The sequence below is a fragment of the Phoenix dactylifera genome, chromosome 3 (genome assembly GCF_051530095.1).
Source record: "Phoenix dactylifera cultivar Ajwa chromosome 3, Ajwa_hap1_PhDact_Kaust_v1.1, whole genome shotgun sequence".
Taxonomy (NCBI): Eukaryota; Viridiplantae; Streptophyta; class Magnoliopsida; order Arecales; family Arecaceae; genus Phoenix; species Phoenix dactylifera.
In genome coordinates, this window is record NC_143192.1 from 30,038,357 (window position 1) to 30,110,445 (window position 72,089).

Here is a 72,089-nt window from a genome sequence, read left to right on the forward strand (position 1 = left end):
GATAGTGAGAAACTCTTTCTCCACTGTGCATACTGCCCCGGCCGAGGTCTTACGAACTCAGTCTTATAAATCACATAGGATCTCTCCTTATCTATCAAGGTCGATAGATTCCATATAGGTGCATACCCTACTCCTACAGTGAACTTACTGCAGCCAATCTACACTGCATGGACCCATATGGCTAGGGACCATGTATGTGTGCAGTCAAACTACAATAACCCCACTGTGAGCAGCCGAAGCACCGCAGGTCAAAGGACCAGTCACACTACTGCAACATCAAGCAAGTCACTGACGAGTGGATAGACATCCAAGTGACTTCTTGTATTGGTCACGCTCAGTACCCTTGTTCTCTAACAAGCACCTGCACTATCACTTCAGTGTCCCTACACTGTGGACTCAAGTCTCGTCCATCCAGAAGGAGAGTGATCTGTGCACTGATCGGATCGATCACCGTCCTCGTGATGATCCTTTGATCAGGAGCATTTAGAAATTAATCACCAATGATACATGGCTCAAATTCTCAACTCTTGAGAATATGTATCATCATCTTATTAATTTCTTGGACGATTCATAGACACATAAACAATATGAATGAAAAGATGCCTTTTATTTATTCAATAATAAATAGTCAAGTACAAAATTATGTCCCTAGAATCAACAATGTGTCAGCCAAATTGGCTTCTAGGGCATACATCTAACATTCTTCTCTCTCTTTTGCTTTGAATGGCCCTTTTGTGCTTTTGGGAGGTTTCTCTTGAAATCTCTTCCCTATGTGTTCTCCCCCACTTTCTTAACTTCTCCCCTAGCTCTCCCCTTAATTTTATAGCTTTGGATGGCGTGGAAATAAAGATCTAGCCGTTAGAGACAAGAATAGAGCCGTTGGAGTTGAGAAAAAACTAGCCGTTATGCCTCCCAACGTGCTCGAGTCGACTCGGCTGAAGCAGGAGTCGACTTGGCTGAAGCAGGAGTCGACTCGTGAATAGGAGTCTGCCGGCACTGTAGCTGGGACTCGACTCGAGTACTGTAGCGCTGAAGTAGGAGTCGACTCGAGCACTGTAGCGCTGAAAATCAACTCTCTATCTTTTTGTCTGTTCTCAGTCAGAGTCGACTCGCAGAGTTCCGGAGTCGACTCGAGCACTGTTCCTTAAAACTCCAGAGTGCCAAAGTCGATTCTGAACTTCCAGGAGTCGACTCGAGGACTATTCTTTTGAATCTTTCTTTAAATTTGCTCATCTAACTTGAATCTTTTGAACTTGAAACTTGGACCAATGAAGTATAGCTTTCTTTCAACTTTTTGAGACTTTTTGAGGCCTTCTACTATTCTTCCAACTTGTTATGTTTCTTGCAAAATAAATATCTTTCTTTTTGCAACACAAACATTAGTAATTATACTTCAAAGTTTTGTGATCATCAAAATCAATCTTTGGGTCAGCAATAGTCCTCGAGTCGACTCCTGGAAGTTCAGAGTCGACTCTAGCACTCTGGAGTTTCAAGGAACAGTGCTCGAGTCGACTCCAACTGAAAACAGACAAAAAGACAGAGAGTTGAATTTCAATGCTACAGTGCTCGAGTCGACTCCTACTTCAGCGCTACAGTGCTCGAGTCGACTTCCAGCTACAGTGGCGGCAGACTCTTATTCACGAGTCGACTCCTACTTTAGCCGAGTCGACTCGAGCACGCTGGGAGGCATAACGGCTAGTTTTTTCTCAACTCCAACGGCTCTATTTTTGTCTCTAACGGCTAGATCTTTGTTCCTACGCCATCCAAAGCTATAAAATCAAGGGGAGAGCTAGGGGAAAAGTTAAGAAAGTGGGAGAGAACACATAGGAAAGAGATTTCAAAGAGATTTCAAGAGAAACCTTCCAAAAGCACAAAAGGGCCATTCAAAGCAAAAAAGAGAGAAGAAGAGCATCTGAGTGAATCCCAATGCTTCCTCTCCAACTCTGTGTGATAAGTGCTAAATAATGCATAAATTAATATCTTATTCATAGCACTTATCATTATTTTAATTCACATATTTTGTAAATTCAACTAAAAAATGTATTACCTTCACCATTGCATTTTAATAAATTATCAAAAGTAATTCAAGTTTGATTTCATTATTTATTAATTAAGTTTAATGCATGCAGGTCAAGTCAAGCTCAATTAGGTAAAGCCTAAACGGATACCACATCATTTCACAATTTTATATTTTTCAGAGTCGACACCAAGAATTCTTTTCCAAAATTCAGTGCTTTTCAAGTTTACCTAAATTTCTTCCCACTCGTACCAACTCTTTTTCCACATAACCCAATTTTCCTATGTTAATCTCAAAAACCAATAAAATTCTTTCAATTATTTATCTCTCAGATCTCAAAGCATACCATCCTAATTGCACGGATCCCAAAGCTCCATTCACTCATCACTCTCACCGTTCCAAAGATCCCCTATTCCCAGCTAATGGATAAAGCCCAGGCTTCCTCGCGCTCCCGGGTCTTCCGAGCCGTGAGCGTTTCTTCTTCGACTTCCCTTCACGAAAACAAGGAGCAGTTCCCTTTCATCCCGAGATCCCAACTTCCTCCCAACCTCCGAATCCGAACTCCACCCCATCCTGTTTCTTCCACGCCGTTCCATCCTTATCCGAATCTCCCAACGTCCCAGCTATTCTGCTCCACGGTTCATGCGTGCAACCCGAGTCAGCCACGTCCTGCATCTTCCCCTGTTCCATCTTTATCTCACGGATCTTCCCAGCATCTTCCTAACCTTCCACGACATTCCTTCTCCGAAGCTTCTCCAGCTAGATCCCCTCCACGGATGAACATCTCCCAGCGTCCAGCTTCATCTTCCCGAGATCCCAACTGCAAGCGCCCACATCTTCGGCAGTCCAAAGAACAAATCCAAACCTCCACGAACAGAGTACGTCCGCATGGATCCAGGTTCCATCTCCTCCCATGTCCGGATACTCCGTGATCCAACTCCAGCCTCCGAGATCCTCTCAAACCAAATCCAAACACATCCTCCCCTGTCTCGGAAACAGAACAGAGTTCATCCACAACATCCCAGCAAGCAAATCCTCTTCCAAATTCCCCTGTTTCGAAACCAATTCCAACCAATACCCTGTTCCGAATCAGCCTCATCATCTTCTTCCCAACGAAAGCATCCTTATCCCAACTCCATCATTTCGGATTACATCCCTTGTTTCAGCAGAACAGAACCACCAAGCTTCGGCCGTTTCTTCCGTTCTCAACAGCTTAATCTTCCGAATCCATCCAAACAACTTCCCGACTTCAATAATCTCAACATTCCATGAGAACCAGTCTATCAAATTCGTTCCAAAAGATCCTCTGTTTTCAGCCATATCCACCGATTTCAAACCTCCCGCATCTCCATCTCGGCTGTAAGCTCAACCTATCGTCCACGCCATCCCCTACAACCGAGGATTAAGCTGACTTCAACAAACCAATCCAGCCGTTCGGCGAACTTCAAGGGACCAGCAATCAACACATCAAGCCTCGAAGATTAGCTTCTTCCAACGCCCGGATCAGCTCTCTAGCTTCCTCGGCTTCATCCTCCCGAGCTTCACGGCATCCAAGCTTATCCTTCTACCCATGTGAGGAATCAGATGAGGGAGGGGGAGAGCCTATATAAAGAGGAGTTCTTCTCTTTCGGGGGAGCATCCTGGGAGAACAGGGGAGAAGCCAAGTTCCCACGAAAAAAAAGAGAAAAGAGAGGGAGAGAATACTTTGTGATATTTTGGGAATAGAGAGAGTGGGATGGAAGGAAAAGATTTTTATATGAAGATGGAAGCCTGCTGCTGTGCTGCTGCTGCCATCTACCACTCCATGGAAGGCTGATCTTCTCACTAGGGCTGGATGTAGCCCTAGCAAAGGGCCAAGGGTTTTATATTTTGATTTCTATTCTTGGAGTTGTATAAACCTTATTTTGCTTCTAATGAATATTTTATTTCATCTCATATTTAATTTCTGTGATTTTAAATATGACGTTTATACAATTGTTCTTCATGATCACTAGGTAAATATAAGATAGTCCATGCTTAAGGAAGATGTGGTGTGCTACCGCATTAGTTTAGGGTAGACATTGCATGCCAACTGAAGATGGATTATGCCTAAATTACTTTTGTGAAATTTTATTCGAATGCTTTTTAGGCTTGTAGCCAATTTGCATATTAATCCAAGAATAAATTAAAATACAAATAACTCTTGTTTCGATGTTAGTGGTGAATTCCTTGCCCTAGGTTTTTCTCAAACTGCTATCCTTTTAATTGCATTTTGCTTTATTAAATTCCTTAGTTTAGTTTTTCTTCACAAACTCTTCCTTTTAAATTTTTTTATTTTTTTAAAAGAAAAACAACTGTACCCCAATCCCTGTGGATCGATATCCGTAATCACTATCCTACCAGATACGTGCTATTGCGTGGTCTTTAAAATTGACTATCAATTTTTGGCACCGTTGCCGGGGATTGCTAGCATAGTTGTTTTCCTTTTCATAAAAAAAAAACTTTCAAAAATATATATATATATATATATTTAAAATAAAATAAAAATATTTTTTATTTTTGTTACTTTAATTATCCCCTTTCTTCTTTCTTACTAATTCTTGATTTTTATTTTGGTATTATTTGATTAGGAATCGAAGAGGAACTCTGGGACGATCAAAAAGGAAACTGCTGGAAAAGGAATGCTGTAGAGGTTTGCCTAAAAAATTAAAAAATTAAAAAAATTGCTGGGAAAATTCCCTTTGGTAACCTCTAAACCTTTCTTATTTAAATTAATTCCCTTTTGTGGTGATTGTTTGATTTTAAATTCAGCAAAAAGTGTGAATGCATGCTTGATACACATACACCAATTAATCCGCACATAGTAAGGGCAATCACCCCAACAAGATAAGAACTGGATTTCATTACCAGATTCTTGCCCAAATTAGGTGAATCAATTCTCACATAGCTATCACTTTAATTAAAATCAATTAGATGTTGGCCCCTAGGGACATTCGAGCTCAATAGGACGAAGATCACCGAAAGTTGCACCAATTTCGCTCTGTGGCTCAGTTGATGTCTAGGCAAGCTTTGTCTCTTAAGGGAGATAGTTCATCTGTTCGAGGCAAGTGGTTTTTAAGTGGGACCTTTGCGAACGCATCGTGACCCCCCCACTTACCTGGGAGCTTACCTGGTCAACTAAGTTCATTAGACCGGATTGGAGGCTTAGGTGCCCTCTTCAAACCAGTTAGGAGCTGTCTAGTGATTTTAGGGCAAATACAAGGATTTGATGTGTTTTTCTTTTAGTGCATGCTTAACTATACGTGACTGATCAGAAGAGTATTGGTGCATGCTAGGGTGTCGTTCCAGATCTCCTGAACTATTACCTTTTGACCCTGAAATAGAACGGACCCTAAGGAATATTCGAGCTGAGATCATAACATTAGAATCAACTATACCCGGTATGATATAATTAAGGATGCACTACGTCTGGCTAAAGACGTTAAACTTAGCGCTTGTTGGGAGGCAACCCAATTTTCGTAGGACATTTTTGCATTTTTTATTACATATTTTCTAATTTCTTAGCAGGAGTCCTCATATTACTGATGCAACTAAGGTAAAATGCTTCTATTTTCCATCTGCATCATATTTTCGTCCAAACTAAAATAAAAAAAATTAAAAAATATAAAAAAAAATATAAAAAAATAATAAAAATAATAATATAATATTCAAAAAAAACATTGAGGACAATGTTTGGTCTAGGTTGGGGGGTATAAGATTGAAATTTTTGAAGAAATTTTTCGCATTTTCGCATTTTTGAATAAGATTTACCTATTAAAAAAAACACCTAATTTCCATGCCTTAGTGCTGAAATGATAAATACACAAAGTATATAAAATCTAAAAAGCTCAATGATTAGTCAGGAGTAAGACTATTTGAGTTCTTTTCATTAAAAGTTCTTATAGTGAGTTGTAAGATAATTTTTACTTTGGAATTTCACAACACACATGGCCTACACTTCTAAGGGTTAGGTTCAACATTATGTTGTTAAGTCTGGTAGCAACCTTGAGTCCTGATGAATCATACTTATCTAATTCACTTTTATCAAAAAAAAAAAGAGTGAATTTAGTCAGGTACATCGAAAAGGGCTACCTATTATCAAAGGTCAGCAGGCTTGTGATGATGAACCCGAGCATAGGTCCGTAGGGGAGTCTTGATGCCCAACCCTTTATGCCATCTGGTGTAGGAGTGTTGACTGAATGCTCGCTACACAGAGGAATCATTACAAGAGTAAAAGTGCGTAATTTATTTATAAATACAAAATAAAAAAAATAAAAAAATATAAAAAGAGAAAATAATATTGACCCTGAAAAAGACGATAGTGTGAAAGCCGTCGTTGTAAAAATTCGAGTAAACTGGAATATTACAGATAAAGCCCATGAGGTATTAAAGTAAACATCCACAACTCTCGAAATCCTGCAAGATAAGATGATTTTGAATCAGTGATTAGGTCTTATCTGACCAATTCTTGGAAACTACTAACTTTAGCAGTATTTTGGAGAATCTAAAGCCTTAGCTTGTGTATGGTCCAGATTTCACCGAGCACCCAAGTATAAAAAATCTTACAACTTTCTAACGGAAACTTAATGACTTCAACTTAAGTTGCATACTGACCTAAGATTTGGGCTGACTTAGTAATTAAAACTTTGTGTGCTTTTGAAATTATTGGCACTTATGCATTTGAAATTAGATTTTATAAAACAATAAAATAAATTCTTTTGACAGCAGTTTGTGGGTACCTGAGCCGGAAACCCTCACGAGACAAAACTCGTCCACTAGGGCCACCTAGGGGTTTAAAGCCTTATTGCATACGGTAAATGCAATCGCGATTCCTGCGAAAGTGAGTTAGTATTTTTTTTATTTTGCTCGAGGACTAGCAAAATGTAGGTTGGGGGGTGTGATAAGTGCTAAATAATGCATAAATTAATATCTTATTCATAGCACTTATCATTATTTTAATTCACATATTTTGTAAATTCAACTAAAAAATGTATTACCTTCACCATTACATTTTAATAAATTATCAAAGGTAATTCAAGTTTGATTTGATTATTTATTAATTAAGTTTAATGCATGCAGGTCAAGTCAAGCTCAATTAGGTAAAGCCTAAACGGATACTACATCTTTTCATAATTTTATATTTTTCAGAGTCGACACCAAGAATTCTTTTCCAAAATTTAGTGCTTTTCAAGTTTACCTAAATTTCTTCCCACTCGTTCCAACTCTTTTTCCACATAACCCAATTTCCCTATGTTAATCTCAAAAACCAATAAAATTCTTTCAATTATTTATCTCTCAGATCTCAAAGCATACCATCCTAATTGCACGGATCCCAAAGCTCCATTCACTCATCACTCTCACCGTTCCAAATATCCCCTATTCCCAGCTAATGGATAAAGCCCAGGCTTCCTCGCGCTCCCGGGTCTTCCGAGCCGTGAGCGTTTCTTCTTCGACTTCCCTTCACGAAAACAAGGAGCAGTTCCCTTTCATCCCGAGATCCCAACTTCCTCCCAACCTCCGAATCCGAACTCCACCCCATCCTGTTTCTTCCACGCCATTCCATCCTTATCCGAATCTCCCAACGTCCCAGCTATTCTGCTCCACGGTTCATGCGTGCAACCCGAGTCAGCCACGTCCTGCATCTTCCCCTGTTCCATCTTTATCTCACGGATCTTCTCAGCATCTTCCTAACCTTCCACGACATTCCTTCTCCGAAGCTTCTCCAGTAGATCCCCTCCACGGATGAACATCTCCCAGCGTCCAGTTTCATCTTCCCGAGATCCCAACTGCAAGCGCCCACATCTTCGGCAGTCCAAAGAACAAATCCAAACCTCCACGAACAGAGTACGTCCGCATGGATCCAAGTTCCATCTCCTCCCATGTCCGGATACTCCGTGATCGAACTCCAGCCTCCGAGATCCTCTCAAACCAAATCCAAACACATCCTCCCCTGTCTCGGAAACAGAACAGAGTTCATCCACAACATCCCAGCCAGCAAATCCTCTTCCAAATTCCCCTATTTCGAAACCAATTCCAACCAATACCCTGTTCCGAATCAGCCTCATCATCTTCTTCCCAACGAAAGCATCCTTATCCCAACTCCATCATTTCAGATTACATCCCTTGTTTCAGCAGAACAGAACCACCAAGCTTCGGCCGTTTCTTCCGTTCTCAACAGCTTAATCTTCCGAATCCATCCAAACAACTTCCCGACTTCAATAATCTCAACATTCCATGAGAACCAGTCTATCAAATTCGTTCCAAAAGATCCTCTGTTTTCAGCCATATCCACCGATTTCAAACCTCCCGCATCTCCATCTCGGCTGTAAGCTCAACCTGTCGTCCACGCCATCCCCTGCAACCGAGGATTAAGCTAACTTCAACAAACCAATCCAGCTGTTCGGCGAACTTCAAGGGACCAGCAATCAACACATCAAGCTTCGAAGATTAGCTTCTTCCAACGCCCGGATCAGCTCTCTAGCTTCCTCGGCTTCATCCTCCCGAGCTTCACGGCATCCAAGCTTATCCTTCTACCCATGTGAGGAATCAGATGAGGGAGGGGGAGAGCCTATATAAAGAGGAGTTCTTCTCTTTCGGGGGAGCATCCTGGGAGAACAGGGGAGAAGCCAAGTTCCCACGAAAAAAAAGAGAAAAGAGAGGGAGAGAATACTTTGTGATATTTTGGGAATAGAGAGAGTGGGATGGAAGGAAAAGATTTTTATATGAAGATGGAAGCCTGCTGCTGTGCTGCTGCTGCCGTCTACCACTCCATGGAAGGCTGATCTTCTCACTAGGGCTGGATGTAGCCCTAGCAAAGGGCCAAGGATTTTATATTTTGATTTCTATTCTTGGAGTTGTATAAACCTTATTTTGCTTCTAATGAATATTTTATTTCATCTCATATTTAATTTCTGTAATTTTAAATATGACGTTTATACAATTGTTCTTCATGATCACTAGGTAAATATAAGATAGTCCATGCTTAAGGAAGATGTGGTGTGCTACCGCATTAGTTTAGGGTAGACATTGCATGCCAACTGAAGATGGATTATGCCTAAATTACTTTTGTGAAATTTTATTCGAATGCTTTTTAGGCTTGTAGCCAATTTGCATATTAATCCAAGAATAAATTAAAATACAAATAACTCTTGTTTCGATGTTAGTGGTGAATTTCTTGTCCCTCAAACTGCTATCCTTTTAATTGCATTTTGCTTTATTAAATTCCTTAGTTTAGTTTTTCTTCACAAACTCTTCCTTTTAAATATTTTTATTTTTTTTAAAAGAAAAACAACTGTACCCCAATCCCTGTGGATCGATATCCGTAATCACTATCCTACCAGATACGTGCTATTGCGTGGTCTTTAAAATTGACTATCAGTGTGCTGCCTCAGTGATCCTCTACCTCATGCGAAATCAGAAGAGGGTCAAGTAAAGAAGAAGCCGAGTTCCTTCATCTACAAAACTTGTTTGAGGGCTTCTTCTCTTTACTCTATTTGTTTACATTGTTATATCTGCTTATTTAAGAAGCTGGTATTTATTTTAAACTCTTGTTCTAATATCTTGTAACTTGATTCAATCAAGGGATTGAATCAAGGGGTTAAGGTTTGTTGGTGAGCCAAAGGAAAAACCAACGGTATAAGGTTGTGGTTGGTGAACCGAAAAAAACCAACTGGGTTTGATTGTGAATTCGGAAAAACAATCGAGTGGTTCTAGTCGGTGAGCCTGTGAAAACTGACCGAATTCGTTGTGATCTCGTGAAAATAAGTTAGGTTGTGAGCTTGTAAAACAACCGGCTGTAATCTGAGGGATTGTAGTGAAATTCTCAAGAGATCTTGGGGAGTAGATGTAGGTGCTGGGGTGCACCGAACTACTATACGTTTGTTGTGTTTGTGATGCTTTCTTTCATTGTTTAATTTTCTACTTACTTACTTAGATAAATATCTAATTGAATTGCTTGCTTAACTCTTATCCGCGTATCCTTTAGTTGCAAGTATATTCAAATTGTTTAATCAAGTTTCATTTAATAAAACTGCATTAAGATTCATTGTATTGAATTGCTTGCTTGGGGAAATCTAGACTAATTGTTTATTGAGTCTGCTGTTTAATAGTTTTAATCTTGATCAGATTAGAATCAAATTGTTGCTAAGTTTAAATTTCACTGTGCATCTATACAACTTAGCTTAATTGATTGAAAAGTTTAGAAGTAGTTGAAAAGTTTTAAAAGATCCAATTCACCCCCCCTCTTGGGTTGTATCTACTGGGCAACATGTTCTTACATATAGTAGAAGGTAACGGTCTACTAATATCGGTGCGAATAAGATCCAAAAGACAATCGCTCTTAGTGGATCCCTTCCTTGTAGTTTGATACAGGGTAGGAAGATCCATGTCTAAAGGAATCGGTATTCAGACTCATCCGTTCAGCTTTTCCTTTATGCAATCTATTCAAGTGTCAAAATCTGAAAAATTCAGAGAGAGCAGAACCTCAGCTTTCATTAATCTCTCCATTCGCTCCCTTGAAATGTGCCCTAAACACTTATGCCACAACATAGAGGATGATTTATGAATTAAAGCCCTTTTCTTTCCAACTTTAGTATCACAAGAAACTTCATCAATTGGAGCCAAATTCAATCGGTACAAACCATCACCTAAAATGCCATTTCCAACCATACAAGAATTCTAAAATAATTCAATCATTCCATTATAAAATTTAAAAGAAAATCTAGACTGATCAAGTTTCGACACAAATTAAATTCCGTCTCATTGTCATGATAGTGAGAGGAATTTTGGAAGCTTTGCTGGACCATGGCCAATGGAAAGACCTTGTTTAGGCTTTTAATGGAAAGAACTATTCTATGCTTTTTCTGCAACTTGATTCGGATCAATTATCTTTCTGACTTTGGGCCAAATCTCGATCACGTTTCTAGCCCGTGATGAGGCAAACCAATAATGTCATACTTAGAGCCTGTAACGAGCAAACCAATATTGTCACACTTAGAGCCTATGATAGACAAACCAATAGTATCACACTTAGAGCCTATGACGGACAAACTAGTAGTATCACACTTAGAGCCTGTGACGGACAAACCAGTACTGTCACACTTTGAGCCTGTGACGGACAAACCAATAGTAACGAGACAGCCCAAAGTCAATGTTTATTTAATCAATTTCACATTAAGAGCATGATAGACAAGAAAAGGTTCTGTAATAAAAACTTTTAGAGCTTCCAATTTAGAACTTACATGCATCATTTTCATAATGTACTCCCTAACTCCACAGGTACCATCATATTTCATATTTATAAATTTATCCATTAGGTCCCCAGTTTCAGCCTTATCAGACTCAACAAATCTCTGTCCTATCGCATCCAATTTTATTTTATTTTTTTTTAGCATTGTCGTGGTCCGGTATAGCATCCATAATGGAATCAGATATAGAATACTTAATAATCTTCAAACATAGCATGTTAGATCTTTCTTACTTGACATACTCAGCCTCGTATTTGACAGTGCTCTTATTTGTTGGTTTTGAAGGCTTCTCCTCCAAAGCAAAATATAAACCCAAGAGATCCAGTGCTATTTCTATATCTCGTTTCCATCTCACATAATTATTTTCAGTCAAGATTTCAATAGCAGACAATTGGCTTGAAAGGGAAGAGGCATTCAAAAATGCGGAAACAATATATTTTATTTAATATCATCCAAATATGATGCATACAATCAATGGATGACAACATATCTATCTAATTAACTTTTGATATTAATTAGATAGTCCGTAATCCGGCTTGAAAAATATATAAGTCTAATTACGGTAAGAGCCTCGGTGCATCATTGTAGAGTCGCCTTTGGGCTAAAATACAACACGCTATAAGATACTCTTAAGACATATCATGAAGCCAATTAACAAAATCACATCAACTTTCGAAACACCATCACCTTTTGGAAGAAATATGATTCTAGACTAATGCAATCTCATTAATCACTTCATGTCATTTTTCCAAATTATCATACATAATAACACCTTTGAGCAAGATATTGCATGCAATGATCTGAAAAAAAAAGCAATGCTACCCCCCCCCCCCCTTTTTTAAAAAAAAATCAGACAAATATCAGTGAGTGTGCCACTTTGGTGGCTACCACCCACTTCGATTTCAGATTATTCTCTTAATAGGAAAATAAGGATAGTCTTTATGCCCAACAAATTTCAATCACAAAAATAATGGTTTATGTGACAAAAACATAACTATCAAATATACTGCAATCATAATCAAAATCAAATGTGATTGATCAAACAAAAATATTAATCACAAAATTCAAGGTATATATTACAGCAAGATATGTCCAAAATTGGACACGTTATTAATTTAATACTTTAATCATTAATATGCATAGGGCCCTAATTCAAATTGTTCAGTATTTAAATAACAATTAAATGAGTTACCAACTCTTAGCCCCAGCCCAAAACCCATTCTGGTCTATTAAATAAAACTGGGCTGGTTATATAAAAGAGCCCAACCTGCAACCATCGACCCATTGGACTTTGGCTTCACAAAACCCAAGCCCAATCAAAAGAAAACCTAAACAATTTCTCCCTATCTTCTTCCTCTAGCCGCCGCCCCTGTTCCTCCCTCCTTTTTTTTTATTTTGGGAGGCTGCCCGTGGCCGCCCCTTGGTGGCAGGGCGGGTTGCCACCCATGGCCGCCCCATGGTATGAAGATCTTATACATGGACAGTGAAATCCTTTTCCTTTTTCCTTTTTTTTTTAATCCGAAAATCTTATACAATCATATATCATGCAAATCTGAAATAAAATCAAATCAGATATTTGATTATCACTGGAAAATCAGTGTATGAAGATTTATGCAGAGGGTCCATTCACCAATGCATAAAATCAACCTATAAATCCAGATAGAATAATAATTATGTATGAAGGATTCTAATCCTAGCATGGAGGCTCTGATACCAATTATTAATCATAAATTATAACATGCTAAGATTTAGAATCACAACAATAGTGTATTCAAGTTTGAGAGATATACCTACGGAAGGCATATTGAATACGATTCTTCAATCACCTAAAATAATAGCGGCTAGATCTTTCCTTCCTTGCTCCTCACAAAAGATAGTTGTCAACAGGGCAAGCTATCAACCAATGGAGAGGAGAAGGGGACCTAGCTTTTTTATAGGAAACATAAGGGAGCCTTCCTATTAAAGGCTCCAAAATCCTAATTGGGTTTTCTGGCTTACATACCAAAATTATCACAATAAATAGGACTCAATCCTATACATCCAAGGTGCAAATGATCACACATCATATTGGGCTTAACCATAGTATCATTATGAGCCATACATCTAATCCGTTTTATAAAACAAAAATATGCAATCAGTGTAAGTCTATATTTTGAAATTATTTTAACAGTATACTGGTTATCTTGAATTCCCATAAGTATTATTTAATGGTTTTAAGGGCACTTAAAACTGAGAACCTTGTTCAAATCCTGAAATACTAAACCTTCTTGGTCAACCCTTTCCCTTCGTACTCCTCACACTGGAGTTTTTGCTTCTAGAGTAGTGATTTCATTTGCTTCACACGATGGTGTTTTTCCCCCAACTGAATGAATATCTAGTGGATGCAAAAAATTGATGTCTATGTTAGCTAGTCTAACAGATCCGTTCACTTACGATATTATGTATCACACTTCAGATTACACGAGCTATATACAAATGAAGTTCCCTTACCCCTTGCATAAACACGCAAAGCTTTTAGGCAGCTTTTGTTGCTACTCCACTAATTCCATTTCTCCCGCAGGACCAGAGCCAAGCTTCTCCTCTTTCTCCTGCTGCTCTAAGGTCTCATACAGAGGAGCATTCCTTGTCTCTGGCAGCCAGAACGTGAGAAGCCCACTGAAAATAGAAAAACCTCCAAAGATAAGGAACGAGATTTTCGGGCTTAAGCGGCCTAAAACCACTAACAGGGGTGCTATTGCTGCTCCCAGCATCAGTGCCTGGCGCAGCATTGAAACAGCAAAGTTCCTGACATTGGTAGGGAACAGCTCTACAGAATATACATATAAAACATCAAAAGCCATGGAAGCTGCCATGAACCCAATTGCTTCCACTGTCAGCTGAGACCAACTTCCTTTTGATTTCGTCTCCTCGGTGAAAAGAATGCAAAGAATGCATGAAATGCCTGCTATGAAAGCTGATAAAGAGAAAAGAATTCGGCGGTCTGTGAAGCTCAGAAGCACACTGCCTAGAAGGACTGCAGGAATCTCCATCAATGCATTCGCTGCGACGGAGAAATAGAGATTGAAGTTAAGGTTCTCTACATTTAGCTGGACACCGTAGTATACGAAACCGACTCCAAATCCAGCAATCATGACAGTAGCTATCCTTCTAACTGCCCACCTTGCCGACCATAAGCTTTCATTTCTTTCAGCGCTGCTAGTTGTAGCATGACTAGGGCTAGAGATTGATATGTTTTGTGGTAACTTCCTTCCATTCAGTTTCGCAAACTTAGTGAGGACATCAAGTGCTTCCTCTGTTCTGCCTTTGACTGCAAGCCACCTTGGAGACTCTGAGACGAAGGGAAGGATTAAAAGTGAGTAAGCAAGGGGTAGAAGGGAGATAACTTTGTATATGTTCCTCCATTGGGTCTTTGCAGGATAGGCAATCAGTGGAAGGGAGAGGAAGCCGATGGTGAAGAAAAAGAAGCCATACTGGCCGACTTGGCCTCGCCATTTCCGTCCGACGGATTCTGTGGAGAGGACGAGGCAGCAGATGCCGATACCTGATCGAGCAAATCCATTGGAGAAGCGAAGGAAAGCATAGACCCATATGTTTGGTGATAGGGAGGTGAGGAAGGCAGTGACGAAGGTCAAGAGGCATGAGAGGAGGACTGTCTTCTTCCGACCAAGGTAGGAGTCAGCCAGTCGGCCATGAGCTGCAGATCCTGGACAAGGGCTACTTGCATGAATCTTCTTCATTGGTTCAAAGTAAGCTGTTCGATTAACCTATCTAATCTTCAAATGTATGCAAATCAGATTTGTTACGTAATTTGGTTAAAAATTGCTGATTATAAAACTTCAAAAAAAAAATTTCCTTGTTAGCTAAGTGAAGCCATTTTTTTTTGGCTTATCGTAGTTGATAGCTACATATGGTTGACCAAGATATTTTAATTTCTTTGCCATGCCAAACACCAAAAACATGAAATAGTTTACCAATAGACAACTCAACTCGATTCGAACACTTTCTTATTTCCACAGGCAATTGTGGGATATCTACTGCAGTTGTGAATTTAAAAGAATCAAGTTCTCTGAAGTCATGATTTTAGGTATTTGACAAGATGAAGGCAAGCTTTTAGTGATAAAAACAGAAGATAGATTCGAAATGGTTAAACAAGGTAATCCATGGGAAGCTGCTATTAAGATATACCTCATCTGAAATCACTAAAGGTTGCAAAATATTAAGATAGCTACAGCAAGAAGCTTACTTTCTTATGTTTCACAGGGCTAGATATGAACAATTTATATGGCTGCTGCAACTTCATGGTCCACTTTTCGTGCACTCAAACAGTACATATAGCCACTAACATGCTAGGAAAGGACTAGCGGATCCCTGACGTGCTCATTGAGTTTGTCGTTGATCAACTGCTTAATTCCTAATACGAATTTGATGGCACTTCATGCCTGCTATATTGATCTGAAATTTGATCATTTGTTTCTTGTGGTGCTTGATGAGTTTATACTCAAGTAGTTTAAAATCAGAGCTGATGCAAAGATGAATTCAAACTTGCTAGCATGGATTAGCAATCTTACAGTTAAGATAGATATTATTAAAACTAGCCTTATGCACCTGCGCACGTACAGATGGACAAACAGATAGACAGAGAGGATCTTAAATCTAAAATAAACTCTTCCAACAAAAATGAAAAGTTGACAACCCCGACATTTCAATGATAACTAATTTTACTAGAACCATCTTACTTGGAAATAAATATGATTTTTAAGTAAAAGATTTATGGTATAATAAGAAAAATTTATTCTTAAATGAGAATTTTAGCCAATTTACAGTACAGCATACAAAACTCTCAAATTTATCTTAATCTTTCTTATACTTTAACTTCTCTTTGTTAAATTATTTCTACATGGCTTTTTCTAGCAATATCATAAACAAATAATTGTTATTATACCTATTGTTAGTCACTGCTATGCCATCATATGCAAAATTTTCTTTCATGTATTTCTTCTTGATGCTACAAAACCACCATCATCTTTTGACTATTTTTGCATCTATACTCTTATAAAAATATGTAATTATATATCTAACTCTGAAAGATTTACCCTTGAATTAAATTATTTTTGTATAAGTGCCTCTGCAGCCATCTTTCCTTGGATACCGTTAGATGGCATCACTAAACTGCCATTAAAATGTTAATAAATTTAGAAAATGATATTGTTTATCCTCACAAAGCTAGTTCCAAAAATTTAAATTAAAATAATATTTAAGAGATGAATCGAACCACTGACCATCAATTAGATGTATATTATTTCTAAAATAATATTTAGATAATGATATTTTATGCTTGCAAATTTTTTATTTAAGTGTATAACCTTAATCTATAAAAGAAATAATTCATAAAAGTATGCATGTAAATAGTAATTAAATTCATAAGGGTATAAACATAATTTCATATATATATATATGTATATATATATATATATGTACATATGTATATATATGTATATATGTATATATGTATATATGTATATATATGTATATATATGTAGATATATATATATATATATGTATGTGTGTGTGTGTGTGTAAATAAAAAGTTTGAGAGGGTATATATATATATATATGTACTTTTAGATATTTGTATGGTTATATAGGCACAAAAAAAACCTTATTTGAAATGAATGACTTGTGCAACTTTCCTTGAGGCAACGGGACTAGTTTTTTCTTTGGACCAGCATCATCAGATGAACTATGATAGTGAACTTGTGCCTGTGCAATTCTAGGTGCTTTTCTTTTGGGGTAATCAGTCAGATGCTACTGTTTAATGCTTGATCTAATCCTGCTGAAAGCTGATCCTTCTATTCCAATGAATTCCAAAGAATATGATTCAAATACTCTACAATTACGTTATAGTATTTCATACCGAAGAGGGAGCCGATGAAGAACAAGGATGCCGGAATACCAGCTCTGAATTTCTTGTCACATATGAGCCCCCACTCTGCTATTGTAGAGCTCTTATCACCTCCAACCCACTCCCAAGCTCCCTGGTCGAGCTCACACATCGAAACCGAAGAAGTCGAGGAGCACAAAGACCCCTTGCACCTCCATGGAGGCTGGGCATCACTAAATATGGTGATCAGTGTGTTCTGCGAGTCAAATATCCATGCAAGCGAGACCAAGAATACATGTAGTAGTTGCGAGTACCCAAATGACCCAACGTGTTGTTCAATGATCTCATCGACTGTGAGCTCCAACACTTGTTCTCCATTGACGTCTCCCAAATCCCCACTGCGAACGACTAGCTCTTCTAGTTCGTCCATGGAATAGTTTGGAAATGTTTGTAAATGGAATGGTTCAATTACTAAGAGCATTTAAAGACCCCCAAAAGGGCTGCGTGGTTATGCAAAACAGCAGTTTCTCCACCTCCTTTGCAGTGATTGCCACCTTGCCTTTTCTCTTTCCACGCCTTCCAGCAGCAGGACTTTGTTTTTGCCAGGACTAGCAATGCCTTTTTCTAAAGGGGACAAGTGGTGGGTGACGTTTCATGGCACTACGCTAGAAGACTGGGCCTTTGAAATTCACGTGGCAAAATTAAACTCCATAGTTGGTGCACTGCTGTTGAAGAATTAGTGGAGAAAAGGGTTGGATACCAAGACCTATCAAATTTGGCTACTTTTTTTATGGTTGGCCAGCGAGCTAAGGAGCCATCAGTCCTTTTCTCGTGCTAAGAGATTCCACTTCTGGTTGTTATACTGAAGAATTTCTACCTAAATTTTATAATCAATATTAAAATAAATTATAAAAATTCGTTTGAGATTAAAAATAAATTTATCCTTATGAAATTTATTTTTATCTAATACTTTAAATCAAAACTTAACAGAATATTAGTCAAACAATTAACTTTTAATAGGATTCAAATGCTACATCACAATTTTTTAAAAAAATAACTAAAATAACCTTACAAAAATCTTCCTAACAATTATGTTTATTACACTTATACTCAATATTTTTTAAAACATACGGTTCCACCCAGTTAAATTGATAGAGTTAGTAAAACTATTTATCTGTTATAAAAAGTCAAAATTAATGCTATAAGAAAATAAGACTTCTCTTTCACTTTTTCGACTCCTCGATTTTTTCGAAGTCTTCTGTTTTTAATAGTCTTCTCCTCGAGATTGAGTTACTAGAGTTTCTTTCTCACTTCGCCACCCCAACTTGAAAGTCCCTTCCCAACAAGAGACTGATGACAAGCTTTCTTCCCAATTGGCATCTGAGATAAGCATCCTTAATTCCTGATTAGTATCCGGCAACGAGCATCCTTTCTGATCATATTTTTTTCTTACTTCTTTGCCTACTATGTCACAAGAATCGGAGATGCCAATGTATCATTTATTGATTTTGAATTCTATCTGTCTAATACCATAAACATGATTTTTTAACATTGTCATGGTGTACGAGAATTCCTATATCTACAGATAAAATTATAATAGCTATGACAGTCTATTATTAAAAGGATCTAAATCAGTACATGTATGAGAATTCTTATTTTTGAAGAGTGCATCAATTTCAATTACAAATCCATTGCCTCGCTTGGACCATGAACAAGCTGGCTCAAACGACAAAACTCTTGATACTAGTTTCTGCAGTAGAAAATTTTAGAAGTATCCACCTGTCTGAGAGATATAGATTGCTTTTCCTTCGTCACACTGATGATTTTTTCAAGATCAAGCCCTAGCCCTATAGTGCCTCATGGCTATTTTTCTCCTTGGGTAGATGTTATATCACTTAAGGCTAGTTTTGGTCTTTTTTTTTTTGATGTAGTATTTAGGTCTTATTTAAATTAACGATTTGGAAACATTTTGTTAAGTTATGGGTTAAAGTGTTGAAAAAAAAATTATGAGAGATAAGTATAGGTTTTTCAATTTCAGTAAGTATAATTTATTCCTAACCTTTAAAATTTTTTATAATTTATTTATTATTCAAAAATAATTTTAATTTTCTATAAAATAAATAAATTTACTAATATTATTAATTTTATAGGTGTAAGAGTAGATTTTATAAATTAATAGATACAAATATAAAAAAACGTAAACCCAAAAGAAAATTTGTAATTTATTCTTAATATTATTATAAGGGCTGAGTCCTCATCACATCCCACTTCACCCCACGTTTGACATAAAGCCGCTCAGCATTGAGTTGTGGTTATCGGTTTCCGGTGGAAAGAACTCACATCCGTGACTGCATGGTGAAGAATGTTGAAGAGTCGTCTAACTTTTATATTAATTTTGTTGAATTGGTATATCTATCTTCTATTTAGGTTACAAGAGAATATTCTTTGCACTAACCTTTCCCGAGATTTAGAGAAGTTGCAGCTTCTCATCCAATATTTTGAAAATATGCAGTATTCTCTAAAACAAAAATCATATGGGGTGGGTACTATAAAATATCTTATGAGGCAGAACTCTTATTTTGCTACATTTTCTCTAGAGTCCATCGTAAAGAGAAAACTCAAAAGTCAAATATGAATATGACTCATGCTACTAATGGAGTCCGCCAATCTCCTAACTTTAAAAAAAATAGATGCAAGATAATTAATTATTTGGTGTATACCATTTGGCCATATCATGTGTACTGATAAAAAGTAAGTTCTAAAAAACTATTTATTAATTTACTTAAAAGTGTGTATTGGATCTAGATGTGCCTCAGATAAGCTTCCAGTATATATCAAAATTTTGATGAGTATATATCGCCGACCATATAGTGTAAATTGATGAATATAATATTCTAGAAACTATGTATTAATTTATTTAGAATGTGTATTGCGTTGCTAGATGACTAATTTGATAAGTATATATCATCTGATCATATACTGTGTACCTGTGAATATCATATTCTAGAAATTACCTAGATATGTGTATAGACTTGCTAAATAACTAATTTGCTTAGTGTCTATTACTTGGCGATATAGTATGTACTGCCTTTTTTTTCTAACATGGCAAAATAGGAAGTTCGCCCCATATTTTTTTCGAGTGAGCGCCCTATATGATTTTTTTTCGTATCCTCCCTGAACCTGTTGGATCAAATGGCGTTGTCATCTTTTCATTTTTTGAGTATTCTATTCTTGGAAACTGCAATTCCTCATCAACAATAAAAATACAATAAATGACCTGAAGCAAGTAAAAAAAAAAAAAAATAGTTTGTTTTTATTCTTCAAATACCCCAAACTAAAAGTCTGTTTTTGCTCTTGAAAGACCACAATCTACTCATCATAGCCAAATGCCCTTAGTACTTGAAATATTGTTCCTCGTTGTTAACAATAAATTTCATCATCATTCATGGTAACATGAGCTTCTTTGTATCATCTACCATTGTTTTGAGATTCTGATTTGTGCTCCTCATGACTTCCCACCCGCAAACTTCATATTTTGAAGAAACAAATTAATGGATAAGGTTGGATATGCGGAAGATAACAACAGAAGATTATGTGTTATGCACATAGCAAAAATCAAACAACAGAATATATATTTCTGAAATATTAGATGGAAAATTATAATGTTAATTTAATTTACTTTTATTTGTTAATAATACGAATTGTTATGTCCAACTTAACTTTAGGCTACAAAAGAATATTCTGTGGAACAAGGTTTGTGGTTATGTTGATTTTGAGAGAAGAAGGCTGTATTTTTATCGTGGGTGCTTTCCATGTCAATTGTCAACCAGATATCCCTGCCAGGATTTTTTACTGTTTGAAAATGACAATTAAGAAAATTGTTGACAGCCTGTGGGTGGTAACGGCCTCTTGAGAAAGAAATCGACTTTACACGATGCATTGCAATAAAGAATCATGTCACTGTAGTTTTTCTTTTTAACAAAGGCAGTTTTTCTTTTCAATAGAAAATCTTGTCACTCTCGTTTTTATTTTTAATAAATATAGTTTGTTTTACCCCTCTACGATGGCTTCTCATAGCTTTGATGTAATTTGGCAGCCACAAAAGTTACTTTATCACTTCAAACTACACTTGGAGAGGTACTAATTAAGCAGTTATTAAAAATAAAAAAAAAAGGCGAAAACGAGTGAAAATAAAATATTGGTGGGTTGGATATGAACTGATGTAAATCTGCTCTAGCCGTCAAACTGCCGAACAATGACTTGACCTGACAATAAGATGCTAGCTCCTTATCTGGCATACAGGCTGCTCGAAATTTCTAAACATACTTTGGATGGCTAAATTTTATTTTTTTTAAAATTTGCATCCCATTAGATATTGATGCATGTCAGCGGATATAATGTTCGCTGGTTCTAAATTTGGATCTGGAGTGCTGCATGAACTTTGGTCATGTTCAGGTTAGCATAGGTACCCATTAAGTAAAAATAAACAAACCACAAATCCCAAACTAATTGAAACCAGGAGGTGTTGAACTGGACTTGAAATTTGAAGAAGTAAAAGCCAACGTAACCAATTATGGAGAAGCAGAAACCTTACTATAGGGTATACAGTACGGGATGCCGGAAACTTCAATAGCAGCAGTGGCCCGCAGGCCCATAGGCTCTTAACAAGGGTGAGCTATCATGCCGTGTATTCTACTACCATGAACGGAGCACGTGACAGATGGTTATTGATGCGGGGAAGCGTGGGATTCAATCTCCTGCAGCCCGCTGCAATTTAAAGCAACACGAAACAGAGGAGTTTGGGCTCAGGAAAACAGAGCTTCAAGTTTCTTCATTCACCGTGAAAAAAAAAAAAAACCAGCCAAAGGGAAGGAGGCGGCGGCCCTTTACACCAATCCTTTTTATAGGGCCACGAGCTCCCTCTAAACCCTAACAATAAGGACTCAATTCCTAACCAAATTCGAATTAAAACAGACTCCTAATCAAACTAAAATCAAGCCAGATTTCAAAACCAAATTCAGACTTTAACAGACTCAAGTTCAGAAGTTTCAAACAAAGTAGGACTCAATTAAACCAACATTCAGGATCTTGTAGACCGTGGGATTGATCTCTAGGATCAGGAGATCAAGTGGGATTTGTTGGAATCCAAGGATCGCACTCCATCTGCATCGTCTTCCTTGGTTTCGTCGCGTCCATACCCACCCTGTTCCCAGGCCAGCAGAACTTCAGCAATAGGGAAATTTTCAGCAATTCCTTGATCTGCATCAGTCCCCTCCACTTGGAAAGAACTCGTCCCCGAGTTCCTCTCAGGATACAGCGGCTCTCCCGGATCATGATACTCATAAAGATCAGCAACATTGAAAGTTTTTGAGATTCCCATTTCTTCCAGCAAGTCAATCACATATGCGTTACTATTGATCTTCGTTAAAATCTTGTATGGCCCATACTTCCGTGGCTTCCACTTGCTGTATGCTCCCACCGGAAGTCTCTCCTTCCGCAAGTAAACCATTACCTCATCTCCTTCTTTGAACTCCTTATATCGCCTATGTTCATCCGCCTTGGCCTTGTACCGGGCATTCATACCTTTCAAGCGCTTCTTCACCTCCAACTGTGTTGCTTTAATTAACTTCCTCCGCTAAATTTCTGCTGCTACACTCTTTTCGGGAAATTTTGGTAGACGAACTAAATTCACAACATGTTTTGGAGTTTTTGTATAAACAATAGAGAAAGGTGATTTACCGATGCTTCGATGATTAGCACTATTGTAAGCAAACTCTGCTTGGGGCAATGCATGATCCCAATGCTTCGGACTATTCCCACAAATATAGCGAATCAGATTTCCAAGGGTTCGATTAGTGACTTCTGTCTGCCCGTCAGTTTGAGGATGTGCAGTGCTACTGAATTTTAAGGAAGTGTCAAACATTCTCCACAAAGTAAGCCAAAAGTGACTCAAAAATTTTGAATCCCGATCCGATGTGATAGATTGTGGGACTCCATGCAAACGGACAATCTCCCTGAAAAATAACCTTACAATATGGGACGCATCTGATGTCTTTTTACAAGGGATGAAATGCGCCATCTTGGAGAACCTGTCCACCACGACGAAGACTGAATCCACACCTCTCTGCGTTCGGGGAAGACCCAATACAAAGTCCATCGATAGATCCTCCCAAATGTCATTTGGCACAGGTAGGGGCATGTAGAGACCGGTGTTTTGAGACTGTCCTTTTGCTGTTTGACAAATATAACACCTATGGACAAACTTTCCAACATCTCTTCGCATTTGTGGCCAATAATACCTCTCCATAAGACTAGAAATGGTCTTGTCCCGGCCTAGATGCCCACTAAGCCCGCCACCATGAAGGTCTCTAATCAGCTTCTCTCTCAGTGATGATCTGGGAATGCACAAGGAAAAGGAATTACCCCGGAATAAATAACCCTCTTGTATGTGAAAATCTTCCATTGCATGATTGCTGGAACACTTGGCCCACACATCCTTGAAGTCATCGTCTTCAGCATACAACTCCTTCATGCATTCGAAACCTACAACCTCCAAGTGCAAGGTTGTCAATAATGTGTTACGCCGACTCAATGCATCTGCCACTCGGTTCTGTTGTCCAGATCGGTGCTTCAACACAAAAGAAAATTTCTGCAAGAAGCTTACCCATCTGACATGCATGCGGTTCAAGTGGTTCTGGCTATTGATGTACTTCAAGGCCTGATGATCACTGTATAGGACAAACTCCCTCTGAACTAGATAGTGCTCCCAGTGCTTCAATGCCCGGATGATGGCATAAAACTCAAGCTCATACGTAGTCCATTTCTGCTGTGCTTCGCTGAGCTTCTCACTGAAGTACTCCATGGGCCGCCCTTCTTGAGTCAAAATAGCCCCTATCCCGACTCCCGAGGCATCACACTCTACCTCAAGCAGCTTCTCAAAGCTTGGCAAAGTTAGCACTGGTGCCGAAGATAATTTTTCTTTTATCAATTCAAAGCTGGCTTGCTGAGGCTCTCCCCACTGATACCGACCTTTCTTCATACATTCAGTAATAGGAGCAACAATGGTGCTGAAATTTCGAATGAAGCGCCGATAAAATGTTGCTAACCCATGGAAGCTGTGGACTTGACTGACATTTGTGGGGGTGGGCCACTCCGGTATTGCCCGCACCTTCTCTTCATCAACATGTATACCGTCGGCCCCAACAACAAACCCCAGAAACACCAGGCGGGTAGTTACAAAGTGGCACTTCTTAAGATTGACAAACAATTTATTTTCCCTCAATGTAAGCAAAACCGCCCTCAAATGTTCCTTGTGCTCAATCTCTTTACGGCTATAAACCAGGATATCATCAAAATAGACAACGACGAACTTTCCAATAAATGGTTTTAATACCTGGTTCATTATCCTCATGAAGGTGCTCGGTGCGTTGGATAGGCCAAAAGGCATGACCATCCACTCGTAAAGTCCATCCTTCGTCTTGAATGTCGTCTTCCATTCGTCATCGGGCCGAATTCGGATCTGATGGTAGCCGCTCCGAAGATCAATTTTGGAGAAGACCTTTGCTCCTTCCAGCATGTCCAGCATGTCAGTCAAGCGGGGTATGGAAAATTGGTACTTTACCGTTATCCGGTTGATCGCACGGCTGTCCACACACATGCGCCAACTTCCATCCTTCTTCGGTGTCAACAAGGCAGGCACTGTGCATGGGCTCATGCTCTCCCGAATCAGCCCCTTCTTCATCAGATCTTCAACTTGCTGCTACAGAATTTGGCTCTCCTTAGGGCTCAGGCGGTAATGAGGTAGATTGGGAAGGCTTGCGCCAGGCACTAAATCAATGTGGTGCTGAATTTCTCGCATGGGAGGCAGCCCATACGGCAATTCTGCAGGTGTAATATCCTGAAATTCCATCAGCAACTCCTCAAACTCCTTGGGCACCGGCTGCATGCTTGCTGAATTTGATTGCTTCGTGGCCAGCACCAGAATTTGCTTGGTCTCCTTGACGTCCGCCATGAACTGCTCTGCTGAAACTGTAAGGAAGGATTTTCCCTCCACTTGAGAAGATTTGGGGATGCACCTTTCATTCATGGGAACTAGGAGGATTTTCCGGCCGTGCCACCGAAACAAATAGGTGTTGTCCCGACCCCTGTAAGTGACGTTCGTGTCATGCATCCATGGGCGCCCAAGCAAGACATGGCAAGCATCCATGTCCACCACATCACACACAACCTCATCCTGGTAATACCGCCCAATTGATAATGGGACCTTGCACACATTGTCCACTCTTGTTTTAGCACCCTTCTTAATCCACCCGATCTTGTAAGGAGACGGATGATCTTCAGTCTTCAATCCCATTGCACCGGCCAGCGCCAAGGAAGCAATGTTCTCATTGCTGCCACTATCAATGATCACATTACATACCGTTTTATTGATGGTGTAGCGAGTCTTGAAGATGTTGTGGCGTTGGGACTCCTCTTTAACCTTTGGAGAAAGCAAAATTCGCTGAACTACAAAAGAAGCCGGAACCCCCTGATCAGGCATCGTCACGGTCACCTCCTCCTCTTCTGACCGCTCCTCCTCTTGCTCTTCTTCCTCATACAACACCCCTTTATCCTCCTCCGTCTCTACTACGTTAACGGTCCGCCGCCTCGGGCACTCATTGGAACGGTGCCCAACCTCTTGACACCTATAACATCTGATGGGCATAGGCTTTTCATAAGGATTGCTGCCCCTCGGTGCCACAGGTTGCTTGCTAGAATTTCCGGCGCCCTTGATGCAATTGGAGGTGGAGGCTGACTCGAAGAGGTGGCACCATCAACGCCCTTCGGTTTCGCCGTGGTGGGGCGTGAAGGAGCAGCCCGATTTGTGGGCTGAAACTGATTCGCCCTTCGCGTCGCCTGTGCCTCCAGTTTCAAGGCTAAGCTTGTGGCTTCGGATAGGCTCCACACGGGACAGAGATCCACTTGATCTCGGATCGCCGGCTTCAACCCACCAATGTACCTCGCCACCTGCTGATTTTCTGTTTCTGACAGGTTGTTGCGGGCATTGAGTCGGTTGAATTCATCTGTGTATTCGGTCACCATTCGGGGGCCCTGTCGACAATTCTGATACTAGTGGTAGAGTGCCTGCTCGTAGTCAGGCGGAAGAAAACGACTCCGCAGGTGCTGCTTCATCTTGCGCCAGGTAGAGATCTGCATCTTTCCCTGCCGCAGACGGTTGTGCTATAGTTGCTCCCACCACGCGGAGGGTCCACCCTTCAACTTGTAGGCAACCAACTTCACTTTTTTCTGATCTGGGATCTCCATGTAATCGAAGAATTTCTCCATCTCGGCCAGCCAATCCAGAAATCCCTCGATGTGGAGGTTGCCGCTGAAGGTTGGAAGATCCACTTTCAGTCTAAAATCAGAGGAGCCATGGTCTCCTCTTTCACGCCGGAAACCCGCTGGTTCCTGCTTCCGTCGCGGACGCCACCCGCCAACGTCGTCGTAGACCCCTCTTCCATCAGGCGATCGACGTCATCGTTCGCCCCCTGCATGCCTGAAATCAGCCTGCTCGGGGTTTCTTCTCGGGCATAGACCATCGAACTCGAAGAAGGCGGGCCCTTCTTCCTCCTCTTCGGATGAGTCCATGAGGGGCTGCTGCCTATGCCGGTGGGGAAGATCTCGCACCGGTGCTGGTGGTCCACGAGGGAAGGCCTGCCGGCACCCGATCCCGGTTGAGATCTCCATGATTTCCGATCCTCAACTCTTGAAGTGCATGCTGGATGTCGCGCACAGCACCTTCAAGGCCTCGGATCGCTGCCCAAAGGGCCAGCACCCCGTGATCACCATCGCCGGGGTGAACGCTCGCAGCGCTGTCATCCGCCATTGAAGCAGGAGAAGTCTGCTCTGATACCAAATGATGCGGGGAAGTGTGGGATTCAATCTCCTGCAGCCCGCTGCAATTTACAGCAACATGAAACAGAGGAGTTTGGGCTCAGGAAAACAGAGCTTCAAGTTTCTTCATTCACCGTGAAAAAAAAAACCAGCCAAAGGGAAGGAGGCGGCGGCCCTTTACACCAATCCTTTTTATAGGGCCACGAGCTTCCTCTAAACCCTAACAATAAGGACTCAATTTCTAACCAAATTCGAATTAAAATAGACTCCTAATCAAACTAAAATCAAGCCAGATTTCAGAACCAAATTCAGACTTTAACAGACTCAAGTCCAGAAGTTTCAAACAAAGTAGGACTCAATTAAACCAACATTCAGGATCTTGTAGACCGTGGGATTGATCTCTAGGATCAGGAGATCAAGTGGGATTTGTTGGAATCCAAGGATCGCACTCCATCCGCATCATCTTCCTTGGTTTCGTCGCGTCCATACCCACCCTGTTCCCAGGCCAGCAGAACTTCAGCAATAGGAGAATTTTCAGCAATTTCTTGATCTGCATCAGTTATACGCTCTATAAGTTGTGACCCGTATAACATGCAAGGCCTAAAAAAAAGATCACTTAATATCAGTGCAAGTATGCTAGGATATTTAAAACTTCTTTGAATGATTAACAAGTCTGACATTATTTTCAAACTCAATTCATATTAGTTGCATAAAATTTATTTCAAAAAGGATCACTTTTATGTTTTAGTCCTCTTGCTCATAGCCCATGATCCCATCTGCACTAAACATTGGCATCTCAAAGAGGGCAGAAAAAAAATAAAAATGGGCTAGAAGCCTAGTAAGTCACCTCTATCTCTAATTCGATTAAGCATAACATGCACAAAAATTAATGACCATAATATAAGAGTTTTAATTTATAATTAAAGGCATGCTGAAGAATATAAAGTATATATATATTTCAAAATGATCGATGCATCTGGTTAAAAGATAAAATTTCCAATCAATGTATTCAGTTGTTCACACTCTCTCCTAACTTTATGACTATAGCCATGATTGGCCAATGAAAAGCCCAAAAAATGTCTGGATCCTGACTATAATATGCCACCAAGTATGCATTAGCATTGGAGGCTCAAAATGAACTAGCTTTGAAATCACATGGAACTCCTCGATTCAAGAAGAGCTTAGAAATAGGAGGAGAATAAGAGGTTAGCAATGTGCAATAGCATATACTAGTGATCGCCACACTAGTATGGCCCAAAAGAAAACTAGCTCTTGACTACAACATGCTATCAAACAGCATACACCAGTGATCGCCCCACTGGAGGCCCAAAATAAGACTAGATCCTAAACCATGTGATCATAATTAGACTAGACAGGATACATCACAACAATTAAAATCGATAATTTTTCAATACAGTAAAAATGCAATTCATGCCCATGAAATTTATTTCATGCTTAATCCAGTAATTCGAGATTTACTCATACAAAGCATACTTAACATTAATTATGAATATCATTCATCATTCAATTTCAAAACTCATATTAATATCTGTATGTCAAATTATGCATAATAAAACAATTCACCTCCATGATCAAATAATGATAAAGGTACTTATAGTTAGCTTGCAAGACAGAATTTTTTCCAAGATGCTACACATGATCTAGACAAATTTAATCAATGATTAGGTTTTCCTCTAAGAAAACACATATTATTATTTAAAATCTATTAACGCAAAAGATTTGATTTTAATGATGCAAAAATATTTGAGTAAAAAGTTTACTAATTGGTTGCTAAGGGTACAAATGGGTCGGGTCAGGTCGGCTTATGAATGACCCCGACCCAACCCAGTTCCTTTTTTGGGTCTTAATTTTGGACCGAGACCCGACCCGAAAGAAGATCGGGTCAGCTCCACCACTACAATTTTGGCCCAACGAGTCATTCCGGTTGGGTCGAGTCCATGTATAACCTGGACCCAACCCAAAAAATTTGGGTCCGGTTCGGGTCTGGGTTAGGTCCGATTTGGGTCAACCCATCCATAGCTCAGAACTTGTGTTTGAACCTCCGCAGGCCGCAGCCCATGGGTCCAAATAATTTTATAGATTTGGATCGGATCGAATCAGATTATAGGATTAAAAATCTAAAATTATCCAAATTTCAAATGGACCGAGTCGGGTTGGATCGGGTCTGAATTCAGTAAACCCAGACCTGATCTAAAAAATGGAACATATCCAATTTTAGGACCCAACCTAGCCCCACTGATCCTCCAAAATAGGTCAGGTCGGATCTAAGTGGGTCAGATCGGGTCGGATCATAGGTCAACACGACCCATTTGCAGCCTTATCTATTGTTTGAAGTATACTTGAATATTTGTAGAAAGCCAAAAAGATATCTTTCAGTAACTTCAACATACAGAAATGAAGTCTTTTTATCCCAAGCTCTACACAAAGAGATTCGACTTCAAAAATATCTTGAAGTATCCCTTGAATGCTCACATGTAATAACAACGAATTTCAACTTAGGCTATCTCAAGAATCGACCCCTAGATTATAACGAGTCGACCTAGGCAACTGATGCAGACTGAAATGCATTTACAAGTCGACCGTAAGAAAATAAGAGTCAACCCCAGAACAGTCTCAAAAGATAGATAAAGAACTGTAAAATTCACCATATTGAAAAGTCGACCTGTGAAGATCATGAACTGACTCTAGTCAAATAAGAGTCGACCGCGAAAACAAACGAGTCGACCTCTGAATGACCACAGACAAAGGACAGAGAGCAGTAAAATTCAGCACACTGGTGAGTCAACCCATGAAGATTGAGCTGACTCCAGTCAGACAAGAGTTGACCCTAGAAACAAATGAGCCGACCCTTAAATGGCCAAAAAGAAAGACGAAAAGCACTAAAATTTGGTCTGTTAGAGAGTCGACCAATGAAGATAACGAGTCAACCCCAATCAATAGATAGATCAATCCCTAAACCAAAAGAGTCGACCCCACAATAGTCACAGGAGAAAGATAGTGTGCAGCAAAAATAACGGCTAGTTCAAGTCAACTCCTAGAGAACATGAGTCAACATATGAAAACAACAAGTCGACCTGTCTGTGCCTGACAACAGCAACAACTAGTTTTTTTGTAAATCTGAATGGTTGTTTTTGTCTCACAACAGCTCTTTCGACTTGTCTAATGGCTAGAAGCATCTTCCAACCATTCTTTAGTGGTATAAATGCATGGGAACATCAAAAGAAAGAGAGGAGATGAAAAAGAGAATGAATTTAATAGCCAAGAAAAAGCAAAAAGCTTCAAAAAAAAAAGTATTCAATACATTCATTAAGAGCAATAGATCACATCCTCCACTATCAAGAGAGTTGGTGAAGAGCATTCAAGTCTATTTAAGAGAAACCAACTAATTTAGGGCTCTATTTAATTTTGTATACTTAAATTTTAGAAGCTATAATTCATTTACTTTGTATTTCTCTTATACTTTATTGAGATAAGTTTCAGAGTTTGATTCTTGAAAAAAAGGTCAATCCAAATCTTGCATTAGATTGTATTTAGCCTAGAAAAAGGCTTGGGTGTGGTTTTGGTTGATTGCCAGTGAAAATTAACTAGGTTGATTGTGAGCTTGGCTAAAATAATCAGACTGTAATGTTGAAAATATTATAGTGAAAATTTCTAAAAATGATATCTTTGGAAGTGGATGTAAATGCAGAGTTGGCATAAACTACTAAAAGTTTATTGTGTTTATTGTGTATAACTTATATAATTTGATCTCATGCATATTTACTTTTGTTAATTACTCATTGTCTTGAACCAAAAGGGCTGATTTTGATGATGCAAAATTTTTGAGTTAAAACTTGACTAATCTATTTGCTTTTACTTTAAGTGATAAATTTCAAAAAGCAAAGAAAAAAACCTTCGGCTACTCTCAAAAGAAAATCATCCATCTAAAGCTCCATATCAAGAAGTCAAACTCCAAAAGACCATAAGAACATTCCTTGGAAGATCACAAAGAAGCACTGAAAATTTTATCTAGAGATACCTTAAGAGTCGACCCCAAGCTAACAACAAGTTGACCTCGGTACACTATTGTTGACTAATGCACCTTTACGAGCCGCCTCCAACGGATCGTGAATCAACCCCAGAACAGTCTTAGAGGACAGACAGAAAACCAAAAAATTCATCGAATTGACGAGTCAACCCATAAAGTACTCAAGCTGACTCCGACTGAGCATGAGTCGACCCTATATAGAAGCGAGTAGACCCCAAAATGGACACAAAAAAAGATAGAGAGCTAAGACAATCATTGCATTGGCGAGTCGACCCATAAAATTCACAAGCCGACTCTAGTCAAACTAGAGTTGACCTTAGAAAGAGACAAGTCGACCCCAAAACGGCCATAGTGGAAAGACAGAAAGCAGTAAAATTTAGTCTGTTAAATAGTTGGCCCCTCAAAGTAATGAGTCAACTCTTGAAAATCTCAAGTTGATCTTTGAACTGAGAGAGCCAACTCGACAAGTGCCACAGACAAAAGACAGAACACCACAAAATAGAAGTAAGTTCGAGACACCTCATGAGATCACAAGTCGACTCAAGAAAATCTTGAGTCGACCCCATTATCGGCAAGTGGACCCCTCTACATTTGACAACTATAATGACTAGTTTTTCTGCGATTCTAAATGGTTGTTTTTATTTCTCAATGACTTTATTAACGGTCTAATGGCTAGAAAAGTGTTCCAACCTTCTCCAAAGTGTATAATGCATTGGAACACCAAAAAAATTGAAGATCAAGCATTGCAAAGAGAAATCCACTAGAGCCAAGTGGAGAAAGACAAAAGGAGAGATCTTCACAGAAAATATCACTTAAGAGCTTTATTGTGAGCTAAAAGATCACATCATCAAGATCAAAGAGTTGGTGAAGAGCCTTTAAGAACAATCAAGTCAACCAACAGAGTGTAGCTCTATTTATTATTTAGTATTTATTGTCTTGGAGTTGTTTTCATTGTAACAACATTAACTTATTTCCATTCTTTGTTGTAACAAGTTTTAAGGATTGAAACTAGGAAGAAAGGTCCATCCAAATCTTTAATTGGATTATGTTGAGCCCTCGAAAAAGATTTTGGTTGATTGACTTGAGAAAATCAACTTTGTTGATTGTGAATCCAGAAAATAATCGGTGAAGATTTTGATTGATTGACCAAGAAAAATCAACTAAGTTGATTGCGAACCCCAAAAATAATTGGTAAAGATTTTAGTTGATTGACCTACAAAAATCAACTAGGTTGATTATAAATTCAGAAAACAATCAGTGAAGATTTTGGTTGATTGACCTAGGAAGATCAACTAGGTTTGGTTGTAAACCTGAAAAAAACTGGGCTAAAATCTAGGTTATAGATTATAGTAAAATTTTCAAAAATTCTTGGAGAGTGGATGTAGGTGCAGGGTTCGCATTGAACTACTATAAATTTCTTGTCTTTGCATTGTTTAATATGTTTGTCTTTGCATTGTTTAATATGTTTGTCTTTACCTTCAATTCGTTTACTTATTAATCATTTGCTGGAATTTATTTTCCGTCATCAAGCATTTTGCTATATAGCTAGTTGAAGTTTTTAAAAAATCCAATTCACCTCCTCTCTTGGATTGCATAACTCGACAACAAGTGGTATCAGAGCATGGTACTCAACTGCTCATTGACCTAACCAACAAGAGTTAAAGGTCTGTCACAGCTCTTGTTGGAACCTCTCTCCTAGAGGGTTAGTCTAATGGCACCAACTATCCTTTTTGGAAAGCTTGCATGCATATCTTTATTCAAGCTGATGAGAGCACAAAAGTGCGATCTACACACTGCTTAAATTAATATTATTGTTAACATATAATGATAAATTCACTGGTTTAATATTATGTTTTCATTTGGTACAGCTTATTATAAATTAAAGTTTAAAATGCGCATTTGGTACAGATGGCGCAGACCCAATCCTACCATGACCTGGTCAAGCACATTTGCCCCCGAATGACTTCCCATCAGCCCATGCATATCAGCCCGTCTCCCGTGTCCCCTGCTTCCTGATTCACCTCCCGAAGAGCTGCCAAATTCGAGAAGGAATCTGTCATATCTGATGGATTCCCACCAAGCATCCAAGGATCACAGAACCGAGCCCGGTTTGAAGATATAGAGTAAGGGAGCTAACAGTGGAGTCCCACCAACCGTCCACATTCTTCCAAATCAGTCTCTGCGTATCTCTTCCCATGAGATCACGCTTGTTGCCCAAGGATACAACCCAAAAGAGGGGGTGAATTGGGTTTTAAGTAATTATGACCAATTAAAACTATAATGAGTAATTAACTAAATCTATTGCTAGCAAATTAGTTTGTTTATTAGATGCAGTGAGTGAAGAGAGAGGAAGAGACAACAACCAATTCAAACACAAACAAGTTTATAGTGGTTCAGAGCCAACTCTTGCTCCTACGTCCACTCCCCAAGCCGCACTTGGGTATTCCCCACTCCTACGTCCACTCCCTCGAGCACTTAGGAGTCGGCTCGTTCTTAGGGTTCTAAAAACCCGTGTTTCTGTTTTTCTTCCTCGAGTCGACTCGGGTTTTCTTGGAGTCGACTCGGCTGTCTGGAGAGGCGACTCGAGATCTTCAGGAGACGTCTCATTTTCAGAGGCCAAAAAACTAATTCTCTATTTTTTGAACTGAACTGCCTCGGAGTCGACTCGCGCCTTGTTGGAGTCGACTCGGCTGACTTGGGGGTCGACTCTGGAACACTTAGAGTCGACTCGTTCACAGGATCTCCGAGATTGGTTCTCTGCCTTTCAGACTGCTTTCCTCTGGGAGTCGACTCGGACATAAGTAGGAGACGACTCGCCAAAACTTCGGAGTCGACTCGTAACCTTCTAGAGTCGACTTGGTAACAGGGTCTAAAATCCAACGTTCTGTCTTTCTGTCTGTTACCCTTTGGAGTCGACTCGGAACTGTAGGGAGTCGACTCGGCTAGCATCGGAGTCGACTCGAAACCTTTTGGAGTCGACCCGCTGACAGGGTCTGAAATTCTTCTTTCTGTCTTTCTGTCTGTTCTCAGTCAGAGTCGACTCGTAGAGTACCGGAGTCGACTCGAGCTTGTGCCAGAACCTTTAAAACACTTGGAGTCGACTCGTAATCTTCCGGAGTCGACTCGAGATTTAGACTTTTGGTTCAAATTGAGTCCAACACTTAGCCAAATTACTTTGAACCAAGGCTCGAGGCACTTAAACAGAAATTCATATATATTTGCCTGAAATACTAGATTGAATTCATTAGTACAACATAAAATATACTCAAATACTTTGAGCTCATCAAAATTAAATAGGAGTATACTCAGTCACTCCACAATCTCCCCCTTTTTGATGATGACAAAACATTAAGTATTTGTAAAGTGAATTAATGATCCAAGAAGTGATTCATAGCGAAGTTTTGAAATGAATTCAAATGTCTAGTCATTTAATTTATCCAAAATTGAAAGGTATGAGTCAGTAAACTCTCAAATTAAAGCTTCTCCTTTCATTTGAAATTATATAAGCCTTCAAATCATGCCATCAATTATTTGGCTTATAAGTTTTTAATGAATTTGCTTTCTTAAAATTTCAGATTCTCCCCTAGAGATGGGCATTGGGCCGGGCCGCCCATGGCCCGGCCCGGCCCGGCACGAAGCGGGCCGTGCCTTGCTACAATAACGGGCCGAGCCTAGCACGGCCCATATAAGGGGGCCGGGCTGGGTTACGAATTTCTGGCCTGCGGGCCGAGCCCTGCCCGGCCCATAAGGGCCTGGGCTGGCACGATTCGTGGGCCAAGCACGGCACGGCCCGCGAGCCAACCCGGCACGGCCCATAAGGGCTTGGGCTGGCACGATTCGTGGGCCAAGCACGGCACGGCCCGCGAACCAGCCCAGAACGGCCCATAAGGGCCTGAACCGGGCCTGGGCCGGGCCAGGCACGGCTCGTCCCCTTTAAAATAAATGAAAATAAATTTTTTTTAATAAATTAATAAATATTGGGAACTAAGAATTTATTAATATAAAGCCACCTTAATGGTGGGGGGTTTGGCATAGACCCCTACCAGTTTATTAATTTAAATCAAAATGGTAATTGAAGGGAGGTTTGGACCTTGGTCTGACCTCCAAAATACAATAAGAAAGAAAAAAAATAGAGATGACTCACTTTAACAATTAAAAAAATAAAAATATACAATTATAAAAAATTAAGAAATAAAAATAAATGATCAAAATCTTACTAATCATCAGTACTCACTATTCAGTAGTGTTTGTATCATCATCATCAGAGGATGTTGTATCATGTCCACCTTTATCTTGAAGTCTCGACTCAGCATCCAACCAATCTTTGAAGCGGAGAAGCATCTCAACCGTTTCGCCAGTCATCCTACTTCTCTTTTCGTCAAGAACACGCCGACCTGCACTAAAAGTGGATTCCGTGCTACTGTGGACATCGGCATAGCTAAAATATCGCGTGCAATTGCAGACATAACAGGATATTGATTTTTAACACTCTTCCACCAAGATAATACATCTAGACTCTCTATTTGATTTTCATCATATGCAGACTGAAGATCATTTCGTAAATAAAATTCTAGTTCACTACTTAAAGATGAAGAAGATGAAGATGAACTTGAAGCATGTGTGTGTTTTCTCTGTGCAATGAATGAAAAAATAGATGACGAACGAGAACTACTAGAAGAAGAAATAGAGCTTTGTACGGAAAATCTAGATCCACGAATTTTTTTATCATATATAGCATAAATATCATAAAGAAGTTGTTTTACCTCAATTTTAGTAGGTTCAGGATCTTAAATCATATTTTCACAATATGCATCAAGTAAAATTAGTACGCCATTCAATTTAACTCTTGGATCAAATACAGCAGCTAAGTTATGTATAGGACATATCTTGTCCCAATACTCATTCCATTTAGATTCCATTTGTTCAATAATAGGCATTAAAACATCATCATATCTATGTTCTGCAAATTTTTGACTAATCATATATGCTTGTTGTAAAAATAAACATGAAGTTGGATACTAAATACCAGAAAGAACATTAGTAGCATTATAAAAACTAAGCAAAAAATCTTCCAAAATTTTTTCTTTATTCCAATCAATTTCAGTCAATGTAAAGCTTAATCCACGATCATTAATATATGCACTTAATAAGTTTTTATATGGGTATGCATCATGTATCATGCTATATGTTGAGTTCCAACGAGTAATTACATCAAGTTTAAATTTTTTAAAACGTTTATCATGATTTATACATAGTTTCTTAAATTTTTGAAGTCTTGATCTTGAAGCATGAATAAAAGAAACTGCATTTCTAATTTTTGAAATGACATCTTGAATCATGCCCATGCCAGCTCGAACAGAAAGATTTAAGATATGACATGCACATCTAATATGCAATAAATTTCCATTTAACATGGGATGCAATGAGTCCTTTAATAATGTAACAGCAGAATTATTATTAGATACATTATCAAAAGTAATAGACATAATTTTATCATTAATATTATATGAACATGCAGTTTGATAAATGGCATTTGAAATTTGTTGCCCAGAATGTAAAAAATCAAAAGCACGAAAAGAAAGAATACGTTTATTTAATTGCCAATCATTATCAATATAATGAGCAGTAATAGCAATAAAACAATTACTACCTAAAGATGCTGACCAAATATCAGAAGATAAAGAAACTTTTACATTTAAAGTAGAGAGTATTTCAATTAAACTTTGTCTCATTGCTAAAAAGTTAGTCATAGCTACTCTTCGAAATGTACGCCTACTAGTTCTTTTGTAAGCAGGTTGTAGGTTTAATTGAACATATTCTTCAAAATTAAAAAATTCACATAAACTAAAAGGTAATTCATCCTTAACTATCCATTTTACAAGTGCTTTTCTTTGATTTTCATGATTATATGCAAAATTACCTAAAAGTGATCCCCCTTGTATATTAAGGGTACTTTGAAGACGAGAATCATGCATCCTATGACTCTCTTGATGTCTTTTTAAATGGCCTGCTCCTCCACTACTACTACAACTATAAAGTTTGACACATTTTTTACATTTTGCTTTCTAGACTCCATCAACCATAATTCTATCAAATTCATTCCATACAGTACTAGTCCTCTTACGAGAAGAGGTTTGATCTTCACTCGGTTCACTAGTTCTAGAGGAACTAGGAACATGGAGTTGGAGATTAGTTTCTTCTCCCTTAGAAACAGGAGGAATCCCAAAATGACTTTTCTCAAAAGATGACATATCTAAATTGATGAATGCAAAAAATAAAAACTAACCACAAGGAGGAATTGAGTAGAGGACCAGAGGTAGAGGCGTAGAGCCGAGATTTTTGAGCTTTCTCTTGTGCTCTCAACAAGAACCTCCTTCTCTTCTCAACAAGAATCTCCTCTTGTGTAGCACTTGAACACTTGCTAAATGCAAACTAAAAATTAAATTGCTAGAAGAGCACTTGCTAAATATTGCTAGAAGAGAGAAATAGTAGTAGTAGAGAAGGAGAGAAGAGTTGGTTTGGTATGGTGAGAATGAGGAAGGAAAGGGGTATTTATAGGACTCCAAATATATTTTTTTTCCAAAATACCCCTCAAATTAGCCATTTTATGATTGTTGGGAGGGGTATTTTGGGTAAAAACAAAAAATAGCCGTTATGGCAACGGTTTTTTTTTTTGCCAGACGGGCCATGCCAGGCACGGCCCGTAACGGCTATTTTTGGGTAGCCAGACGGGCCGTACCAGGCACGGCCCGTCTCGTGCCTGGCACGGCCCGTAACGGCTATTTTTTTTGCCATACGGGCCGTGCCAGGCACGGCCCGTCTCGTGCCAGGGCCCGGCACGGCCCGCCACCCCACGGGCCTCGTGCCGGGCTGGGCTTAGCTTATAGGCTAAGCGGGCCGTGCCTGGCACGGCCCGTTTAGTAACAGGTCGGGCCAGGCACGGCCCGTTTAGTCTGTGGCCCGGGGGGCCTGGGCCGGGTCGGGCTCGGCATGGCCCGATGCCCATCTCTATTCTCCCCCTCAACATGTGCATTCAATTTTGTTTGAACTTTGTTCAAGTTTTTTTAATTTTCTTTTAATGTTTTAAACTTGAACTTAAGTTCTTAATTATAGAAGAAAAAAATCTGACGATTTGTTTTTGAATATGATTCAACTATTCTCTGAATATTTCTTGAATAGATTCTGCAGATTACTCCTTGAGGAGCCTCAACAGAGAGATAATGAGCCTCGAAGTATCGAATCCACTAAGAACAAATCACATTTGGTTTTCTTTTTGCTTAAGAATGTTCTTGTTTAGTGATTCCCTTTTCATTCAATTTATCATATTTTCTCCCTCTTTTTGTCATCATAGCAAAAAGGTGAAGTATCAAAGAATCAATGTAAAGGCACATAACACATAAAGTCATAACACAAAAGGCACAATATTCAATTTTTCAGAAAATGACTTCAGTTCATTGATTACAAAATTTGAGTACATTGATTGAAAGTCCAAAAGGACTTTAAATGATAACATAAAAACACAAATCTAAGGACGTCTAGTAGAAGAAGATGATGCGCCCATACTCCACCACTGAGCCTGCAAAACCAAGCTTATTCCCTCAGACACATTCCCTAGCTGAGCTATAATCTCTGAAGTCGCCGTAGCTTGTGTCTGGGTCAGTTGGGTTACATTCTCATTGATTGTATCCAGCTTGCCTATCAATACATTAACAAGCCTTTATGCACCTTGACTTTGCCTCAGCAGCTCTGATCTAATAGTATCTCGCATTTGCCTCGTGTCCTCCTTAATAGTTGTGAGGCTCAAATACTGACCCTGAACTAGACTTCTCAGACTTGACAGCTCCTCCTTTACTTCAACTACCATCATGGAAACTGCTACTGTGGAGGGAGTGATGTCAGTGGAGGGTGCACTGGATGTACCTCTCAGCTCCCTCACTATATCATCTCTCAACTCTCGGAGCTGCTCATGGCTAATCCTGATCTCTAGGAGCTGCTGAGGTGGTGGCACTGTAGAGGGTCCAGCTGAAGTAGATGGCTCAGCAGGAAATGAAGGACCAGATGTGGATGGGAAGGTGGAAGGATCTGTGGAGTGGTCCTGGTCATGTTCAGAGATAGATGAGTGATGAGTAGTGGGGTCAAATGGTGTAGATGTGGATGTTCTTCTAACCCAAATATCCTCCACCTTGTGGAAACCCATTCGGTGGAGAGTTCCCTCACCCATGTGGTCTGTGTGTCTGAGGGAGCGAGAGGGTTCTCCCTCAGGGATAGGGACTTCTAACTCCCTAAAAATGAGTGTGAAAAGCATACCATAGGGGAGACTTAACCTAGGTTTGTCTAGAGGTTCACAGATATAGCTATAGATAAGTTTGGAAAAGTTTAGGGGAATGTCATGTAAGATGTTGAACATCAGGGCTAGGTCTTTTTCTGAAATAAAATCAAACCTACCAGTCTTAGGAAAAAGAGTTCTAGATATGATGCTCAGGAGGAGTCGCATTTCAGCTGAAAGCTGATTTGCAAACACCTCCTCTATAGGGGATTGGGGTGGTCTCCCTAAAATGGCCGTAAGGGCCTCTATCCTATCAGCTGGATGAGTGGGAGCAATCCCCTCTTGGAAGAGGTGGAGGACTCGAGCAATGAGATCCTCCGAGACAAAAATAGGGACATTTGCTATAGTCCCTTTGATACCACCGCCATCCCGTGTGACGGTCCCATAAAATTTTCTAACTAGCCCTGGGTAAGTAGGGAGGTCAAGGGAACAAAAATAATCTAGACCTTGGGCCCTAAGGTGATGCCCTAAGATGAACCCTTCCCGGAAGAGGAAGTCAAAGTTGACCTTCCTCTCGGTGGAGACAACCCTTCCGGCGCACGGACGCGAGGGTATCGATCTAGGCGGAGAAGGAACCGGAGGTGGTGCCCTCACGGGTTCATTCCATGCCTTGGACCGTCTCTCGGCGCCGCTCGCGGTGAGAGGTCTCTTCCGGCTCGGGACGACGGCTTTCCTTGGCATTTTGACCTGAACCCGAAAGGAAAGACGGAAGAAAGGGAGGAAACACGGGGGAAAGGATGAGGAAAGTGGTCGGAGACGAGGTGGGAGACGACTCTGGGGTTTTTGAACAGTGGCAGAAAAGAAAGTTTAGAAAAAGTCATTTCGATTAGGGTTAAAAGACGGATTCCCGACCTCGAGTCGACTCGAGTTAAGCGCGAGTAGACTCTACCTCGAGTCGACTCCTGAATATGTGCGAGTCGACTCACCCACGAGTCGACTCTTAAATTCATTCGAGATGACTCGAACTCTGGCACACTCCTAGTTAATTCCGTGCCAAAAGAGAGAGATATGGAAATCTTTAGAACTTAAGAAAAGATTTGATGATCACAGATGTGAAATTCTATATCCAACATAAGCTAATCATCAAAATCAATGAATTAAAGAAGAGTATCACATGAATGGATCAATCACTCCTAACCCTCTTCTAAGAGTACAAAATCGATCTTCACTCAAGGATTTTGTGAAGATATCAGCAAGTTGATCATCAGTACAAACAAATTCAAGCATCACATCACCATTTAATACATGATCTCTTATGAAGTGATGTCTTATCTCAATATGTTTAGTTCTTGAGTGCTGAATTGAATTTTTAGTTAGATTTATGGCACTTGTATTATCACAATTTATGGAAATCTTATCTTGTTTAATACCATAATCTTCAAGTTGTTGCTTGATCCATAAAATTTGAGCACAACAACTTCCGGCAGCAACATAATCGGCTTCCGCCGTAGATAGTGCAACCGAGTTTTGTTTCTTGCTAAACCATGAAATTAAGTTCTCTCCTAAAAATTGACATGACCCGCTGGTACTTTTTCTATCAAGTTTACAACCAGCGAAGTCGGAATCAGTGTACCCTATTAAGTTTATGCTTGATTCATTAGAGTACCATAAAGCTATGTCTTTTGTTCCTATTAGATATTTAAAAATTCTCTTAACTGCAATTAGGTGTGATTCCTTAGAATTAGATTGATACCTAGCACACATGCATATACTAAACATGATATCAAGTCTACTTGCTGTAAGATATAATAATGATCCGATCATACCTCTATACAGCTTTTGATCTACTGACTTACCTGATTCATCTTTATCTAGTTTGCATGATGAGCTCATGGGAGTGCCAATCGACTTATTTCCATCCATATCAAATTTTTTCAGCATTTTCTTAATGTACTTAGCTTGATTGATGGAAATTCCTTCCTTAGATTGTTTGATTTGAAGTCCGAGGAAGTAGTTCAATTCTTCCATCATGCTCATCTCAAATTCACTCTGCATTAATTCAGCGAATTCTTCGCAAAAACGATTATTAGTAGCACCAAAAATAATATCATGTACATAAATCTGCACTACTAACATATCTTTGTTTTTCTTTTTTAAAAATAAGATTATATCAACATTCCCTCAAGAGAATTCATGGTTGTGGAGTGATTGGTTATACCCCTATTTGATTTTGATGAGCTCAAAGCATTTGAGTAAATTTCAAGTTATACTAATGAATTCAATCTAGTGTTTCAGACAAATATTTGTGAATTTATATTTAAGTGTCTCTAGCTTTGGTTCAATATATTTTGGTTAAGTATGGAATTCAATTTGAACCAAAGTCTGAAGCTCGAGTCGACTCCGGAAGATTACGAGTTGACTCCAAGTGTTTCAAAAGTTCTGGCACGAGCTCGAGTCGACTCCGGTACACTACGAGTCGACTCCGACTGAGAACAGACAGAAGGACAGAAAGATGAATCTCAGATCCTGTCACCGAGTCGACTCCAACGGTTTCGAGTCGACTCCGATGCTTACCGAGTCGACTCCCGACAGTTCCGAGTCGACTCCAAGGAGTAACAAACAGAAAGACAGAGAAGTATTTTTCAGACCCTGTTACCGAGTCGACTCCAGAAGAATTTGAGTCGACTCCAACGTTTGGCGAGTCGACTCCTAAACAAGCAAGAGTTGACTCTCAGAGAAAAGCAGACTGAAAGGCGGAAAACCAAACAAAGTGACTCTGTGAACGAGTCGACTCCGAGAATACGAGAGTCGACCCCAAGTCAGCCGAGTCGACTCCAAGACGATCCGAGTTGACTCCGAGGCAGTTCAACTCCAAAGACAGAGGATCAGTTTTTCGGGCTCTGAGAGCCGAGTCGACTCCAAGACGATCCGAGTCGACTCCGAGGCAGTTCAACTCCAAAGATAGAGGATCAGTTTTCGGGCTCTGAGAGCCGAGTCGACTCTGTTGCCCAGATAGACAACCCAAGAGGGGGGGTGAATTGGGTTTTAAAATAATTATTGCAATTAAAAGCTTTGTGAGTAACTAATTAAAACTTTTTGCGAGTGGATTAATTAGTTGCTATATGCAGTGGATGAAGGAAAAGTAAGAGACAATGAAGCAATCACAAACACAAGCAATTTTATAGTGGTTCGGAGCTAACCCTTGCTCCTACGTCCACTCCCCAAGCCTCACTTGGGAATTCACTATAATTCCTTGGATTACAGCCGGTTGTTTTACAAGCTCACAACCCAACTTGTTGTTTTACAAGATCACAACGAACTCGGTCGGTTTTCCCAGGCTCACCGACTAGAACCACCCAATTGTTTTTCCGGGATCACAATCAAACCCTTACACCGTTGGTTTTAACTTAAGAAACAAATGGTTTGAAAACAAACAGAAAAAGGAAGCTTCTTAACAAGCAGATATTCAGCGATATTAATAAGAGAGAAGTTAGGAGCCCTCAAACAGATTTATGAAGATGTAGAGGAGGGCTTCTCGAACTCGGAGTCTCCACGTGAATGTCTAGAAGATTTGATGACTGACGGAGACTTCTTGAATGCTGGAAAGAGTTGGTTGGATGGAGTTTAATGCCTCTCTTCCTTCTTTCACGTGTATTCCCTTTGAAATCTTTTGGTAGGTGGAGATTACTTGTTTTCTTTAAATGGAATGTCACTACCCTCCCTTGCTACAGTTCTCTGTGGCTATTTAAGCCATTCCCCAAGAAAACTAGCCGTTAGACCCAGATTACTAGCCGTTCTGCACATTCTGCAACTCTTGACAATATTTTCGTTGGGATTGGAGTCGACTCGCGCGATCTGGAGTCGACTCGCCTGTTGTAGGAGTCGACTAATGCTTTTCTGGAGACGGCTCGGCAACTGTTCTGGATTTGAATTAAAGTGCTGTCTTGACTTGGAGTCGACTCGACTGAACCTGGAGTCGACTCCCCAATGTCTGGAGCTGACTTGGCACTTTTGGAGACGACTCGTTCTAAGGAATCCAGAGAAGTTGCTTTCAAATTTGCTCACTCGAGTCGACTCGGATATTCTGGGAGTCGACTCGGCACTCAGAGCCCGAACTCCCGATCTTCTGTCTGTTGACTTGTGCCATCTCGGAGTCGACTCGGCTCTCAGTATCCAAAAAATAGTCTTCTGTCTTTTGGGGTTGCGCTGCCTTGGAGTCGACTCGAACTGTCTTGGAGTCGACTCGCCTCTCAGAGACGAAAATACCGTCTTCTGTCTTTGGGGTTGCGCTGCCTCGGAGTCGACTCGGACTTTGCGGGAGTCGACTCGGCTCTCAGTGTCCGAAATTGGCTCTCTGACTTTTTGCCTTGTATTTCTCTAGGAGTCGACTCTCGCTTCCTTAGGAGTCGACCTGCCAACCATCGGAGTCGACTCGAGTTCTTCGGGAGTCGACTCGGCTCTCAGAGTCCAAAATAGCTTCTCTGTGTTTCTGTCTGTTACTCCCTAGAGTCGACTCGTACTACGCTGGAGTCGACTCGGCAAGCATTGGAGTCGACTCGAATTCTTCAAGAGTCGACTCGTTGACAGGTTCTGAGATGAATCTTTCTGTCCGGCTGTCTGTTCTCAGTCGGAATCGACTCGTAATGTACAGGAGTCGACTCGAGCTTGAGCCAGTGCTTCTGATACGCTTGGAGTCGACTCGTAATCTTCCAGAGTCGACTCGAGTCTCAGACTTTGGTTCAAATTGAATTCTTTACTTATCCAAAATGTATTGAACCAAATCTAGAGACACTTAACCATAAATTTACAAGTATTTGACTGAAACACTAGATTGAATTCATCAGTATAACATAAGATATACTCAAATGCTTTGAGCTCATCAAAATCAAATAGGGTTATAATCAATCACTCCACAATCTCCCCCTTTTTGATGATGACAAAACATTGAGTATTTGAAAAGTGAATTGCTCAACCAAAAAGAAAATTTATAGTAAAATTTTAAAATGAATTCAAGTGTCTAGTTATTTAATTTATCCAAAACTGAAAGGTGTGAAACAGTAAATTTTGAAGTTAGAGCTCCCCCTTTCATTTGGAATTATATAAGCCTTCATGTCATGCAATCAATTGTTTGGCTTATATATATTTAATGAGTTTGCTTTCTTAAGATTTCAGATTCTCCCCCTCAACACGTGCATTCAACTTTGTTTAGATTCTCTGAAGTTTTCTTTTAGTGTATTGAAGCTTTTGAACTTAAATTTTTGGTTTCTAGAGAAAAAATCTGCCAATTTGTTCTTGAGTATGATTCAACTAATCTCCGAATATCTCTTGAATAGATTCTGGAGATTACTCCTTTAGGAGCCCCAACAGAGAGATAATGAGCCTCGAGGTATCGAATCCACTTAGAACAAATTATTTTATGTTTTAAAATTTTTTTTTTATTGATTCCCTTTACATGTCTATTTAATATATTTTCTCCTCCTTTTTGTCATCATAGCAAAAAGGCAGAAAGCACATCATACAAGCAGTTAGAGTTCAAATTTGCACAATTTGGAAGAGAAATGTCTACTCATTGTATTGATGTAAGTTTAAGTACAATTGTAGATACATCCAAAAGTAGAGAAGTAAGTACATATCAAAAAGAAAAAGCAAGCTACACTAGGATTTCTTTGTGGTGGAGGATATGGCTCCCTTGCTCAGTCTAGATTGTTGCATAATTAAACTGATCCCTTCTGTAATGTTTCCTAGCTGCTTTATGATCTCCGAGGTGGCCCTACTCTGGATCGAGGTAAGCTCAGTCAGATTCTCCTGTAGGGTATCCAACTTGAAGATCAATACATTGGACAGCCGTTCAGCACCCTGATTCTGGCTGCCCAGCTCCTGTCGGATGTCTTCTCGCAGCTTTCTTGTGTTGCTCGTGACATCGCTCATATTCGAAAATTGGGCTTGAATTAGGCTTCTTACATTGTAAATTTCTTCCCTCAGATGAGCCGTCATCTTGGTCACGACTGCCAATGATGGAACTAGGGCAGTGGAGGGAGCAGTCGCTGGACCTCGGAGCTCCCTCAGTAGGTCGTCCCGAAGATCCCTCACGATCTCCTGTCGCAACTCCCGGAGCTGCTCAGGTGATATCCGGACCTCTAGTGGCTGAGTAGGTGGTGCAGTGGAGGGTCCGGCTGAAGTAGATGGTGCTGAAGTGGAGGGATAGGTGGAAAAATCGGAGTCATGATCAGGGCTGGGGGAGTGTCGAGTAGTAGGGTCAGAAGATATGGAAGAGGATGGTTTCCGGACCCAGACTCCCTCAACCTTATGGAAACCCATCCTGTGTAGAGTCCCCTCACCCATGCGATCGGTGTATCGCAGTGAGCGAGAGGGTTCCCCCTCAGGAATGGGGACCTCTAACTCCCTAAAAATCAAAGTATAGAGCATGCCATAGGGAAGAGTAAGCCTTGGTTTGTCTAGAGGTTCACATAGGTATTTATAGATGAGTTTTGGGAAGTTGATTGGAGTATCCTGAAGAATGTAGAACATTAGGGCTAGGTCCCTCTCAGATACAAAATCAAAACGCCCTGTCTTGGGGAAGAGGGTCCTAGATATGATGCTCAAGAGGAGCCGCATTTCAGCTGATAGCTGATTTGCAGACACCTCTTCTAGGGGGGACTGAGGTGGACTCCCTAGTATGGCCGTAAGGGCCTCAGTCCTATCTACTGGGTGAGAGGGAAACACTCCTACTTGGGGAAGATGGAGGACTTGAGCAATGAAGTCCTCCGAAATAAATATTGGGACATCCGCTACGGTTCCTTGTATCCCACCATGACCCCTAGCTACTGTACCGTAAAATTCCCTAACTAACCCCGGGTAAGTAGGGAGATCTAGGGAACAAAACATTTCTAACCCTTGAGCCCTTAACCTATGCCCTAGGGTAAAGCCTTCCTGGGAGAGGAAGTCAAAGTTGACGTATCTCCCGGTGGAAACCGCCTTCCCGGCGCACGGACGCGAGGGAACCGGCCTCGGCGGGGAAGGAACCGGAGGTTGTGGCCTCACGGGATCATTCCGAGCCTTTGACCGTCGCTCGGTACCGCTCGCGGGTTGGGGCCTTTTCCGGCTCGGGACAACAACTTTCCGAGGCATCCTAGACCTAAGGAGGGGGAAAGGACACGAGGAACAGAGGGAAACTCGACGGAAATGCCCTAACAAAGGTCGGAGACGAGGTCGGAGACGACTCTAGGTTTTTGAACAGTGGCGGCGGTGAATAGAAGTGTCGATTGAACGCTTCGATTAGGGTTAAAACATCGAATTCCCGACCTCGAGTCGACTCCAATAAGTTGCAAGTCGACTCGACCTCGAGTCGACTCCAAAATATGCACGAGTCGACTCCCCCTATGATACCATCGACCTCGAGTCGACTCCTAACTATGTGCGAGTCGACTCCCCCATGAGCCGACTCTAAAATGTATCCGAGTCGACTCAAACTCTGGCACGCACCCAAAAATCATGTTATTTTCGTGCCAAACAAGGGATAGTCACTAAGTTTATGAGCTGATTTGACGATCATAGATGAAAAACTCTATATTTAACACAAGCTAATCATCAAAATCAATGAATTAGAAGAGAATATCACTAGGATGGATCAATCACTCCTAATCCTCTCCTAAGTACACAGAATCGCTCTTCACTCAAGGGTTTTGTGAAGATATCAGCTAATTGATCATCAGTGCAAACAAATTGAAGTGTCACATCACCATTCAGTATAAGATCTCTTATGAAGTGATGTCTCATCTCAATATGTTTAGTTCTTGAGTGCTGAATTGGATTTTTAGTTAGATTAATGGCACTTGTATTATCACAATTAATGAGAATTTTATCTTGTTTAATGCCATAGTCTTCAAGTTGTTGTTTAATCCACATGATTTGAGCACAACAACTCCCGACAGCAACATATTCGGCTTCAGCTGTAGATAATACAACCGAGTTTTGTTTCTTGCTAAACCATGAGATTAAATTTTCTCCTAAGAATTGACATGACCCGCTGGTGCTTTTTCTATCAAGTTTACAACCAGCAAAATCTTATCTGTATACCCTATTAAGTTTAGGCTAGATTCTTTAGAATACCATAAACCTATATTTTTTGTTCCTATTAGATATTTAAAGATTCTCTTAACTGCAATTAAATGTGATTCCTTAGGATTAGATTGATATCTAGTACACATGCATACACTAAACATGATATCAGGTCTACTTGCAGTGAGATATAATAAAGATCCTATCATACCTCTATACATCTTTTGATCTACTGATTTACCTGATTCATCTTGGTCTAGTTTGCATGATGAGCTCATGGGTGTGCTGATTGACTTGTTTCCTTCCATATCAAACTTTTTAAGCATCTTCTTGATGTATTTAGCTTGATTGATGAAGATCCCTTCTTCAGATTGTTTGATTTGGAGCCCGAGGAAATAGTTCAGCTCTCCCATCATGCTCATTTCAAATTCACTCTGCATCAAGTCAGCAAATTCTTCGCAGAGGCGATTGTTAGTAGCACCAAAAATAATATCATCAACATAAATCTGCACTACTAACATTTCTTTGTTTTTCTTCTTTAAAAACAATGTTGTATCTACATTTCCTCTAGAGAACTCATGATCTAGTAGAAATTTGCTAAGTCTTTCATACCATGCTCTAAGTGCTTGTTTCAAACCATAAAGTGCTTTGTTTAGTTTATACACATGATTGGGGTATTGATGATTTTCAAAACTAGGAGGTTGTTCTACATACACCTCCTCATTAATATACCCATTCAAAAAGGCACTTTTTACATCCATTTGAAATAATTTGAAATCTTTATAGCATGCAAATGCTAGTAACAATCTAATTGCCTCAAGTCTAGCTACAGGAGCAAAGGTTTCATCAAAATCTATACCTTCTTCTTGATTATATTCCTTTGCTACTAGTCTAGCCTTGTTCCTAACTACAATTCCATTTTCGTCAAGTTTATTTTTATATATCCATTTGGTACCTATTATTGAATATTCAGAGGGTCGTTCAACTAGGTTCCATACCTTGTTTCTAGTAAATTGGTTTAGTTCTTCTTGCATTGCATTTATCCAATTTACATCCTTTTCAGCTTCTTCTATGTGTTTAGGTTCAAAATGTGAGACAAATGCTAGATGATTATTTAAGTTCCTAAGAGATGCTCTAGTCCTAACAGGTTGAGATGGATCATCTAAAATTAATTCCTTAGGATGCCCATGAGCATACCTCCAAGCCTTAGTCAGCCCATGATCCACAATTGCCTCTTGGCTTGATGATGCATTTCCAATTAGTTTTTGTTCATCTTCTTGTTGACACGAACGAAGGGATTACAAAGCGAATCCCAACAACGTGCGGCTCGGTCTATCGAAGATAACCGATCAGCCAGTGACACGAACGAAGGGATTACAAAGCGAATCCCAACAACGTGCGGCTCGGTCTATCGAAGATAACCGATCAGCCTTCCTGGCGTGGGTACCTAGTCTCTATGACTTAGGTCACGCCTAACAACAACAATGCAGCGAAACACAACACCAGAAAATACCACGAAGGAGAAGAAGAAATGTAGGGGAAGAGAACTTTATTGAATAACCACTCAACTGATTACAATAAGCTCTCTTGGCCTCTCCAGCTCTACCGGATCCCAATCCCTCCCCTTTGAGGGTCCTCTTATAGAGGAACAACCTCTAGTTACAAGTCCCTCATGAACTCAACTTTCCATGCACAAGATAAGGATGAATTCTAGATAAGATAGGAAAACCCCGATTTCCGCAGGATTCTGCGCAATCAGATAAAACAGCCAAGTTCGTGCCCCAAACGAACTCCGATTACCATGAAACTAGATTCGTTGGATTCAGGACGAAGAATCCTTCCAGATGGCACCTTTTCCACTTTGAACGGACTTCTGTAGAGTTCCCAAAATACCCCTCAAAGTGAAAGCGCGTGGAAACAGCGTTTCAGCCACGTCTTCTAACCATACACGTTTTTAGTTATAAAAACGTGTTAAAACGTGTCCCTTGCCTTCTGGAGACTTATGCCACGTTCCTCCATCAGTGGCACACATTTCCATGCATCCCAATTTTCCGGATTCAGTCCATGCTTCGAGATAAGCCCACAACGCTGAATCAGTCTCGTTGCAGCTGCTTTCCTCCTAATGATGAACCAGCATGTATTCTCAACAATACACGCCTTGGAGCACGTGCCCACGGCCCCATGCTCTTGGGTATTCCACCTACATCTTGCACACGTTTTCCTAGGTGATCCTAGGGTCCAGATTTGGTCTCCAAGTTGTCCAAATCTCTAGAGAGCACCGTCAGACCTCGAACCCGTCCAGCGACCTGATCTGGTTTATACCTTGATCCGCGTCCGGTCCAGCCCCGATTCGAGGAGCCGTGACACCCTCCCCCACCTAAGCCGAAGTCGCCCCTGACGAGGCTAGGCGGTACTCGTTGATGATGTCTTCGAACTGCCATAGTTCGTCACCATATTCCCAGCTTGCTTCTGAATCTGATAATCCTTTCCATCGGACTAAGTATTGCACACGGTTACCCTTTTTCCTGTCCGCCTTGATTTCAGAAACCTTCTTGGTGTAATGAACTCGTACGGCCACTGGAGCTCGCCCGCTTCGAGCCCGGGAAGGGTCAGTTGTGTCCTCTTTGAATGGTTTCAACAAGGACACGTGGAACACCGGGTGCACTTTCAGCTTGGAAGGCAGCGACAATCGGTATGCTGTCTCTCCAATTCGATGTGTGATGATGAAGGGACCTTCATACCTCCTCACAAGTGCTTTGTGGTAGCCCGACTTTAATTTCATGTGATGATAAAGCTTCACCAATACCCGATCACCAACCTGAAATTCAGCTGCCCGCCGCTTTATGTCAGCCCACTTCTTCATCCGTTTGGTCGCCTTCCACAAGGAGACCTGAACCAAATCTGTATCCTCCTTCAGATCCCTCACGAACCTGTAGGCGGTCGGACTACGTCCCATGTAGTCCGCTGCGATACTTCCCGGAGTGTCTGGTTGCAGCCCTGTAATCACCTCGAATGGTGATTTACCTGTCGACTCCGATCGCTGTAAGTTGTAGCTGAATTGGGCTTGGTCCAAGAGTCGCACCCAATCCCGCTGGTTGGCACTCACATAGTGCCTCAAATACATCTCCAATAATGTATTGGTTCGCTCTGTTTGGCCATCGGTCTGAGGGTGGAAGGCCGTGGACATCTTCAACTCCGTTCCGAGCATCCGAAATAACTCCGTCCAGAACCTCCCCGTGAAGCGAGCATCGCGATCAGAAACGATACTCCGCGGTATTCCCCAATATTTCACCACATATGTAAAGAACAACCGCGCCACGTCCTCTGCATGGCAAGTAGTAGGTGCTGCAATGAAGACTCCGTACTTCGAGAAACGATCCACCACTACCATGATAGAGCTGTTCCCATCCGCCAGAGGTAGCCCGATGATAAAGTCCATGGAGACACTCTCCCACGGACGCTCTGGTATAGGTAATGGCTCCAACAACCCCGCAGGCCGTCGATGTTCAATCTTGTCTTGTTGGCATAGTAGACAAGTGCGAACATACTCCTCGATGTCATCCCGCATCTTCGGCCAATAGTAGTTATGTTCTATGAGAGCTTGGGTCCGATGCACCCCCTGGTGTCCCGCCCACATAGAATCATGGTGTTCTCGCAACACCTCGCGCCTCAGCCCTCCACCTGAAGGCACATAGACACGTCGCCCTCGTGTCAAAATCAGCCCTCCTTCGGTCCAGAAACGGCGCGCCTTGCCGTCTTTGATGAGTTCACCCATGGAAGTGGCCCATTGATCCTTCTCCATCTCGGTCTTGACCCTCTCCATTAGGTTACTTGCTGGTCCGGAAAAGGAAGAGACTGCAGCCAGCTGTGCCTTTCTACTCAAAGCATCAGGGACTGAATTAGTTCGGCCCGGCTTGTACTCGATGTCGAAATCGAATTCAGCCAGAAACTGCTGCCATCTCGCCTGCTTGGGGGTGAGTTTTGGTTGGGTCTGAAAGTAGCTTGTGGCCACGTTATCCGTGCGCACCACAAACTTAGATCCGAGGAGGTAATGACGCCAGGTTCGAAGACAGTGCACAATTGCAGTCATCTCCTTTTCATGAACCGTATACCTGCGCTCGGTGTCGTTCAACTTCCGACTCTCGTAGGCCACTGGGTGCCCTTCCTGCATGAGCACCCCTCCAATGGCAAAATCTGATGCATCGGTGTGGACTTCAAAAGAAATAGAAAAGTCCGGTAGCACGAGGACCGGCTCCGCCGTGACTGCCTGCTTGAGACGATCAAACGCCTCCTGACATTGGTTTGACCACCGCCATGGTCGATCCTTCTTTAACAAATCCGTCAGTGGGGCGCATAACTTCGAATATCCGGTGATGAACCTCCTATAGTAATTTGCCAAGCCAAGAAAAGAGCGTAAGTGTGTAACACGTGTAGGTACCTCCCACTCGGCTATGGCTGAAATTTTTGAGGGATCCATCATGAGCCTTCCATCCCCAATGATGTGCCCGAGGAACGGCACCCTCTGCTGCGCAAACACACATTTCTCCTTCTTCACAAAGAGTTGGTGCTGCCGTAGGGTAGAGAAGACTTGCCTCAGGTGTGCCACATGCTCATCCAATGCCCAGCTGTATACAACAATGTCATCCAAGTATACTACCACGAATTTATCGATGAAGTCGTGGAGTACACACTGCATCAAAGCACAGAAAGTTGCTGGTGCGTTGGTGAGGCCGAAAGGCATGACAAGGTACTCGAAGCTCCCGTACCTTGTCACACATGCAGTCTTCTCAATGTCCTCCTCCGCCACGCGAACCTGATAGTACCCGCTGCGAAGATCCAACTTGGAAATCCATCGTGCCTTGCCAAGTTGATCGAACAAATCATCAATCCGAGGAATGGGGTACTTGTTCTTCACCGTGAGCTTGTTGAGGGCCCTGTAGTCGATGCAGAGTCTCAACGAACCATCGTGCTTCTTCTGAAAAAGTACCGGTGCTCCATACGGACTCTTCGAAGGTCGAATGAACCCGCTGTCCACCAACTCCATTAGCTGCCTCCTCAGCTCCTGGAGTTCAGGTGGGGCCATCCTATATGGTGCTTGAGCTGGTGGACGTGCTCCATGCACCAAATCAATCCGATGATCGATTTCTCTTTCTGGCGGCAATTGCTTGGGTAACTCGGGGGGCATCACATCCCCGAATTCAGTGAGAACACCCTCGATGGGCGCTGGAATCTCCTCTCCTTCCAGTAGTTCTTCCTCCTGAAGGGACGCAATATATGTTGGAAGTCCCCTTCTCAGCCCCTTAGCAAGTTGCATCGCCGATAGGACTCGCTGCGGAGTCCCTTTAACTCGCTTTCCTGGAACTACGCAAGCTCCACTCGGATTCAGGACCACCACCACATCTGAATCCGGCTTTATCATGGCTTGTAGCTGGGTAAGCAAAGACATGCCGATGACCACCTCGTAGTCGTCGATCGGGGCGACCACCGCTGTCACCCGTCCGGTCCATGCGCCGAATTGGATCTCAACATCCTTCGACGTTCCACTGGTAGCCACTTCTGCAGAATTGACCGCCTTGAACGTGTGTTCATCATGTTCAATCTTCAGATTTAACCTCTTTGCCGTAGCTAGATCCACGAAGAAGTCAGTGGCACCCGTATCAATGAGTGCCTGGAAGATGTGACCACCAATGCAGATAGGTGCATAGAGCAGACCTCGTGGCCCCTTGGCCTTCAGGGCATTGAGACTGAGTGAGCCCATCCTTTGGTCGATCTCTTGCTTCTCCTCCACCGCCATAGATGCTATCTTGCCCCTCAATGGACAGTCCTTCACCTTGTGCGGTCCATTGCAAATATAGCATGAGATGGTGCTAGTACCTTGCGCCACCCCTTTGCCCTTCGCTTGGAAAGCCCCTCCACTCGAGGAGCTCGGATTCGAGCCCTTTGTACCTCCTTTGTGACCCGATTTCGCTCCCCCACCTTTGCCCTGTTTCGATGCTTGGGCTTTGGGAGCTGTGGGTTGAGTCTTGAACTCGATGAGAGCCTCCGCTTGAGCTATCGCCTCGTTCAAACTCTGGACTCCTCTTCGCTGCAACTCCATCTTTGCCCACGGTTTGAGCCCGTCAAGAAAAGTGAAGAGAGAGTCCTCGTTGCTGAGGTCTGGTACCTCCAACAACAATTCGCTGAACTCTCGCACATACTCACGCACATCGCCCTTTTGCGTGAGTCGCCGTAGTCGTGCTCGAGCATCATCCTTAGCGAACGCGGGGAAGAATTGCTTTCGAAGTTCAGTTTGGAACTGTACCCAAGTGGTGATTGGAACAGCCCCTCGCTTCACATCGTCGGCCCGACGTCGCCACCAAAGCATCGCCACATCCCTCAAGAACATGGCCGCCGTGCTCACCTTCATGGCTTCTTCCCTCACGCCGGTAACCTGCAAGTATTGCTCCACGGCGAAAAGAAAGTTATCCACCTCCTTCGCGGACCGTCGTCCGCAGAACTCTTGTGGCTTGGGAACATCAAGCTTATGCAGGGGGCGCGTAGCCTCTCTTGCGACCTCCATTGTCAATGGAGAAGAGGATACGCCTGTGGTGGTACTCTCCTTTAAAAGGTCTACCACCTGATTTTGGAGAGCCTTCACCATGATCTCCAACTCTTCGTTACGCCGCAGCACTTCCTTATAGCGCCGCTCCATATCGAAGGAAATCTGGTTCAGCTGAGCGGCGATCTCACCTCGGAGGGTTGCGTCCCTACCCTCAAGGTCCTCCATCCGTCCTTCAACCTCAGCTATTTGGGCCTCGCACCTCCGTAATCGATTGTCGGCGGAGATAACTGGAGATACAATACGTAACCCATACAGAGAATCATCAACTGGATGCGCTCCACCCATCGCCGTGCCTCCTCCTGAGGCTGGATTGGGATCCATGGTCGAGGATGATGCGTCCGCCATTCCCACCTTGGAAGTTACCGTAGAGGTCGTCTCCTTCATTTCTGGTATGGCTCTGATACCAAGTGACACGAACGAAGGGATTACAAAGCGAATCCCAACAACGTACGGCTCGGTCTATCGAAGATAACCGATCAGCCAGTGACACGAACGAAGGGATTACAAAGCGAATCCCAACAACGTGCGGCTCGGTCTATCGAAGATAACCGATCAGCCTTCCTGGCGTGGGTACCTAGTCTCTATGACTTAGGTCACGCCTAACAACAACAATGCAGCGAAACACAACACCAGAAAATACCACGAAGGAGAAGAAGAAATGTAGGGGAAGAGAACTTTATTGAATAACCACTCAACTGATTACAATAAGCTCTCTTGGCCTCTCCAGCTCTACCGGATCCCAATCCCTCCCCTTTGAGGGTCCTCTTATAGAGGAACAACCTCTAGTTACAAGTCCCTCACGAACTCAACTTCCCATGCACAAGATAAGGATGAATTCTAGATAAGATAGGAAAACCCCGATTCCCGCAGGATTCTGCGCAATCAGATAAAACAGCCAAGTTCGTGCCCCAAACGAACTCCGATTACCATGAAACTAGATTTGTTGGATTCACGACGAAGAATCCTTCCAGATGGCACCTTTTCCACTTTGAACGGACTTCTGTAGAGTTCCCAAAATGCCCCTCAAAGTGAAAGCGCGTGGAAACAGCGTTTCAGCCACGTCTTCTAACCATACACGTTTTCAGTTATAAAAACGTGTTAAAACGTGTCCCTTGCCTTCTGGAGACTTATGCCACGTTCCTCCATCAGTGGCACACATTTCCATGCATCCCAATTTTTCGGATTCAGTCCATGCTTCGAGATAAGCCCACAATGCTGAATCAGTCTCGTTGCAGCAGCTTTCCTCCTAATGATGAACCAGCATGTATTCTCAACAATACACGCCTTGGAGCACGTGCCCACGGCCCCATGCTCTTGGGTATTCCACCTACATCTTGCACACGTTTCCCTAGGTGATCCTAGGGTCCAGATTTGGTCTCCAAGTTGCCCAAATCTCTAGAGAGCACCGTCAGACCTCGAACCCGTCCAGCGACCTGATCTGGTTTATACCTTGATCCGCGTCCGGTCCAGCCCCGATTCGAGGAGCCGTGACATTGTTATGTCATCTCATCAATCTTTTCTTCAAGAATTTCAGCATCATCATCAGGAACAACTCTCTTGCTAGAAGAGATATCACTAGTATCATCAAAAACAACATGTATAGACTCTTCAATAACAAGGGTTCTTTTATTAAAAATCTATAGGCTTTACTTGTTGTAGAATACCCCAAAAATATACCCTCATCAGATTTAGAATCAAATTTACCTAAGTTATCCTTCCCATTATTATGAATGAAACACCTACATCCAAAAACATGAAAATAGTTTACTTTGGGCTTTCTATTTTTCCAAAGTTCATAAGGTGTTTTCTTTATAATGGGTCTCAATAAAACTCTATTTACTATATGACATGATGTATTAATGGCTTCTCCCCAAAAATACTTAGGGAGGTTACTTTCACATAGCATGGTTCTAGCCATTTCCTCTAGGGTTCTATTCTTCCTTTCTACAACTCCATTTTGTTGTGGTGTCCTAGGTGCAGAAAAATTATGAGTTATCCCCTTTTTACTACAAAATTCATCAAATAGATGATTTTCAAATTCCGTTCCATGGTCACTTCTAATAGCTATGACTGAAGCATCTCTAGCATTAGTTACTTCCTTATGGAATTTCTTAAATACTGAAAATGCTTGATCTTTATGAGCTAAAAATATGACCCAAGTATATCTAGAAAAATCTTCTACAATAACAAGACCATATTTGTTTCCACCTAGACTTGTGGTTCTAGTTGGTCCAAATAGATCCATGTGTAGTAGTTCAAGAGGTCTAGAGGTAGAGACACAATTTATGGATTTAAAGGAGTTCCTTGATTGTTTGCCATATTGACAAGCTTCACAAATTTTATTTTTCTCAAATTTTAGTTTTGGCAAACCTATCACGGAATCTCTTTTAACTAGTTTTGATATTGTATCCATACTTGCATGACCTAACTTACGGTGCCATAACCAACTTGCATCATTATCCTTAGTATCATTAACAACTAAACAGGGGTTATGTTTGGCAAGATCCTCAAGATCTACTACGTACACATTGCCACGTCTTATTCCTTTAAATACTAAACTGTTGTCAATTGAGTTGGTTATGATGCATAAAGATGGTTTGAACAGAACATCAAAACCTCTATCACACAATTGACTAATGCTAAGTAGGTTATGCTTAAGACCATCAACATATCGAACATTATCAATAAAGGTTGAAGGGGTGATTTGTACTTTACCTATACCAATGATGTGACCTTGGTTATTGTCTCCAAATGTCACAGCACCTCCCTTCTTAGGCTCAAGGGTGAAGAATTGGTCTTTGTCACCCGTCATGTGCCTTGAGCAGCCACTATCCAAGTACCAACAGTTTTTGTCGACCTTGGCTGCAAGACACTCCTACACAAGGAAATCATACAATTTTAGGTACCCAAGTTTTCTTGGGTCCTTCATGGTTAGTAATGTTGGTTCCTTTTGGAACCCAATTTCTTTTAATTTTTTCTTTAGTTTTTTCTTTTCTATGATCACACACATTAGCTTTATGTCCTATTGTTCCACAGCAAAAATAGATTATTTTCTTAGTTTTGCTTTTCCCTGCTTTTACAAAGAAATTACTAAGGAGCTTTTGCTTATTTTTAGGTTTATACCCTAAACCAGCTCTATTGAACACAGCTCGTTGACTATTAAGTATCATTTCCAATTTTTCAGAGCTATATGTAAACTTTTCTACAAAAGGTTTGTACTTTTCAAGTTCTAGTGCCAACTTTTGTTTTTCTGTTTTTAGTGCATTTAAGTCTTTTGTGAGATTATCTCTAATAGTTTGTTTATCCTTTTTAAGTTCAGAAATTTTCTTAGTTAGTTTTTCGTTATCTTTAATTAAGGTATTAGTTTTTTGAATTAACATTTGCTTGCTTATTTTAAGTTCTAAATTTTCTTTAGTGATAAAATCCTTATCCTTAACTAATTTATCGTATTTATGGAGGTGAGATTGATTGGTTAATTTTAGCTCTTTATTCTTAAGACTTATTGTCTTATATTCATCCATTAATTCATTAAACGTATCATACAATTCATCAAAGGTAAAATCTAAATGCGTTTCAGATGTTACCTCATTGTCGTTTGCCATAAAACATAGGTTGGCCTTTTCTTCTTGTTCCTCATCCGATGATGATGATGATGTATCGGAGTCCGATAGGGTGGAGACGAGGATCTTCTTTTTTTTTTGTACTTGCTGGCCTTCTTGAGCAGAGGACAGTCTGCTCTAAAGTGTTCCGGCTTCTTACATTCGTAGCATCCGATTCCCTCATTTTCCCTTTTCTTACCTTTATCCTTGTAATAGGAACTTGAGGGGCCTCTCCTTTGATGAAAGGACTTCTTTCGGTTGATGAATTTTCTGAACTTACGCACGAGAAGAGCCTCATCATCATCTCCCTCATTGTCTTCCTCTTCACTGCTGCTGCTGCAAGATAAATCTTTGTTAGTAGAAACAGATTTGAGGGCTATTACCTTTTTCTTATGAGAGGACTCTTCTTCACTGTGTTGTTTCATTGTTAGCTCATGCGTCATGAGGGATCCAATAAGCTCCTCGAGTGGCAGCTTGTTTAAGTCCTTGGCCTTTTGGATTGTCGTTACCTTGGCTTCCCATGACCTTGGCAAACAACGAAGAATCTTCCTGACAAGGTCACTGTTAGTATAATTTTTGCCAAGGCTTTTTAGGCCATTGACAATGTCAGTAAATCTAGTAAACATGCAAGTGATAGTTTCATTGGAATCCATCTTAAATAATTCATACTTATGAACTAATATATTTATTTTAGATTCTTTTACTTGATTTGTGCCCTCGTGGGTCACTTCAAGTCTATCCCAAATCTCTTTTGCAGAATTGCAAGTAGAGACTCTATTGAATTCATTTCGATCTAAACCACAATAAAGCACATTCATTGCTTTGGCATTTAGTTGTGCCTTCCTTATGTCATTTTCATCCCAATCCTTTTCAAGTTTGGGTATAGTAACACCCTCTACAAAAATTGATGGGATGTATGGTCCATTCAGTATGGTGGTCCACATCTCATAGTTTTGTGCTTAGATGAATATTCTCATCCTAGCCTTCCAATATGAGTAGTCGGATCCATTGTAGAATGGAGGTCTATGGGTGGACTGGCCCTCAATATGAGAAGATCCAAATGGGGTTGTCATTTTGATCTTTTACTCTTTTGGTAAAAGAGTTCCGGCTCTGATACCACTTGTTGCCCAGATAGACAACCCAAGAGGGGGGGTGAATTGGGTTTTAAAATAATTATTGCAATTAAAAGCTTTGTGAGTAACTAATTAAAACTTTTTGCGAGTGGATTAATTAGTTGCTATATGCAGTGGATGAAGGGAAAGTAAGAGACAATGAAGCAATCACAAACACAAGCAATTTTATAGTGGTTCGGAGCTAACCCTTGCTCCTACGTCCACTCCCCAAGCCTCACTTGGGAATTCACTATAATTTCTCGGATTACAGCCGGTTGTTTTACAAGCTCACAACCCAACTTGTTGTTTTACAAGATCACAACGAACTCGGTCGGTTTTTCCAGGCTCACCGACTAGAACCACCCAATTATTTTTTCGGGATCACAATCAAACCCTTACACCATTGGTTTTAACCTAGGCTCACCAACAAACCTTACAACCCTTGATTCAATCCCCTGATTGAATCAAGTAAGAAACAAATGGTTTGAAAACAAACAGAAAAAGGAAGCTTCTTAACAAGCAGATATTCAGCGATATTAATAAGAGAGAAGTTAGGAGCCCTCAAACAGATTTATGAAGATGTAGAGGAGGGCTTCTCAAACTCGGAGTCTCCACGTGAATGTCTAGAAGATTTGATGACTGACGGAGACTTCTTGAATGCTGGAAAGAGTTGGTTGGATGGAGTTTAATGCCTCTCTTCCTTCTTTCACGTGTATTCTCTTTGAAATCCTTTGGTAGGTGGAGATTACTTGTTTTCTTTAAATGGAATGTCACTACCCTCCCTTGCTACAGTTCTCTGTGGCTATTTAAGCCATTCCCCAAGAAAACTAGCCGTTAGACCCAGATTACTAGCCGTTCTGCACATTCTGCAACTCCTGACAATGTTTTCGTTGGGATCGGAGTCGACTCGCGCGATCTGGAGTCGACTCGCCTGTTGCAGGAGTCGACTCATGCTTTTCTGGAGACGGCTCGGCAACTGTTTTGGATTTGAATTAAAGTGCTGTCTTGACTTGGAGTCGACTCGACTGAACCTGGAGTCGACTCCCCAATGTCTGGAGCTGACCTGGCACTTTTGGAGACGACTCGTTCTAAGGAATCCAGAGAAGTTGCTTTCAAATTTACTCACTCGAGTCGACTCGGATATTCTGGGAGTCGACTCGGTACTCAGAGCCCGAACTCCCGATCTTCTGTCTGTTGACTTGTGCCGTCTCGGAGTCGACTCGAACTGTCTCGGAGTCGACTCGGCTCTCAGTATCCGAAAAACAGTCTTCTGTCTTTTGGGGTTGCGCTGCCTTGGAGTCGACTCGAACTGTCTTGGAGTCGACTCGCCTCTCAGAGACGAAAATACCGTCTTCTGTCTTTGGGGTTGCGCTGCCTCGGAGTCGACTTGGACTTTGCGGGAGTCGACTCGGCTCTCAGTGTCCGAAATTGGCTCTCTGACTTTTTGCCTTATATTTCTCTGGGAGTCGACTCTCGCTTCCTTAGGAGTCGACCTGCCAACCATCGGAGTCGACTCGAGTTCTTTGGGAGTCGACTCGGCTCTCAGAGTCCAAAATAGCTTCTCTGTGTTTCTGTCTGTTACTCCCTGGAGTCGACTCGGCAAGCGCTGGAGTCGACTCGAATTCTTCAAGAGTCGACTCGTTGATAGGTTCTGAGATGAATCTTTCTGTCCGGCTGTCTGTTCTCAGTCGGAGTCGACTCGTAATGTACAGGAGTCGACTCGAGCTTGAACCAGTGCTTCTGATACGCTTGGAGTTGACTCGTAATCTTCCGGAGTCGACTCGAGTCTCAGACTTTGGTTCAAATTAAATTCTTTACTTATCCAAAATGTATTGAACCAAATCTAGAGACACTTAACTATAAATTTACAAGTATTTGACTGAAACACTAGATTGAATTCATCAGTATAACATAAGATATACTCAAATGCTTTGAGCTCATCAAAATCAAATAGAGTTATAATCAATCACTCCACAGACTTCAAGACGATCCGAGTCGACTCCGAGGCAGTTCAACTTCAAAGACAGAGGATCAGTTTTCGGGCCTTGAGAGCCGAGTCGACTCCAAGATGATCCGAGTCGACTCAAGAAAGAAATGCAGAAAAATAGATCTCTGGAACCCTGAGAACGAGTCGTCTCCAGAGGGCTGAGTCATCTCCAAATATTGGCAAGTCGACTCCAGGTTTGGCCGAGTCGACTCCAGAACGGAACAGCACTTTAATTCAAATCCTGAACAGTGGGCGAGTCGTCTCCAGTAAAGCATGAGTCGACTCCAGCAACAGCCGAGTCGACTCCAGATCGAGCGAGTCAACTCCGACCCCAACGGATACATTATCAGGAGTTGCAGATTGTGCAAAACAGCCACAAATTAGTGTCTAACGGCTAGTTTTCAAAGGGGACTGCTTAAATAGCCAGAGTGAACAGTAGTAGACACCAAGAGAGCTATTCCATTCAAACAAAAAGGAATTTCCACCTACCAAAGACTCTCAAGAGTAAATACAAGAGAAAGAAGGAAGAAGCGCATTGAACTCCATCCAACAAACTCTTTCCTTCGCATTCAAGGCTCTCCTTCTGACATCAAATCTTTAGCGCATTCAAAGAGAAGACTCAGAGTTCGAGAAGCCCCTTCTTCCTCTTCCAAAATCTGTTTGAGGGCTTCTAACTCTTCTCTTTTCATATTGTCTAGTATTTGCTTGTTAAGAAGCTTTCCTTGCAACTTTTTTCAAACTATTTTCTTACTTGATTCAATCAGGAGATTGAATCAAGGGTTGTAAAGTTTGTTGGTGAGCCGAAGTTAAAACCAACAGTGTGAGGGTTCGATTGTGATTTCGGAAAAACAATCGGATGGTTCTAGTCGGTGAGCCTGTGAAAACCGACCGAGTTCGTTGTGATCTCGCGAAAACAACAAGTTGGGTTGTGAACTTGTAAAACAACCGGCTGAAATCCGGAAGATTATAGTGAACTCCCAAGTGAAGCTTGGGGAGTGGACGTAGGAGCAAGGGTTAGCTCCGAACCACTATAAATTGGTTCGTGTTTGTATTGGTTGCTGTTTTCTCTCTCTCTCTTCATTCACTTCATCTAGTAACTTAACTAATTTGCTTGCAATAGATCTAGTTAATTACTAATCATAGTTTTTAATTGGTCGAGAATTAATCCAAACCCAATTCACCCCCCCTCTTGGGTTGTCTTCTTGGGCAACAAGTGGTATCAGAGCAGGAGCTCTTATATTAAAAGAATAAAAGATCAAAATGACAATCCCTTTTGAATCTTCACTTATTGAGGGGCAATCTACCCATAGGCCTCCATTCTTCAATGGAACCGACTATACCTATTGGAAGGCTAGGATGAGGATATTTATCCAAGCCCAAGACTATGAGATTTGGAGCATCATAGTTAATGGACCATACATTTCTTCTATTTTTGTAGATAACGTTACTATACCCAAGCTTGAAAAAGATTGGGATGACAATGATAGAAGGAAGGCACAACTAAATGCCTAAGCGATGAATGTGCTTTATTGTGCTTTAGACCGTAATGAATTCAATAGAGTCTCTACTTGCAATTCTGCAAAAGAGATATGGGACAGACTTGAAGTGACCCACGAGGGCATGAATCAAGTCAAGGAATCTAAAATAAACATGCTAGTTCATAAGTATGAACTATTTAAAATGGATTCTAATGAAACTATCACTTGCATGTTTACTAGATTTACTGATATTGTCAATGGTCTAAAAAGCCTTGGCAAAAGTTATGCTAACAGTGACCTTGTCAGGAAAATTCTTCGATCTTTGCCAAGGTCATGGGAAGCCAAGTTACGGCAATCCAAGAAGCCAAGGACTTGAACAAGCTGCCACTCGAGGAGCTTCTTGGATCCCTGATGATGCATGAGCTCACGATGAAACAACACAGCGAAGAAGAATCCTCTCATAAGAAAAAGGTAAAAGCCCTCAAATCTACTTCTTCTAACAAAGATCCATCTTGCAGTAGCAGCAGCGAAGAAGAAGACAATGAGGGAGATGATGAAGAGGCTCCTCTCGTGAGAAAGTTCCGAAGATTCATCAACCAGAAGAAGTCCGTTCATCAGAAGAGAGGTTCCTCAAGTTCCTACAACAAGGATAAAGGTAAGAAAAGAAAAAGTGAGGGAATTGGATGCTATGAATGTAAGAAGCCGGGACATTTCAGAGTCGACTGTCCCTTGCTAAAGAAAGGCAGCAGATATATGAAAAAGAAAGCTCTCGTCTCCACTTTGACGGACTCCGATTCATCATCATCATCATCGGATGAGGAACAAGAGGAAAAGGCCAACTTCTGTTTTATGGCAAATGAAAATGAGGTAACATCTGAAACGCATTTAGATTTTATCTTTGATGAATTGTATGATGCTTTTGATGAACTAATGGATGAATATAAGACAATAAATCTTAAAAATAAAGAATTAAAACTAACTAATCAATCTCACTCCCATAAGTACGATAAATTAATTAAGGACAAGGATTCTATCATCAAAGAAAATTTAGAACTTAAAACAAGCAACCAAATTTTAACTCAAAAAACTAATACCTTAATTAAAGATAACGAAAGACTAACTAAGGAAGTTTCAGAACTTAAAAACAGTAAACAAACTATAAAAGATAATCTTACAAAAGTCTTAAACTTACTAAAAACAGAAAAACTGAAGTTAATAAAAGAACTTGAAAAATACAAACCTATTGTAGAAAAGTTTACATATAGTTCTGAAAAATTGGAGATAATCCTTAATAATCAACAAGCTATGTTTAATAGAGCTGGTTTAGCGTATAAGCCTAAGAATAAGCAAAAGTTTCTTAAAATTTTTTTTGTAAAAGCTGGAGAAAGTAAAACTAAAAATATAACCTATTTTTGCTATGGAAAAGTAGGACATAAAGCTAATGTGTGTGACCATAGGAAAGTAGAAGCTAAAAGAAAAATTAAAAAGGTTTGGGTTCCAAAAGGAACCAACATTACTAACCTTGAAGGACCCAAGAAAACTTGGGTACCTAAAATTGTATGATTTTCTTGTGTAGGAGTGTTTTGCAGCCAAAGTCGACAAAAACTGTTGGTACTTGAATAGTGGCTGCTCAAGACACATGACGAGTGACAAGGAGCAATTTTTCACCCTAGAGCCTAAAAAGGAAGGTGCTGTGACTTTTAGAGACGATAACCAAGGTCACATCATTGGTATAGGTAAAATACAAATCACCTCTTCAACCTTCATTGATAATGTACGATTTGTAGATGGTCTTAAGCATAACTTACTTAGCGTTAGTCAATTATGTGATAGAGGTTTTGATGTTCTGTTTAAGCCATCTCTATGCATCATAACCAACTCAATTGACAATAGCTTAATATTCAAAGAAATAAGACGTGGCAATGTTTATGTAGTAGATCTTGAAGATCTCGCCAATAATAGCCATTGCCTAGTAGCTAGTGATTCTAAAGTCAATGATGCAAGTTGGTTATGGCACCGTAAATTAGGTCATACAAGTATGGATACAATATCAAAATTAGTTAAAAGAGATTCTGTCATTGGTTTGCCAAAGCTAAAATTTGAAAAATAAAATTTGTGAAGCATGTCAATATGGCAAACAATCTAGAAGTTCCTTTAAATCCATAAACTGTGTCTCTACTACTAGACCCCTTGAACTACTTCACATGGATCTTTTTGGACCAACTAGAACCACAAGCCTTGGTGGAAATAAGTATGGTCTTGTCATTGTAGATGATTTTTCTAGACACACATGGGTCATGTTTTTAGCTCATAAAGATGAAGCATTTTCAGTATTTAAGAAATTTCATAAGGAAGTAACTAACTCAAGAAATGCTTCAGTTATAGCTATTAGGAGTGATCATGGAACGGAATTTGAAAATCATCTATTTGATAAATTCTGTAGTAAAAGGGGATAACTCATAATTTCTCTGCACCTAGGACACCACAACAAAATGGAGTTGTGGAAAGAAAGAATAGAACCCTAGAGAAAATGGCTAGAACCATGTTGTGTGAAAGTAACCTCCCTAAGTATTTTTGGGGAGAAGCCATTCACACGTCATGTCATATATTAAATAGAGTTTTATTGAGACCAATTATAAAGAAAACACCTTATGAACTTTGAAGAGATAGAAAGCCCAAAGTAAACTATTTTCATGTTTTTGGGTGTAGGTGTTTCATTCATAATAATGGCAAAGATAACTTAGGCAAATTTAACTCTAAATCTGATGAAGGTATCTTTTTGGGATATTCTACATCAAGTAAAGCTTATAGAGTCCTTAACAAAAGAACCCTTGCTATTGAAGAGTCTATACATGTTGTTTTTGATGATACTAATGATGTCTCTTCTAGCAAGAGAGTAGCTCTTGATGATGATGCAGGAATACTTGAGAAAAGGATAGATGATATGACATTGCAAGAGAATGAACCGAAGCAAATTGGAGAAACTTCAACAAGCCAAGAGGTAATTGTTGATCATGGGCTTACTAAGGCTTGGACGTATGCTCATGGTCACCCTAAAGAATTAATTTTAGATGATCCATCTCAACCTGTTAGAACTAGAGCATCTCTTAGGAACTTAAATAATCATTTTGCATTTGTCTCACACTTTGAACCTAAAAACATAGAAGAAGCTGAAAGTGATGTAAATTGGATAAATGCTATGCAAGAGGAACTTAACTAATTTACAAGAAATAAAGTATGGAACTTAGTTGAAAGACCTACTGAAAACTCAATAATAGGAACTAAATGGATATACAAAAATAAACTTGATGAAAATGGAATTGTGATCAGAAACAAGGCTAGACTAGTAGCAAAGGGCTATAATCAAGAAGAAGGTATAGATTTTAATGAAACTTTTGCTCCTGTAGCTAGACTTGAGGCAATTAGATTGTTACTAGCTTTTGCATGCAATAAAGATTTCAAATTATTCCAAATGGATGTAAAAAGTGCTTTCTTGAATGGGTAAATTAATGAGAAAGTTTATGTAGAACAACCTCCTGGTTTTGAGAATCATCAATACCCCAATCATGTTTATAAACTAAACAAAGCACTTTATGGTCTAAAACAAGCCCCTAGAGCATGATATGAAAGACTTAACAAATTTCTATTAGACCATGAATTTTCTAGAGGAAATGTTGATACAACTCTGTTTTTGAAAAAGGAAAATAAAAATATGTTGGTAGTGCAGATTTATGTAGATGATATTATTTTCGGTGCTACTAACAATCGCCTTTGCGAAGAGTTTGCTGAGTTAATGCAGAGTGAATTTGAGATGAGCATGATGGAAGAATTGAACTACTTCCTCGGACTTCAAATCAAACAATCCAAGGAAGGAATTTTCATCAATCAAGCTAAATACATCAAGAAAATGCTAAAGAAGTTTGATATAGATGGAAATAAGGCAATTGGCACCCCCATGAGCTCATCATGCAAACTAGACAAAAATGAATCAGGTAAATCAGTTGATCAAAAGCTGTATAGAGGTATGATAGGATCTTTACTATATCTTACAGCAAGTAGACCTGATATTTTGTTTAGTGTATGCATGTGTGCTAGATATCAATCTAATCCTAAGGAATCACACCTAATTGCAGTTAAGAGAATTTTTAAATATCTCATAGGAACAAAAAATATAGGTCTATGGTACTCTAAAGAATCAAGCATAAACTTAATAGGGTACACTGATTCAGACTTCGTTGGCTGTAAACTTGATAGAAAAAGCACCAGCGGGTCATGTCAATTCTTAGGAGAAAACTTAATCTCTTGGTTTAGCAAGAAACAAAACTCGGTTGCGCTATCTACGGCGGAAGCTGAATATGTTGCTGCCGGAAGTTGTTGTGCTCAAATCTTGTGGATTAAACAACAACTTGAAGATTATGATATTAAACAAGATAAAATTCTCATAAACTGTGATAATACAAGTGCCATTAATCTAACTAAAAATCCAATTCAGCATTCAAGAACTAAACATATTGAGATAAGACATCACTTCATAAGAGATCATGTACTGAATGGTGATGTGACACTTCAATTTGTTTGTACTGATGATCAACTTGCTGATATCTTCACAAAACCTTTGAGTGAAGATCGATTTTGTATACTTAGAAGAGGGTTAGGAGTGATTGATCCATTCTTGTGATACTCCCCTCTAATTGATTGATTTTGATGATTAGCTTATGTTAGATATAGGATTTCTTATCTATGGTCATCAAATCAGATCCTAAATCTTAGATATTTCCATAACTCTCTCCTTTGGCACGGTAATAACAAGTTTTTTGGTTATGTGCCAGACTTAGAGTCGACTCAAATAGATTTTAGAGTCGACTCGCGCATATTTAGAAGTCGACTCGCGACTTACCGGAGTCGACTCGAGGTCGGAAATCCGATTTTTAATCCTAATCGAAACGTTTATTCCTCACTTCTATTCTCGGCCGCCACTGTTCCAAAACCCTAGAGTTGTCTCCGACCTCGTCTCCGACCCATTCTAGGTCCTCTCCCTCGAGTTTTCTTCCATTTCTCTTGTCCATCCCTCAGCTTTTAGGTCAAAATGCCTAGAAAAGCCGTTGTCTTGAGCCGGAAGAGACCTTTCTCCGCGAGCGGCGCCGAGCGACGGTCAAAGGCACGGAACGAACCCGTGAGGCCACCACCTCCGGTTCCTTCCCCGCCTAGGCTGGTTCCCTCGCGTCCGTGCGTCGGGAGGGCAGTCTCTACCGAGAGGAAAGTCAGCTTTGACTTCCTCTCCCGGAAAGGGTTCAACCTAGGGCATCACCTTAGAGCCCAAAGTTTAGAATATTTTTGTTCTCTTGACCTCCCCACCTACCCGGGGTTAGTTCGGAAATTTTATGGGACCGTCACAAGGGGTGGCAGTGGTGTCCAAGGAGTAGTAGCTAGTGTCCCCATTCTCATTTCCGAAGATCTCATTGCTAGGATCCTCCACTTATCGTGCGATGGGATCGCTCCCACACATCCTACAGATAGCATAGAGGCCCTTACGGCCATCTTAGGGAGACCACCCCAATCCCCCCTCGAGGAGGTGTCTGCAAATCAGCTTACAGCTGAAATGCGACTCCTCCTGAGCATCATATCTAGGACCCTTTTTTCTAAGACTGGTCGGTTTGACTTCGTCTCAGAAAAGGACCTAGCATTGATGTTCTACATCCTACATGACACTCCTATAAACTTCCCAAAACTAATCTATAGGTATCTCTGCAAACCCTTAGATAAGCCTCGGCTAAGCCTTCCCTATGGTATGCTCTTTACTCTTATTTTTAGGGAATTAGAGGTCCCTATCCTTGAGGGAGAACCCACACGTTCCCTTAGGTACACTGATCGTATGGGTGAGGGGACTCTTCACAAGATGGGCTTCCATAAAGTAGGAGTCTGGGTTAGAAAAACCTCTTCATCCGCACCATCCGACCCTACCACCCATCACTCACCTAGTCCTGATCATGACCAGGATCCTTACATAGCTCCTTCCACTTTTCTTTCCACTTCTGGTCCTTCATTCCCATCCACTTCAGCCGGACCCTCTACTGCACCACCACCTCAGCAGCCCCTGGAAGTTCGGATCAGCTCTGAGCAGCTCCGGGAGATGAGACAGAAGATTGTGAGGGAGCTGAGAGATGACTTGTTGAGAGAGCTCCGAGGTCCCCTGACTGCTCCCTCCACTGACATCATTCCCTCCTTAGCAGCCGTATCCAAGATGGTTGCAGACCTAAAGGAGAAAATCTACAACATAAGGAGCCTAGTTCAAGCTCAACACTGGAACATTAGCAATATAAAGGATGACACAAGGACGATGCGAGACAGCATCAGAAATGAGCTAGCTAGCCAAAGTTAGGGTGCAGAAAGGCTAGCAAATGCCTTGATCTACAAACTTGACACCTTCCAAGAAAGTCTGACCCAGTTCACCTCGACACAATTTAAGGCCACCTTAGAGATCCTCGAACAACTAAGGAACATCAATGAGGGGTTAACCATGGTCATCAAACACACTAGACTGAGTACGGGAGCCACATCCTCCACTACAAAGAAAAATTAGTGTATTTTTATCTGTTTTTATGATGTACAGTTCCTTGAGGACTTTTTTGATATGTAATCACACTTGTACTCAAATTTGAATTTAATACAATAAGTAGAAATTTCTTTTCAAAATTGTTCATTCTTGAGTTCTAATACTTTTCTATGTACCGTGCCTTTTTGCTATGATGACAAAAAGGCGGAAAAAATATGATGAATTGAAATGTAAAGGGAATCACTAAAAAGAAAAATCTTAAAGTAAAAAGGAATTTGTTCTTAGTGGATTCGATACCTCGAGGCTCATTATCTCTCTGTTGGGGCTCCTCAAGGAGTAATCTCCAGAATCTATTCAAGGGATATTCGGAGATTAGTTGAATCACACTAAAGAACAAATTGTCAGATTTTTTCTCTGAAAGTAAGAATTTAAGATCAAAAGCTTCAAGACATTAAAAGAAAATTTAGAGAATCCAAACAAAATTGAATGCATATGTTGAGGGGAAGAATCAATCTTAAGAAAGCAAATTCATTAAACACATATAAGACAAACAATTGATTGCATGATATGAAGGCTTATATAATTCTAAATAAAAGGGGGAGCTTTAATTTCAGGATTTACTGTTTCATACCTTTCAATTTTGGATAAATTAAATGACTAGACATTTGAATTCATTTCAAAACTTTATTATAAATCTCCTTTTGGTTGAGCAATTCACTTTACAAATACTCAATGTTTTGTCATCATCAAAAAGGGAGAGATTGTGGAGTGATTGGTTATACCCCTATTTGATTTTGATGAACTCAAAGCATTTGAGTATATTTCAAGTTATACTAATGAATTCAATCTAGTGTTTCAGGCAAATATTTGTGAATTTATGTTTAAGTGTCTCTAGCTTTGGTTCAATATATTTTGGTTAAGTATGTTTGAACCAAAGTCTGAAGCTCGAGTCGACTCCGAAAGATTACGAGTCGACTCCAAGTGTTTCAGAAGTTCTGGCACGAGCTCGAGTCGACTCCGGTACACTACGAGTCGACTCCGACTGAGAACAGACAGAAGGACAGAAAGATGAATCTCAGACCCTGTCACCGAGTCGACTCCAACGGTTTCGAGTCGACTCCGATGCTTACCAAGTCGACTCCCGACAGTTCCGAGTTGACTCCAAGAAGTAACAGACAGAAAGAGAGAGAAATGTTTTCTGGATCCTGTTACCGAGTCAACTCCAAAAGAATTCGAGTCGACTCCAACGTTTGGCGAGTCGACTCCTAAACAAGCAAGAGTCGACTCTCAGAGGAAAGCAGACTGAAAGGCAGAAAACCAAACAAAGTGACTCTGTGAACGAGTCGACCCCGAGAATACGAGAGTCGACCCCAAGTCAGCCGAGTCGACTCCAAGACGATCCGAGTCGATTCCGAGGCAGTTCAACTCCAAAGATAGAGGAGCAGTTTTTCGGGCTCTAAGAGCCGAGTCGACTCCAAGACGATCCGAGTCGACTCCGAGGCAGTTCAACTCCAAAGATAGAGGAACAGTTTTCGAGCTCTGAGAGCCGAGTCGACTCCAAGACGATCCGAGTCGACTCCGAGGCAATTCAACTCCGAAGACAGAGGATCAGTTTTCGGGCTCTGAGAGCCGAGTCGACTCCAAGATGATTCGAGTCGACTCGAGAAAGAAATGCAGAAAAATAGATCTCTGGAACCCTGAGAATGAGTCATCTCCAGAGCGCCGAGTCATCTCCGGATATTGGCGAGTCGACTCCAGGTTTGGCCGAGTCGACTCCAGAACGGGACAGCACTTTAATTCAAATCCTGAATAGTGGGCGAGTCGTCTCCAGTAAAGTATGAGTCGACTCCAGCAACAGTCGAGTCGACTCCAGATCGAGCGAGTCGACTCTAACCCCAACAGATACATTGTCAGGAGTTGCAGATTGTGCAGAACGGCCACAAATTAGTGTCTAACGGCTAGTTTTCAAAGGGGACTGCTTAAATAGCCAGAGTAAACAGTATAGACACCAAGAGAGCTATTCCATTCAAACAAAAAGGGATTTCCACCAAACAAAGGCTCTCAAGAGTAAATACAAGAGAAAGAAGGAAGAAGCGCATTGAACTCCATCCAACAAACTCTTTCCTTCGCATTCAAGGCTCTCCTTCTGACATCAAATCTTTAGCGCATTCAAAGAGAAGACTCAGAGTTCGAGAAGCCCCTTCTTCCTCTTCCAAAATCTGTTTGAGGGCTTCTAACTCTTCTCTTTTCATATTGTCTAATATTTGCTTGTTAAGAAGCTTTCCTTGTAACTTTTTCCAAACTATTTTCTTACTTGATTCAATCAGGGGATTGAATCAAGGGTTGTAAGTTTGTTGGTGAGCCGAAGTTAAAACCAACGGTGTGAGGGTTCGATTGTGATCCCGGAAAAACAATCGGGTGGTTCTAGTCGGTGAGCCTGTGAAAACCGACCGAGTTCGTTGTGATCTCGCGAAAACAACAAGTTGGGTTGTGAACTTGTAAAACAACCGGCTGTAATCTGGAAGATTATAGTGAACTCCCAAGTGAAGCTTGGAGAGTGGACGTAGGAGCAAGGGTTAGCTCCGAACCACTATAAATTGGTTCGTGTTTGTATTGGTTGCTGTTTTCTCTCTCTCTCTTCATTCACTTCGTCTAGTAACTTAACTAATTTGCTTGCAATAGATCTAGTTAATTACTAATCATAGTTTTTAATTGGTCAAGAATTAATCCAAACCCAATTCACCCCCCCTTTTGGGTTGTCTTCTTGGGCAACAATGGTCTAATAGAAATTTGCTAAGTCTTTCATACCATGCTCTAGGGGCTTGTTTTAGAACATAAAGTGCTTTATTTAATTTGTAAACATGGTTGGGGTATTGATGATTTTCAAAACCAGGGGGTTGTTCTACATAAACCTCCTTATTAATATACCAATTCAAGAAAGCACTTTTTACATCCATTTGAAATAATTTGAAATCTTTAAAACATGCAAATGCTAGTAACAGTCTAATTGCTTCAAGTCTAGCCACAGGAGCAAAGATCTCATCAAAATCTATACCTTCTTCTTGATTCTAACCCTTTGCTACTAGTCTAGCCTTGTTCCTAACCACAACTCCATTTTCATCAAGTTTATTTTTGTATATCTATTTAGTTCCAATTATTGAATATTCAGTGGGTCTTTCTACTAAGTTCCATACTTTGTTTCTTGTAAATTGGTTTAGTTTCTCTTGCATAGCATTTATCCAATTTACATCATTCTCAGCTTCTTCAATGTTTTTAGGTTCTAAATGTGAAACAAATGCAAGATGATTATTTAAGTTTCTAAGAGAGGCTCTAGTTCTAACGGGTTGAGATGG

The 72,089-nt window shown here is 40.7% G+C and overlaps 2 protein-coding genes across 4 annotated transcripts; both read right to left on the reverse strand.

Moving 5' to 3' along the window:
• Nucleotides 1-13,239: 13,239 nt before the first annotated feature.
• OCT1 (organic cation/carnitine transporter1) lies at nucleotides 13,240-17,721 on the reverse strand. 3 transcript variants are annotated; one of them, XM_088717937.2, is made up of 3 exons: nucleotides 17,195-17,721; nucleotides 14,822-14,983; nucleotides 13,240-14,608 (listed from the first exon to the last, which is right to left on the reverse strand). In XM_088717937.2, exons 1-3 carry the CDS (start codon nucleotides 17,640-17,642, stop codon nucleotides 13,812-13,814), a joined length of 1,407 nt encoding a protein of 468 aa, XP_088574063.2. In that variant the 5' UTR covers nucleotides 17,643-17,721; the 3' UTR covers nucleotides 13,240-13,811. The 3 variants fall into 3 exon arrangements, with proteins under 3 accessions (XP_088574063.2, XP_088574064.2, XP_038975928.3); XM_088717938.2 differs by lacking the exon at nucleotides 14,822-14,983 and having other exon boundaries at nucleotides 17,195-17,720; XM_039120000.3 differs by having other exon boundaries at nucleotides 13,240-14,983; nucleotides 17,195-17,720.
• A 7,199-nt stretch (nucleotides 17,722-24,920) lies between these two features.
• LOC149768028 (uncharacterized) lies at nucleotides 24,921-25,865 on the reverse strand. Its single transcript, XM_089929901.1, has one exon. It carries the CDS (start codon nucleotides 25,863-25,865, stop codon nucleotides 24,921-24,923), a length of 945 nt encoding a protein of 314 aa, XP_089786027.1.
• Between the last annotated feature and the right edge of the window lie 46,224 nt (nucleotides 25,866-72,089).

What these genes read in the sequence shown, in the direction of transcription:
- OCT1 (XM_039120000.3), bottom strand. Translation starts at nt 17,642, where the DNA reads ATGCTCTTAGTAATTGAACCATTCCATTTACAAACATTTCCAAACTAT. An exon ending in CTTCATCGGCTCCCTCTTCG is followed by an intron (nt 14,984 to 17,194) that starts GTATGAAATACT and finishes GCCCTTGTCCAG; the next exon opens with GATCTGCAGCTCATGGCCGA.
- LOC149768028 (XM_089929901.1), bottom strand. Translation starts at nt 25,865, where the DNA reads ATGCCCATCAGATGTTATAGGTGTCAAGAGGTTGGGCACCGTTCCAAT.